General features: G+C 35.4%; 2 protein-coding genes across 3 annotated transcripts; one reads left to right on the top strand and one right to left on the bottom strand.

The window, feature by feature from the left end:
- Positions 1-12,851: 12,851 nt before the first annotated feature.
- Positions 12,852-69,809, bottom strand: LOC123561503 (uncharacterized). 2 transcript variants are annotated; one of them, XM_045353928.2, is made up of 4 exons: positions 69,666-69,809; positions 32,045-32,234; positions 14,762-14,947; positions 12,852-12,973 (listed from the first exon to the last, which is right to left on the bottom strand). In XM_045353928.2, exons 2-4 carry the CDS (start codon positions 32,229-32,231, stop codon positions 12,939-12,941), a joined length of 408 nt encoding a protein of 135 aa, XP_045209863.1. In that variant the 5' UTR covers positions 32,232-32,234; positions 69,666-69,809; the 3' UTR covers positions 12,852-12,938. The 2 variants fall into 2 exon arrangements, with proteins under 2 accessions (XP_045209863.1, XP_053409107.1); XM_053553132.1 differs by lacking the exon at positions 69,666-69,809 and adding an exon at positions 56,932-56,951.
- Positions 42,976-45,920, top strand: LOC123526117 (uncharacterized). Its single transcript, XM_045305132.2, has one exon. The coding sequence runs from the start codon at positions 43,419-43,421 to the stop codon at positions 45,918-45,920; it is 2,502 nt and encodes an 833-aa protein (XP_045161067.2). The 5' UTR covers positions 42,976-43,418.
- Positions 69,810-72,089: the final 2,280 nt, after the last annotated feature.

Below are 72,089 nucleotides of genomic sequence, written 5' to 3'. Positions count from 1 at the left end.
CAGCATAGGTTAGCACTTTACCTGTACTAATATTCTATGACAGTAACGATTAATTCAATTTTATTGCCTATACACTAAGAAAATTTGTACTTATTGTACTGGACGAACCTCTGAAGTAAACTAATCTACCAAATGGGTATCACGGACGAAATTCTGCCGCCAATTTCTTAGCTCAAGGGTATGTTATAAGCAGTATATGGCCAGCATTGGTAACCACTTTACTTGTACTAATATTCTATGACAGTAACGATTAATTCAATTTTATTGCCCATACACTAAGAAAATTTGTACTTATTGTACTGGACGCACCTCTGAAATAATCTAATCTACCAAATGGGTATCACGGACGAAATTCTGCCGCAAATTTCTGTTCATCTAATCTGGCCAATCCCATTAGTGTGTAAAGGGGTAATGTTGATTAACCAAAAATACAGGTTGAAAATAGTTTGAAAAAAGTAACCCGCCCGCTTAGCTCAATTAGAAGAGCGAACATATACGGATCGCAGGGTCATGGGTTCCATCTCCGGGACAGGCGTGACTTACCAAGTGGCTAACACAGATATCACGTACTGAAATCACTATCGTGATGCACAAAGGACATGTGGCTTATCAGCAAAAGGACTTGCAGTTGCAAATGTTGCAGATTTTACTATCAGTTACAAAGTCTCGCAATGTGGGAAAGTGTTTGCCTGACATGAAGTTTTCTTATCTACTAGATTAAGTGTTCATTACAAATTGATACTCAGTCCATAACATTGTCAGTATAGTATGTAAAATTACAATGTATATTAATACATTTACATGTGAATAACAATATTTCATGTTAAATGTCAGTCCTATATAACGTCTTATTAATTCTGACCTTCCCCTTTCATTTCAAGACTTTCTTTTCTTAAACTGCTTTATAGATAGATTCCTTTAGATGTCTAGAAAGGCATTGGTATTATCAGGATGAAATTCTGAAGGTGGGTGACAGGAGGGTTAAACTATAATAATTATTATAAATTGATATCTGATAAATAACATCAGAGAAGTACTTTATTTGACACATAGATTTTCAGTTTCACATTTTAACCAGTGCTTTAGCAACTGGATATAGCTCTAAATCAACTACCAAACCGCATCACATAAATATTCTTGACGTGTAAAATATAGCAATATTTATTTTATAATCTTGGTAATGTGTGAGTGTGTGGGCAACTAATGACTATTGTTTTAAACAACAAAAACGAGCAGCAACGGATTCTAGAATAATTATGAGCTGTATATTCTCATTCGAAATATTCGGAATCACTCCGCTCTAGGGTTAGGGTTAGGGTTGAAAATGGCACCACCCTGGGGTAAACTTAGTTTTACTAAGAGTTGTATAGGGAAAACCTTTACAGAAAACTTCTTGTCTTGAACTACAATGCACAGAGATTAGATATTTGGCATGTAACAATGTTTAGTGGACCTCTACCAACATTGTGCAAATCATGACTGGTCTATGCACAATGAAATGTTGATTCTTCGGGTGTATCGGTTGAAATATCATTCAAAAAGCACTGGCTGGCTTTTATCTATTGGAATGCATTGATTCTAAGAATATCCCTATTCTGTTTATAAAGGCGTGCACCTGTTTAAATTATTTTAAAACACTGTTTATAAATGTATATTTACTTGATTTCTCGGCTACCTTGATAATTTACAGGCAGCTTCAAAACAATTAACAAGATTTTGTCTGCACATTTGACGATAAAATACATGTAATGAGAACGTTCAAATTCTATTACGTAATTCCTATTAAATTGGCATAGCATTTATATACCTCTAGTTTTGCGGTTATTCAGTTTTGATAATTTAATCTATAGGGGCGTTTAAAAAGGAAACGCAGGTCACTGTACAGGAGTTGTTAATCTACCGTTCACACTGTATCAGGTAAACGGAACTTTGTTCACGTTTAAAAATATTGTGACAAAGTGTAAACAAACAATACTTTCTTTTTCATTAATTTCTGGCAACTATCTCAGATGACAGTGATTTTCCTAACTGAAGCGATCTATCAACGTCACGTGGATAAAATTTAATAGAAGAGTTGACCTTTAGTAATCCTACCTGTAATTAGGGGATGGTGTCAGCAATAACCACAAGTTTTACTGTTTGTGAAAAAGGACAATCAATGAGAAAAAGTATTGTTTTATCCCGAACGTTCACTTAATGATTAAAAAAGACAAATATGTTAAACTAATTTTCATCTTCGAGCGTGGTAGCTTGTATATTGTCTCAATTTGTAACTTGGTTCTTCTAACGATACCGAAATTACCTGTAGTTAATTAAATATATAATTTGATATTGTTCGATCGAAATTTGCTAAATGTATTTCATGTATAATAAAATGTCTACTGCAGAATTTAGTCTTGGATTATCTATATTGTACGGTTTACCTTGGATAGTTAACCTAACGATAAAAACTCGATTTCCAATTTTATTTCAAATCAGATATGTTGAGTAACAATAAGACATAAACAGTTTTACAATAACTGCACATGTATGTTATGTCCGGTTTATTTAAAGATATATAGCTAAGATTATCATTGTTTTTGAAATTTAATGATAGTCAAATTCACTGGTGATTTGATTACATACACTTTGCAAAATATTTATGCTAGTCGTATCTGGGTATCTTATTCATTTCAATCTAGTAATTTTGCCTAAAATCCTGAATTAATGGCACCGTTCCATTGATTATGAAAGAAGCCTAAACAGTTGTGCCATTTAGCTTAATGCTGCTTTCTGCACTCTTAGAGGTTTTAGATATAAACTGTAATCAGTTTCTTTTTCATATATATTATGGGTGTTTATGCCTTTTAATTTACTCTTGAGTTACGATATCTCCTGTTAAATTGTCAAAATTGGAATATTGCCTGACAGTTTCATGGATGTAGAAATGGGAATATATAATTCCGCTTCGTAATTGCTTGTGAGAATGAACCTGTATTTATATTCCCTTAATATCTCCTTTTCGAGAGATAGGTCAAGGTCGTCATTGGCATAACACTAACGTAATCTTGCTTGGATGAAAACTAGGTAACATATAATGTTTAAGATAATGCTCAATAGAAAAAAAGAGCAACATAGGAAACAGGCGTTGCCTCTAACGAAACACCGTACTCATATTATCCCATCAGTCACATGCCGTACAAGACGGATTCAGTCAAGCTGGGAGTTTCTCCCAGAATAAATAGTCCGTTGTTTCATTTCCAAATTCTGAGAGAGAGCGATGGACTTAATAACCGTAGGTGTTACTGCTGTTGATCGTTTCCGGATTTTTTCCTGAATTTAAGCAAATACTATTTTTATTACAATGTAACTTAATCTTAATATTTCGTATTGAGTATAAGGAAATTATATATGACTTTCTTCATATTCCTTTAAGAATGGTTAATGCTCAACTGCCAACGCACTTTGTCATCTATTTCGATTACAGTTTTGAACTTTTCGAAAAGAATTACATGCACTTAATATTGTGAAATTCTCGTGAAAAACTCACCTAGAGGTAGTATTTAATAAGTCTTTCCAAGCTCACAATGCCTTAGACTTCAAACTGTAAATGTCGAGAACTAATAACTTACGCAACATCAACCCAGTGTTGTTATATTTTTCTGGCCCTTTCGGATCACGACTTCCGCTTAAGCCGGTCCTAAAGGGCGTGGGAGGTGTTGCACATTTCATTACCTCTCATGAACAGACTCGATCAAACCGAGTTTGCTATTATTCTGCTTCGTTGCATTTTATGCTTCCAAAGGCTCTTTTTACAGATTTTATTTTATCATCAAAATGAATACATGATTCGTTCTATTAATCAGAATTTTTATTATGATGATGCGGCGTTAGAACTCTTCCTGATCAATTTCAAACAATTTGTACTGTACTGGTTAGTGCATGTTCTTTTCCTTTTATGTTGTGAACTTTTCATTACGTTTCATGAATAGACTCAATCAAACAGAGTCTGCTGTTATTCTGCTTGGTTGCATTCTACGAAGGATCTTCTTAGAGATTTTATTTTTTGTACATAAATGTCACCTAGAAAATAATCATTGACAAGTGCCTTACAGAGGTGTCTAGATAATGTGAATGATGTGTATAATAGTGTTATTGATCGCCGCGATCATTTTGAATAGGACAAGTATATGTGCGCTGAGGAAAATATTTCATGATGGACCTGTGAATTCTTTACTTGTGGGTGAAACAGGTCTCATAAGCGTAAATACGACTAGCTTCTACTGATTATAAAACATACATTACGATTTGTTGTGAATTAACTGTTGTTGTACTTTTAGTAGTTCAACCGCCACCCTTGTTTAAGAGCAACATTTAAAAAACACATTTTTTTCATCCTCAAGTAATAAGTAAGTAGACTCGCCCAGTTTAATCAATCCAGACGCATACATAGAGCGCTTACTTCACCCGATTTACATTCGGAACATTTTCACGCGTTTCGGGCTTTGTCGTAACAAGAAGGAAAGAAAATGTTTTTCGAAAAAGGCAACATTAGGACTGCATGTAAAGTATATGCAGTTGCTGCTACATACGACCCCGACATAATTCATATTATTTATCTAAAAGAAACTAAGAATCTTACCTTCAGGAAAGCTTGATTTTATCATTTTTCCCAAATTTAACAGGTTAGTCCATAAAACTGTCCCAGAATGCAAAAAATGAAGTGCTAAATTTCAAAATTTCCGGGGGGGCGGGTAGCAGGGGATCGGACCCCCTCTGAGAAAATTGGCTGTGTCCGTGCAGTCACTATACCTGTCCAGTACTGGACATTATGGTAAACGCTTCTTTCCTGCACAAATGACAATTTCCTAACTTCTGTCCGGTTTGTACAAATTTCTGGCCGCGATAAACCATTTGTCTTGTTTATAGTCTGTGAACGACTTATCCAGGCCGTGTAAAGGCGAAATTTATGCAGTTCCTACAAAGCAATTTTCTTCTATGAATCAAAAGAATATCAGGCATTTATTGCCTATGAAATGAACAGTATGTTCCTATTAAATGAAATGTTACACTATCAGTTACCCAAGTTGATTACCGATGGTTCATTTTTGTTCAATTATTTCTTCTAAAATGTGATAAAAAAACAAGCACTGATGCGAAATTTGTATGGTTGGACTGGACTATGTTCGGATGATTAATAATGAGTGCGTTCTCTCTCGTATATACACCTTTTGATATGCTCGTATGATACAGATTCCAATTCTTCGGTCCGTCAAAAGAGTCATAAGCAACGGCTATCAGACATCGGCGTGATCGAGGTACATTTGTACTTAGTCTCTTGAGATATGCTAGCACAATGGTGTTTTAACGGCTAAAACAAAAACATTTCTAATAGAACATTTGCTTTATTTGTAATTGGTTTTGTGTAATACATGATATGCCATGTCGTTAGCACTTTGCAGTACATTAGAAAAGTCACACGTTGACCTATATTTTCAATTTGTTTCTCGTCATTGGTGAAGTTTCAGCTTTATCATGTCACAATTTGCGCACTTCATTCAGCGTCGTGTACCGGTAGAGGGTAACAGTTGATTGGGAGAACAACATCTCAGACTAATTCTAAGTGTTTTAGCGCAAAATAATTTGTATTTTACAAGGATCATTTATCATTATCTGACAACATTTGAAAATAAAACATTTTGGGGAGAGATCTACAAATTTTTATTTTCATTTACCTGTTCTTTCATGAACAACCGGGTTAAACTTCGATGGACGAATACAACACGACTTTAAACTGCGCTAAATGCTGTATGTTCATGCATATAATATTAAATAGCTGTTTTTTTTCTACAGGTTTTAAAGCGGGTCTTTGTTCCAGAAATAAATATTATACCTACAGTTAATTAAAATATCTATTTTATTTTTATACTCTGAAGCTTAAAATTCATGTGCGAATGTAACTCACTAACGATTAGGCCTGTCTTTAGACGAGACTGAGTTAGACGTAATAACAGACTGAAATGAAATGAAATGAAAATTACAATAACGCCACGTGTCGGACTAGAAATGGATATACTGCAATCAGAAAGCATCAACACGTACACTGTACTAATATATTGTAGTCATGTGTTTCACCCTTTTCCATCATGCACGTGTAGATTCTATCATAATTATGTACTATTCAAGAAAATTCATCAACGATTCATTGTTCTTCAACTATACTTGAATATCAAAACTACTGAAGTTCACGGATAATTCAGACTTAAGTTTCAGACAAATATAGCAGCCGAATAATTCATTAATATTGTGGTAAACCTCAGTTTTGGCCGTGAAATATTCTGATTTTTGTAATTATCTAAATAAATAGTTTTAGTTACCTGTTCTTTACCTACATAAAGATACTTATAACGAGCTTGCTGAAAACTTGACTTAATGAGTAAATATGTTCGAGCTATTCCTAAAAATATACCTAAAAAACTCCCGACTTCGAGAAAGTTTATCAGCAGAAACCATTAAATGCTCTTAAAGTCATATTTTATATTTTCTGGTGCCATTTCTCATTATATATGTTGTAAATATATGCCTTTATGTCTATGCAAAAATTAGGGACATGACATTTTGTAGTTTTAGAACAATTTTGGAAAATGCCCTTTTGTCTGCAATTTCTCTAGTCACTTCCTTAGGTGGCTAGAATGGCCAATTAGAAATATTTATTTAAAATATTTAAAGATTTTTTTCATGAAGGAAATTTTACTGCCATGTCAAGAATGATGTTATTTAGTTGTAGTAGATTTTATAGATTTTTTATAAGCTTTATTCTCTGGTAATCCTTAAAAATGTCCCTTTGAAGTGAGTGTGGAATTTTGGCGGCCATATTGGATTTTGGGGACAAATTATGCAATTTCTTTGACACTTAATTTTATCATTTTAACAAAGTTATCTGTTATTTAAAACATATTGTTATGATGTATTTTTTTCTGTAGATTAGGTTAATGTTATTTGTTTTTGATGACACTTATTCTAATTCCTGTATTAGATGGGGAAAATATTGATATTCCTTTGAAATTTATTAGCCAATCAGAACGCAGCAGTCAGGCTCCCTGTCTGTATAAGGAAACATAATGTAGGCCAGATAACTTTACACTTTTGGATCTTAAAGCAGCAACATCTTTTTGGAAAACTTAAAAATTATTTCCGTGGATATAAATTAGAAATTTGGACTTATGAATCAGTTTGTGAATAGAAAAATGTGGCTGATAACTATTGCACTGATTCTTAACCTTTTCCTGAATTTGACAGTTTTAGGAGCCATTATTTTGGGTGCAATTCTGTATTTTGCTTTTTGTTATTACCAAGAACAGTGGGTGGCATTTTTTTTAGAACTGTAGAGTTTTTTGCAGACTTTAATTTTAAGTTTAACTGGAAAACTTGTGGAACTTCTATGACTCTAGTGCACTTGCATTCAAACTTCTGTTACCTTTTGTGATTTTGAACTTGTACAATATAAATATATCTGGAGAAAAAAATATAGAAAAGACAAAATAGATTTGTAAAACTAAAATTACTCTTGTGTTTTCATTTAATACTACATAGTGTGTTGACTTTTCCAATTTATGATCTAAGTTGTGTTATAATAACTGAACTTATTATTACAGCACTTGTCATTATATATATATAATAACTCTGAAATAGCCCAGAAAGTGGTCTCATAAGGAATCTGGCTTTTCCTGAAATTAATTAAGCCAGTGGTGTCGGTCATCCTGAAGAATTTACCAAACAACCCGAGCAATCAGAACATTGCCAACAATCACATTTTAGGTCCTCGTCGAACATGTTAACCCAAGACCGGGGTTTACGACAAAATTTTAACAAAAACAGAAAGCGTAATATTATACGTTTGCCCAGGTCATACTTCAGTGTCAATAATTCTTTGAATCTGTGAAAGGCACATATCTAGGCTTCAAATGGTATTATGGCTGATCTTGAACGTTGTATGTGTTTGTTAGTCCGTGGTTTGTTTACACACCAGCATCTGCCTTTTCGAAGAAATCTAATTCAATCTTTGAAATAATATATATGGCTACAATATCTTGTTCTTGTTGACAACATAACGCTACATGTTTCACGTCGAAGCAGCATTTGTGCAGTGTGTAGTGCAGTTGCAGCATAACTATTCATAATGCCTACTGAATATTGCAAAACTGCAGTATATAAGCAGTATGTCTGCAGCATGAATGCAGTATCGGCTGCTTCGCATTATATACTGCCATTCTGTAAGGAAAATTTGAGGGCGTGGACGGTAGCATGTATTTCCACTACCGACCATGAGCAGGCTCAGTCAAACTAAGCCTGCAACATTTTCATTTTTGTCGTGTTTTGAGAGCTGCGAAGTTTCTTTTATTATCACAACTGCGTTGTTTGTGCCGTGAGGCGACCGTAAATTGTATCCCTGTACATTCAATCACATCTGTTATATTTCGATCTTTGCAGCGCGACATTTATGTTGTGTTATTGGTACAGTTTAGTTTTTCAGCTTGAACATTTCGGCTTGGGTGGTTCCAGTACTCTCGCTTTCATAACTTTGGGTATTGTATAATCGCCAATGCTTTTTAATTTTGTCTTTTGGCAGTTTCTGTGATATGCAGGCTCCGGAACCTCAGATGCCCCTTGTAAAGTCATTTGTCCACGGAAGCTTATAGTTTGTAGTTGTGTACTATCTATGAATAGCAGGGAAACTTTAATGTTAAAGACCAAATATCTTAATTCTGACACAAAATGTAAACATAGAGACCGCATGAAAAATACAGTTCTGATAAAACCAAATCATTTGTTACTATGGATATTTGTTTAAACCTTTTAATATTTCAGTGAATAAGAGACAAAAGTTAGATGACACCACAACGACTGCCTTTTCAGAACATATAATGTAAATGTCAATCGCCTATATATTTGACATTGACAATATTCCTTGAGGGTCATGTGTCAACTTGATACGTGTCTTTATAAAAGTTGTAGAGGTATCATATTCTCTAGAAGAAATTGCTTTGTTATTTTTTCGGCGACGCCGTCTAAATTCGTTTTCGTTACCTTTGCCACGTGACTTCAGTTTGCAAATCAAACTACTTGATAACGCATTATAGATAATTTATCAAAATGGAAGATTTATGCAACACTCTGCCTGATTGGACGAGAGTGTCAATTTCTTTCAATCTGTTGATTGTGCTACGCTGAGTGAAATGTAGACAAAGCGTTTATCCTAAACGACGCAGTTCACAGTTTTAAAGCTAACTTTGGCTCAGTATATTTAGCAAGAATATTGATATATCTCAAAATGATAAGTAAGTTTAATAAATATGATAAAAACCTGTTCAATACCAACATATATCAAATTAAAGAAAGAGCTGAATACGGTCTGCGTATCACATGATTAAGGGTGTGAGAAGAGTCTTTTATGTAGAGAAGTGCTTTTTAAAAGATTTTCCTTGTTACAATTGTCGTCTGTATATGAAAATGTTTCTTGCTTTTGTGGCTTATTCAGGTTGCATATTAAAATGACTACTTGTTTGCTTTGAATATTTGTTATAAATTATTTAACTGATTTATTATATATGAATTTTTTCTTTAGTATGGTATGCAAATATTGAACTCAGTTGAAATCTGTTTTATTATATATATGCTATATAATGACTGAATCTCGTTACACTGAAATGAAGGTACGCTGCATACAGTTTATTGATGTGATATGACTATGGTCAAACTTTGCTTATGAAACAGAAATATTGAAATAATTACAAATGTATGTTTTGCTTGACCTTCACTTTTTTATAGGTGTGACGTCATTGTCCAAAGATTCATGAATAGCGAATATGCTGTTTGTTATAGCGGGATCAGTTGGCCTATTTTAGAAATAAATAAAAATAATAAATAAAAAAATCCTTTAATTGATTTTTTCTCATATATTCTAATCAAACTTGATTTGTAGTATCTTTATTAGGCCCGCAGCCAACTTTGTTCAGCTGGGACATTTGACCCCTATTAGGGGCTGCTAGAGCTAAAACTAGAATTGCCTTTATACAGCGTCTCATGAACAGCTTGGTGGATCTTTGTCATACTTGGTCTTGAGCATCATTATAAGGTCCTCTTCCAAATTTATTTATATAGGAACTTGGGCCCTATTAGGGACCACTATAGCTAAAAGTAGATATGCCTTTCTTTGCATTAACCACTAAAATGTAATGGATTTTTATCAAACTCGATGTGTAACCGTATCGTAAGGTCTCCTGCTATTTTGTTACAAATGGGGATAGGGACCAATTTAACTAAAAATATAAACACGTTTAATGACCTCTTCTCATGAACCGCTTCATGAATCTTCATCAAACTACTGCTGTAATTATTCGTCTAAGGATAAACGAAACAAAATTGCAACCCTACGAAACCTTTGCGAAAAATTAAAAGAGAACCATTTAAATTGTTAAAGTGCGGTGTTTAGTTTTGCAATTTGAAAAATGTTAGATGAAAGATGAATGTTAGATGAAAAATTCATCAACTTCTTTCCTTATTACAATTCGCCGACCATCATTTTTAAAGATATTTCTTGTTTTATTTTAGTAAATCACCATTACATGGTGTAATTTGATTCCCTTTATTAGTTCCTTCTAAATATGTACGATCATAGGAAAGGCCACATGTTGTCTTTTTCGTGTGATTTTTTTTTCAACTGAGAAAGTTCGTAAAGATTTGTGTAGTGTGTGGTCTGACTTGATTATCTAACATATTGTTCCATTCAAATTATTATCATTATTATTACATTATTACATCAGATTTATATAGCGCCCTTTTCATGATAAACACGTTCAAAGGCGCTTTACATATAGCAAACGCAGCACACAGAGCGCGAAATTCATCCTCTACTAGTACAGACACATAGCGATCTGCCCAAAGGGACAGAGTGAGATAAAGCCCACAGAACAGATAGAGAAAAATCTTTTTTTAAATAATATCTATTTAGAATAATACTTTTCTTCTTTCGTTCAGTTTCGTAAAATGAAACTTTTAATTCTTACATTTGCCTAACACTGTTTCTATCGCGGTTTTGAAAGAACCTCCTACATTAAAATAAAGTCTTCCTACGCATGTACCTCATAGATTTCCAGTAACTAACTGAAATGTTTCTACATATTTAAAATATATCATGCCACGAGTACAATGAGCAAATGAAAAATATTACACATAACCTATGTAAACATTAAATAAATATTTTTGTGTGTTAAAAAGTATTGTTTCTTTTGTTGAGGTTAGAGTTACTCCGATGCCATTTTCATATCAGATGACGATGTTTCCAAATTTATATGGTGAAGGAAAGCTCAAGCATCCCTTCCAGGAATATTTCACTTCAAGTTGTTTCAAACCCACATAGGTAAGGGACAAATGAAACCTAGTCAACAACTTTAACCATTCGGCTTCGCGGTAGCTTCAACATTGTTGTATAAGGTAGTAAACAGATGTATATAGATTTACATTTTTCTTGAATTGTTTAATATGAGATTATTTTATTTTGACATCAAGGAGACGAATTTAGATAGTGAACAAGAAAATTTTAAAATCAAATTGATATTTCTACTGTTAAACACTTTATATGTGCTTATCCTTCGTTGATGAGATGGAATGCTTGATAACATAATTTACACAATTATGTAAAACACGGCCAGGGACCAAATGTTATTTTAACAAACCATTCTGACATTTCCTGACCTTCCAACATTTGTTGTTATAATTTCGTTCATTGGTGTGAATTATATCGTTTTTCTTTGATGAAAAGACCTTTGTTTAGAAACTGACTTCGAATTTCAAAACCCTAGTTTACCGAGGTATGTTATTTGAAAGATTTATTTAATATTTTTGCAAATACTTTTTTTTTTTCGAAGTAAATGTTTAGCATGACATTGCAAAGAACAAAACTGCTTGCTTTTTGTATGTATTTATCAAGTACTTTAACAGAATATATGTATTTATTTTATAAATATCCCAACCCTTGATACAAAGTGACAAAGAATCTCAATTTTGTCGGAGAAAATCGCGAGAACTGTGTACCACTAAATAAATGCAAACACTTAACGCAGTTGATACCCTTAATACATGTTACAACATTTGAAACTGACTCAGTCTGTATGCTTATACAATGTGTTGCTGTGTGTGTCTGTTTTTTAACAATACCAAGGGTCTTTTGTATGGATGATCAATATTCATAAAAAATGTATCAGAACATTTCTGACAGACGGACTATACTTCAATGTAACTATTTGTTTTGATATACTGTTTTTATTTGCCTTCCTACTGAAATGGTATCAAGGTCATGACATGCGATTTAATCATCGCCCCGGCGTCATTATGTCCACAGGTGTACCCGGGGTTTTCGTACACAACTAACGCTAAAAATTTCCCACATGACCGAAGCCGTCGTTGTTCCTTGGCTTAATCAAAAGCTACTTTCGAGGCGATGCGTATATTCTCCTTGAGGATTGACCGAGTACAATTTATCTTGTGTCGTGCAGGCCTCTCTGATTCATGCGGGGAAGTTGAAAGTTACTTGCGAGAAGGTTAATACGTGCGAATAACCTAGGAACACTCGTTAATTTATGTCAGAGTCATATATTCCTAAACTTTTAATAAAAACGCCATAAATACCAGCGAGAGAAACAAACATTAAATTCCCACAATCTTAATATTCTGAATAACGTCTTTAATTAGATTCTGAAACAAAAATGGAAGAATGTTTTCTTTCAAAGTACATTTAGAAGTTGTTATATTTTGACATATGCTTTTTGCATAGGAATATTATATATAACAAAAAAACTGAAAACGATTAACAATTCAACGTGCATGTTTTATTAGGAAAATAATTTTCAGATTTTTTTTCTGATGATAACTAATGTCTGTATTTCACTGTTGAAATCCATTCATTGCCGAAATAGACATTGGTGTGGGGGGAAACCTGAAAAAGTAAAACACATAATTTTGGATATCTTGTCGACACATTTTTTTTTCAACACATAGTTTGTCTTATACTAGAACATAACGAAGCAAAAGCAAGTTTATAGTACTATCATAATCAAACAATAAGTATGCCAGAATATCTAATGCCTAATTAATTGATCCAAGGGAAATTTTCAGTGTAATTGTATTATTACGTATTTTCAAATTTCATTGATTGTCAAACACTGAAATAGAAACACCTAAATTTGCTTTAAGAATTACAGCTGAAGATGTCTAAATTAATTGTAGAAAATTAATTGTAATTAGATTACGTTTTCTTTTTTTCTTAGTAATTTTATACAAGAAACCAACACATTCACTTAATTATTTAAATTATCTAAATTAACGTTACATGTACTAATGTGGGCTACATGCAAAAAATGTAATTATAATGACATGACATTCTTGAAAAACCACGTGAACGCTAAAGACTTATTTGCACGGGGACCCATATATTTTATTGCGAATAAACTACCTCAGATCTTTGCCAAAAATTGTAGCTTAAGTAATTAAAAATAGAAAGTGTCCTAGTTTAGGAAGTGTGACAGTACATTAAAACGTGTACTTTTATGAAAACTATTTATAAGGGACATAATTCAATTCATATTCTGCAAATAAGAGTAACTGGAATAATAATTATATTATAATAATAATGACACTGATGACCTGGATAATGCCTACACCTTACGGCTAGTCATACACAAGAATAAACATTACACAAGACATCGAAGCATATTATTTTTAGGAAAGAACTAAGGCTTATACTTTTTTGTCCGTAATTAACACGCATTATTTATGATTATATAAAAGATATGATTTTGACCTCATTTTCGTTAAATAAGTGGGTACACTAATGCAGCTGCACATACCATATTAAGAAAACCGGAAGTAATATGTAATATTCTAAAACAATCTTTTTAACTTCTCTTTTGACCTTGTTATGACTTATAATTGTTGATTGCTCTTGATATTTTGTAAAGAAATTTTCATTTTACTTATCGCATCTAATTTTAATTTGTATCCAATGGAGCACAATATTTTGATTACTAGTAACTGTAAAATCATTTTCAGTCACCGGATTTAAGTTAAGATAATTATTCTATTATCAATAAACTCTGTCAGAAGATCCTTCGGAAGTATGTAACGCAACCAAGAAAGAGAAAGGCGGACTCAGTTTGAGTATGTGAGGAACTGAAAATGTGCAACACCCTTCCCGCGCCCATGATTTTTGCTAAACAGAATCTGTTACATTGCATGGACTGAATAATCCCAAAACGACCAGAAACTATAATAGTAAAGTATGTAAGAATCCGAGAGAAGAACTCATCCAAACAATATCTAATGGCAACACTAGTTGAACTAGTATAACAAAGTTGATTTTGTTTTCATCTGCTTCAGTTCTTCGATTAAATTTCTCTGTATATTCAAAAACATAAAGTCCTAAGAAATTCTTATTCTAAACATGAAGTAAAAATCAAAACAGAAAATATATTTTTATGACAAAAAGCGATTTCAGTTAGAAAGCTATTTTGATAGACTGAGTAATTATAGTTTACACTTAGTATGCTGGACACGATTGATTCTGCCTTTGCGATGATGATCTGCAACTGTTCTCTATTCAGTCAGAATCTGTTTTGGTAAGCACCCCTTTTAACTGTTAATGGTACTGTCCAAATTTAAAGATTGTTAAGTTCATTACAGAAAATCAGCAGGGTATGGTTTAATATGTTACATTAGTAATACTTACATAAGCTGTAGTAACGCCTGTATATATTTGTATGTCCACTACGTTTACTGTGCTGGTGTTCACAAGCTTTCATACAGTCTTTGTATTCCAAAACCATATTAATTAAATCTTTTTTCAGTGGGAAACGACTACCACGTCTTCCAGCGGCATAGATTAATGATCTGATAAAATGTGTAAACGATATGTCTGAAATATAAAAGAAGACAAAATATAATTGATAACTATTTGTTTAAGTAAAACACAGAAGAAATTAAAATTAAAAATGCACAAAATCATAATACCGTTGATTCATTGCGATAAAGGTGGCGACAATATGATCGGAAATTCTTGATTAGCATTTTATATCGCAATACTATTTTGATCTGGGTTCAGCCGGTTGCATTTGGTTTGAATGGACGTTACTTGCAACGATGTGTATTAGCGCAGGGTGTGAATCAAAGAAGATAAATCTGTTGTTGCAATGACTGTGTTTGTTATGATCAGCCTGTTTTTGCTTTCTTTTTTACCAAAATGAACATCAACTCCTCTGAAATAATTTTTAAAAAACGGGTTTTCCACTTAGCACTGCACGGATTTCGGTCATTCGTCATTCGTTGGTAATTTAGAAATTTTACCAACTATTTATTTTATACCATATTTAAAATAGATCGTAAAAATGTTAGAATCGCTAACCTTGTTTACACAAGGTATAGTTTATTTATAGTGATTAACCAATTAATAAGGATGGTACAGTTTTTGATATTGTTATATTTGTTTTAGGTTTGGCGTCGTTTTTCAACAGTATTTTAGTTATATAATGGTGGAAAGTTAGCCTGGATTATTAACCAGTACTAAGCTGATTCTGTTTAGTGTTATTTATTCTCCCAATACATTCACAAAGTGTAGAATAATTGTGTTGATACGTCTCACATTTTGCGATCATAAGCCCATGGCAAAGTGTGTATATTTAACCACTGTAACTTACTGAGAAAAGTAAAAAAACAGTGTGTATTGTGTAAAAGACAAATGAGGAATGTCTGGCTATAATTTAATACTATCTTATGTAAGAATTTTAATGGTACACAGTATGTCCTCACAGGCAAATGTTTTTTATTTATTTATGAATATACGCCACACCTACTTACATGGACAAGAAGTGATTTCACCAACAACTAATGAAAATATAGAACAAAATAATTGAAGTAGACGTGCATATTGAAATGTGTACATCTTTTGCCACACAGTTGTTATAATCACTATGACAAAAAGTACTGACTGTTCTGTCGTTATGTATTTGTTAGTATACTTGTATTAACAATATCTAGACATCGTTTAAATTGTTTAGATAAGCGACTTTCGATATTTTACAAACGGAGTCTTATCCCATGACATTAAGTATTATAGACTTAAGATGATACACATCGCTCTGTGATGTCAACGCAATTAATATGTACTCGTAAATGTAAAAATATCAGAAAAAAATGCAATTATCTGGTTTTCAAATAATCTTTCTACATTTACTGTGATCACATTAAAGTAACTGTAAGTATCTAATTATTGCTTTAAACATTCCTCACCCGGGTTACAAACTTTGTTCGGCAGATGTATTGAAATCTGAATAGGGTAAATCAAAAACAACAAAACCAACCTTAAAACGTTTCTGTTAGAAGTTTGACAATAGTCAACCTCATTCAATTTTTTTGCCAGAACTTCAGAGCTCTCTGTAATAGGATCTGTCATATAACCATGCATACGTCTGTTTTGTGTTAGCATATGTAACCTGTATTTCTAACAATCATCACGCCCGTTCATTTAGCACATATAAAGGTCAAGTTAAAATAATCAAGAAAATATGGCATATTAGCAAAGTATAAATATATTTCGTATTATCTCTGTTAGTGGCAAAAATCAATATTGCATTATCAAAGTTTTAATGAAGCTAAAAAAATTATTAATTAAACGCAATATGATATAATAAAGGCAATCTATTCCAATGTCATGCGCATGCGTGTTCGTTTAATGGTGTAGAACTATGTAGGGCGATGGATGAGCAAACCAATAAATCAATCTGTTCCTTATAGATGCGGAGTTAAGTGTAGTTCCGCAGATAACTCGGAGGAGTTACAGTATTAATGCATTATTATAATAAACAATTAGACTTACGCTGGGAGGTTCGCGTCATGTGTAATTCTATCTGTAATTATTAATTCTTATTAATTGATGTTTTCATGGCAGAGCTTTTATGTCTCAAACAATATGAGTATTTTAGCCTAATTTACGCTTATCCTACTGTTTAACGAGATTACAGGGTCTATAAAGTAATGTTCACAGTACTGTTCCAAGATAGGGGGTTTATAGAATTCCAAATATGTATTCTCGGCGAAATAACGAAAGGATACGAATTTCATTTAATGCAAAATAACACTTTTTTTGCTAAAATAATTTCACATCATACACTTTATACATGCATTATTAAGTCCAGTTACGGAATTACTGTGTTACATACACCATCTGAATGATAAAATATCACACAAGATAAAATAAAAAACTGTAAAAACACATTCCTGCTCAGTAAGATGTAAGTAAAGAGGTCATACTTAAGAGATTAACAAAAATGAATAATTGATTATGTTTATATTTTAGTATATATATATGACAGAAGAAGGTAAATCAAACAGGTAATCTTGTTGTAACGTCAATGTTTACATTTAATAAAATGTTTTTGGGTTATTCTTAAAATACACTGCCAAATTCTTAAAGCTACAACATCCATCACTCTCGAACTATAGTACTAAAACTTCTGCAATTAAAGTGCGTTCTTCCATAACGTAATGTTGTTTATACAGGATGTGTTGCTACACTCAAAACAGAATCATGAACATCATAAATGGCCTCCTACAAATCACGCACAAATCATTAGTCTTTGGTTACATGTCGATACGAAATACAATTACTGCTACTTCGATAAATGTTCTTACCAATATGACAGTTTTTTAGTGTTATGTTATCCTAGTTTCCGTGAAAGTACATTTCCTACAACACATTAACTGTCTCCCAACTCCCCCTGATGAAAACACTTAAATATACATTAGTGTAATGCCGATATATATTTTAATTTAGGAGATATCACAAATGCAACTTCATACGATTTATAAGATAATAAAATATAGAATTTCTCAGTAGGGAATATGAACACTAATTAATACGTTCACAGATTTTTTACGTTCACAGATTTTACGTAATAAAATCATAAGAACATACCCATTGAAGCTTAAAACGCAATCATGCAGACTTGGTTTGTTTGAGTCTGTTCATGAGAGGTAATAAAAGGTGCAACACCCCACACGCCAACTAGCATGGGCCTGACATGTGTTCTCTTATAATAATAAAAATGAATGGACTCTATGACACCAAATGTAACAAAAGTTAGTCCATTTGTAAATTATTGATCATCTAGAAATCGAAAAAAATAAACAGTTGTCGAACGTTTGGCTATTAGATTTCCTTTTAGTGACTGGCATTTCGTTCCTAAACATACTGATCGTGATATATTTTCTGAGCATTTAGTATGTGATGATACGAAAACTGCTTATTGTGAAGCACACGACCAGCTTGACATGTTTTAGTTTACCATCAATTTATTTAAAACCCACGCATACTTAAAACTGATATCTACGTGGTAGACAATTTTTTATCTGATCGTGAGGCTTTAAGTCTCTTGAGATAATCATTTCCAGTGAAAAAAATAGGTTGAATAAATCAAGCTTTTTCTGAGTTTTTATGCCAAAAGCAAAAAAATTTGTATTTATTCATTGTGGAAATCTGTCCAATGATTCACTGCTATATCATAAACAAGGATAAATATCCAACAGGGAATGCCACGTTCCAAAAAATGCAGCCTCCCGAAATCGGACGTGAACACGACCAACACGCATTCACATACATACACACGCTCGAGAGCACACGCTTATCACACACAAAGTAAACACGCGGACAAAAACGAACAAATAAAGGAACACAGTGATGCACCACCTATGAACGGTCAGTGGCAAAAGCACCACTGGGAAGCTTAAACCGGTTTATGGTGCGCAGCTTACCTCACTCTTACACCCACCATGTTCCAAAGTCACGGGATAGTGTAAATAAAAGTACTAAACGTCAGGTGAATCACTAACACACGCAATGGCAACAAAAAGCATGGCATGTGAAACACAAAAATGCTATATAAAAAGCAAATAATAAGAACAAAAAACGCATGTACTCAGTGCTTTTGCAGAAGACAGAGCATCAAGAGAAACACGCTTAAGGGCCCGACGAAACAAGTCACAAGACACATATCAAAACAGTTCAGTCACGATAGGATTTAAAATCTGCCTCTCAGAGTCCTCTTCTGTCAAAGAGGAAAGCGTAATGCCGAACTGTAAAAGGATGCGGTGTGTCTCAAAACAATTGGGTCATAACCTCTTTTTACAAAACGTTCATAATTTTACCAAATACAGTTGGAAAATTACCATGACCCAATATCTTACGAAGTTTGTAAACCACATCCCTATAAAACCGGGTTTTGAAATATATGCATAGCATACACGTGTACCTTTAACCCTTACCCTAATGAATTTCTGTAATTAACTTGACCATCTATCAATTAACATTTAAAAGGGGTGCTTATCAAAATGATACTGACTAAATGGCAAACAGTGAAGATGTTGATCAGACTGCAGGCCGATCATGATCCACACTGGTCGCAAAAGCAGAATCAATCGTGCCCAGCATGATAAGGGTTAAGTTGTCTTTCGAACTGTCAGTATAAATTGAGCAATGATCTTTGTAAATCGATTCGATTTCATTGTATTTAGATTTAAATGTTTAAAGATTCGTTTCAGGGTTTTCAAGGTTGGTTTCAATATCGGAAAGAACTGTAGAGGAGAACTGAATTTTCCTTTATACAATCAAACTCGAAGTATGTTTCATTAATTGAAACTTTAATGCGATACCTGTTGGATTAATTTGTTTCGGTTTGTCTCGGCAAAATTGAGATATCAAGTTATGAGCAGGTTATATGAAGTGTTTACAGCTACCCTCAAAGCATAATGCAATGAATGTTTCTCGACGGTTGTAATGAGAACCTTATGAAACTAATGAACATGAACCATGTGTTTTCCAGTAATAACCCTGTCTCTTTTATAAATTGGTTTTGATTTTGAACAATGACTACGAACGAAACACCATTATTTTAACGTATGTAGAGAGATATATAGCTTTTCATGTCACATTTGTTTCATTGTTTTGTATAAATATTATATGCAATCTTCAAACGACAGATTAGCAAATAAATGATACTTTCAAATCGCATGATATAAAACTCCTTTATATCGATTTGAACAAAAGGTGTGTCCTTCGTGAAGGCTCCTGTTCTGTATCAAATAAAGATTTTACATAGTACGCGCCTTCACATTTAATACAAGTTTTGTTAAAACAGCCTGGCAGTGTTTTCCTTGCGTGGAATATGAATTTATATAATTATTTAACGCCTGTTAAATCATCTCTATAAGCATACATTTGTTACAGTTTATATCTCTCAAAAATGCACGAGACATACCAAAACAACTACACAGTTTAGTCTGATTTTTTTTTTATCAGAAACCTTTTCTAAGAAACAAAGAGTGTATCAACAGTAAGGGGCAAAACATTTCTAGATGAGGCTCCAGCCATTTTTGTGACTTAATTGTTAATTTATAAGCCCTGATGATGAACTTTGCATTATTTAAAATGAAATTATGTGAAAAATAACTTGGCATAACGAAAGAAAAAAGTCAACACTGTAAATAAGTCTTAGGGCAATTTGAAATGTTGGACATTATACTGAGCATTAAATGGTCTGTTTCTATGACTCATGCTTGTTTAACAGACCGAATTATTTATTTACATCGTTTATTTAAAAAGTAGATGTCAAGATATTGTTTGTACATGTATGCCAACAAATAGATCACGGCAAAAGCAACATTATGATTATAACAATTACCTGTCTATATAAACTGCATAGTCTTTCACTTTTAACGTTTCATTCAATCATTTTTTCAAAACTTTTTTTTGTTCATTATTTAACAAAAAAGTATCTACTGTAAGCAGATGTAGCGTATTAAATAAAACGCATACCCCTGAGAGGCTGCAGTGTATATCTATATGGATGAACTCTTAAATACTACGCCTCTAATGCATTCACGGAAATGAGTTATGCCTGATTGATATGCAAAATTTATGTTCTTAAATCTTAATTTCACCGATTCTTTTTCTATGCAATCTCCCGTCATTAATGACAGAAGCACATGTTTTTACAGACGGATCTTTTTATACTGTCTTCGTTCAAAGTGGTTTCTACAGAAACAAAAACTTAAAAATATCATTAACGTTCACAACAATAGCTCAAAAATGTGTGTGGACAGAGCTACTTTATTTTTAGAAAAGTGTGCCTATGTACATATGCACTAAAAAGATCTCGAGATTTCAACATCTTTTCATGCTTAAATTACACCGACCTTTTTTTTCTGAAGTTATTTCTTGGTTACATTTGTTAAAACTGTGGTTTAACTTACGAGCCAATTTTCTCCAAAACATGGAATTAACGGTTACCATATATCGATCAAACTATGACTTACGCCTGCAATCATTTTGCTTGATTGCATTTTGTGCTTTCAACAGTTCATTTTATAGACTTTTATAGAATGCTCTCAGTAGTTGGACTTACTGTTGCGCTTTGGGATCATGCAATGTGTATGTATAATGCAGGTGCTAGTGGGCCTGGGAGGTGTGGTATGTTTCAATTCTGACAATGAAGAAACAAAGTGTAAAACTGTGCATACTGTTTCATTCATTCAATAAAATATTTAGACATTAAAACAGATTTTTTAGCCTAATATGTCACTATCAATTATTAACAAGGTACTTGTTTTTTTTTCATGCAAACCATGTATAATTACCATCATGGGATTACGAAGGAATAGTTATTGTGCGGTGCGTCTGTAAAGACGGTTAGCAGACGATAAATTGTATTCCATTAAATACTGCATTTTGCACAAGAGAGAAAAAGAGTAGACTAGAGATTGTTTTCGCTCTGCCTTATATCAAACCAAAAATCGATGAAACATACTGTGAATGTAAGTAATTGAAGACACAAAACGAAAACTATGTACATAGATGTTATTAAAATGAAAATGTTGATTGACAAACATTAACACGGTATTCGAACGATACGAAACCAGACGGCCGTACCTACTGTGCTGCTCAGTCATATTGCAAATGTTATAAAATGGTATTTTGTATACAGCTGTATGACATGATCAGTCTGAATATAACACTACCCTTTGAACATAAAATCGTCTCAACGTCTGGCTCGGAGATCAGATATTAACCTAAGGCGCAACTTAGATATGATAAGTAGGTCATATACTAATTTAATTTACTAATGCTGTATTAATGCTAAATTTAAATCAAACAACTTTGAACAATCTTTTCAGTTTGATGAAAAATATTGAGAAATTTGTAGGGACAATACTTACGATTGATAGGATCGGCAAAAATATTTTATAGTTGCCGTTAATGGTAACTACTTTTATTTTCCCAGAATCAAAACGCAAACAACTCGCAAGGGTTTTTTTAATATTTCTAATCTTGTTTTTTGTCAACAATAAGAATATTTGAAAATCTTTACAATTTGCGTGCATTTAAGCAGTTCGCACCAACATCTATTAAGAAAATTAATTTCAGTGTTACCATAATAGCTGTTGTTGAAATAACGAATGTTTTACTGTGGCTTCACAATCCTTTACACGGCCAACGTCCGGTTTATGTAAGTATCTGATATGGCAGCTAGGTGGGTCCACACGTGCATTTTTACATAGTAAATTGAAAACTGATCACTTTGTAATTACAGTTTGTAAATCCGATAAACTGAAATTTGATCACTTTGTATAGTTTCACTGATTTGTTAATAAGACACAGTAACCACTCTGAAATCTGATCATGTTATATAGTTTAATTGAAAGTAATGTGTTTGGTCTGTAAATACGATGTGAAAGTAACAAAATGTATGATTTAAAAAAAAAACACTTCTTTATTCAATTTAGAGACAACAGCGTATTTTTTCATAAACTCGATCACCCATTCTCTTCTTAAAATAATATTCCAATGTTTTAAATATTCCTTATATTACAATAAAATGACGTAAATTTTGAGGCGAGCTCTTACAATACATTCATATTCATTTCATTTATTAGAAAATAGTGTCCTTTGCATTTGTGCCTGCAATATCCGCTCCCCCACTTTGAAGTTTCAATTGGTCATTCAGTTGAAGTATTGCAGTAAACTTGACTGTATACCGCCATGTATTATACGTGTCTTGTTTTTATTCGTTTCACATATCCGATACACCTTCTTAAGTAGCTAAACTGCAAGTGTTTTGAGGTTAGCAAGTAAAATCACTTACAGGAATGTTATTAAATTCCTATCGCACTTTCATTTATCACAGTTTTATCAGTTGTTTATTCAAAAAGCTGAGAGACATATAATTTTTTGTATTAGGTTAACGTCTTTGTCGAGAATATCTCTTCAATTTGCCTCTAGATCATTCCTAGAATGGAACTAATAAAAACGTCTCATCTAAATTGCAGATAGATCTAATTTGCAGGTTGCGAAACAATGTTTTCTAGTATGATTATGCTACAGTGATATACTAGTCATATTTCAGAAATTGAAATAGCAGTTAAACTTCGTGGTATTTGTTGCATTTAAAGCTAGTGCATGCTTATTAAATTGTATGCACGTCCTGTTGGAAATAACAATTATAGTGTTCCATTTACGATACAATATTTCATTAGTTTGACAATAAAACATTACGATCTCATTAAATGATTTTATTTAGTAAACACATGTTTTGATCTGATTATTGTTACCTTTGAATATAAAACTATATATCTCTCTATATATCTACTGTCACGATATACTCGAGGAATTTAGTCTAACAATCTAATATGACGTCAATGAAATTGACCCGAGTCTCAAGGGACCAAAATGGACGAAAGCATTTATAAAGTTATTGCGTTGATTAAAATAATCAGTGAAGCGAGAAATTTCAAAAAGAAGAAAGAAGATCGCATGTCAAAATACCATAAACTTGACCCAGGGATGAGTGTAAATATGCAATAATGTCTACATGAACTTTGATTACAGGTTTGCACCGAAGTAGTTTCAAGGGAAATGTCTCTTAAGTTCACCACTTTATATGTTTAGTGTTATGACCGAACATTTTTAGATACTTTTAGAGAGAAAATATTCCGGTTAAAAGATATTAAGTTTGACAAAACTCGCAGTAAAATAAACATATCCAAAGCAAACATTAAAATTTTGTGTGTTTTCATTACATCTAAAACATTTTATTTTTTTTGAAAACGATCTCTCAGACGAAATATGGTACCAATAAATGTGTTTTTGTTAATTTTCAAAAATAATTTGTCATTTAACATGTTTTGTATATTGTCTAGAATAATACTTGGTCACGACAAGCTATTTCTGGAAACTGGTTAGATGATAATTACTCATAATTTGAAATTTATGTGTTTGTACAGTATCTTTTGCTTTCTATATATTTGACAACTAAAATTACTAATGCACTAAAATAGTCCCGGAAATGTAAATGCAGCTATTCAGAATGTTGGATAGATCGAAGTAAAGTGATTTAGACTAGACAATGTTATTGGCTTCCATACTGCTCCGTTAATAAAAAGCTGCCTAGTTTGGTAGGAAATTAATTTTACTTAAGTATATTTGTTATTCATAAAACAACTTAATTAGTAATTCTTGTCTTTTATTGTGGACGAAAACGTTTTAAAAAACAACATTTATTTCAGACAGATACAATATGCATCATAATGTTTAAAGAGCTCTTATCTGAAAAACAACACTTTAATCGTACTCACGAAGCCATTTTGTTTTCTGACTTAAGTCATTTCTTACGTATCTTAGGCTTAAGCTGTTTTATGAGTAGGACTTAAGTTTTTACTTAAGACTTAAGCTGAAATCACCACAAACTTAAGTAAGATCTTAAACTTAAGTCAAAACTTATACTTAAGATGCTTTATGAATACGGCTTCAGGTGTATTTTTTTTTCTTTTCTTTTTTTTAATTCGAGAATATGCCTTATCTACCCTTCCGTTATTTGAAATTAAATTAAACTGCGTCGTTATTCAGAAATACTGCTATCTAACAACTTGTTTTGCCTTGTATGTACAAATTAGAAAATATAGACCGATTAACAACTTGAACAAATGACAACATATATTAGTATTTTATCCTAAATTCATTCCTAGGTTAAACCTCTTTTTCAAATGAAACTAAACCTGAAAGGGTTAGAAAAATGTGCAATCTGTTTGTTATTCGAAGCGGGGCGCCCACTCTGCGTGTGTCGATTCACCGTAAAATCTAACTCACTGACTCGCTTATTGGACGTAGCTCTACCGACTGACGTACATAAATTACATTTTAAATGGACGAATTTCCAACAAAAATCTAGTTAATCGTAACGCGTCATTTAAAAGCACGAGGGTCATCTGGTAAAGGGGTGTATATTGGTAAAGGGAAGAATAATAATGCAAATGGTAAACAAAAACTAGTGGTGCATATGACGATTGTGTTTATTTTGTTGCTCATTTCACAGTGCTTGGTAAATTTTGTAATCTTATCTTTTGCAATCGACTAAACTCCATTTTAAAACAACATGTATGTAACGTCAAGCAAGTTATCAACCAGTGCTCCTGGATTCTGTTCCAGTACATACCTGGTCTCTGGACGTAATTGCCAACTTCTCTACATTGATCAGAAGCGGATAACGAATGATCTTAGATACAATGCCATTTCTCGAATCGTCAGGATATTTGCTTTGTCCGGGGCTTGAACTCACGACCCCGTGATCTGTAGATCTGCTCTATCTGTACTTAACAAAGCGAGCAGAATTCTCCTGTTAAAATTGCAAATAATGGGCGTACATTTTAAATAATAAAATTTGTAAGAAGATCATTTGAAAGAGCATATTTTAGTTCAAGTCAATCGATTCATAAATTCGGAGGGGAAATCAACAAATACAACAACGTCAATCAAAATTAATTTTCTTGTAATACTGTTGAATTTCAAGGTATTACAACAAACATTTTCTTTCCTTTCCTCTTTAAAAGGCTACTAATAATTACCAGAATAATCATGTTTTTATTATACGCTCTTTTTTCATTTGTATATTTTACTCAACATCTTCTATTATTGATATTCAACGTACGTGATATAATGATCTTGTGATCAAAGATTAAACTACATTATAAACAAGAGGGCCAAGATGGCCCTAGGTCGCTAACCTGTGTAACACACCATAACAGTATAAACATGTTTTACCTAGTGATTACAAGGACACAAATATTATGACCAATTTTCAGTAAGATTGGACAAAAAACATGACCTCTTGAGTGTAAATAAGCATTTTTTTATTTGACCTATTGACCTATTTTTTACCCCTCGTGACTTAGATTGTAACAAACCTGTCCAAGACTTCATGATAACAAACACTCTGACAAAAATTTATGAAATAGAATAAAAAAAATGTGCCCCTAGGGTGTAAACAAGCTTGTTCTTTGATTTGACCCGATGACCTAGTTTTTGACCCCACATGACCCAGATAAAAATTCATAAGATATTTCATAACAACAAAGGGAAGAAATTAAAAATAAATCTAAGTCCTTAAAATTTCTTACAAGGTACAGATATGTCAAAATACACCTAAAAACTGGAGGTACCATCCATGTTGTACCACAGAAAAGTGGTCTCGGTTTTTCCCTAAGGCCAATAATAAAAAAAAGTTACTAAATAAGCTATTTATAGTAATATAAAAGGGAAGTAATTAAAAAGAAAAATATTGTGAGTGAACAAAAGAAGGATCAGCCAAATAAAAACAAGAGCACTGCAATGCAACGCAGATGCAGAGCAATATACACACACAACAAAGTCATATGACCTTTGACCCCTAAGTATGACCTTGACCTTAAAGTGATCCATCCGAAACATGCACTCTGCACGTCGTTTCGATGAGGTGAACATTTGTGCCAGGTTTCTTTGAAATACTTCAAGGGGTTCAAGAGTTACAGAGCGGAAGGGAAATTGCTAACCAACAGACAGACGGACACCGAGGCGATAACATAATACGTCTCTTAGGGCGTATAAAAAGGAATCGAGATCTTATGGTGATACAAGTTGTGTGCAAGTTTGGTTAAAATAAAATCATAAATGAAACCACTATCATGCAGACAAGAAATTGTTGACGCACGCACGCACACAAATTCTGGTCCTTTAAGGGGCAATAACTCTAGAAACCATGAGGGGATCTGGCCAGTTTTACAAAGGAACCAAGATAGCATGCCAATACAAGTTTTGTACAAGTTTGATCAAAATTGCATGCAAAATGTGGTCTCTACCATGTTCACAAGAAATTGTGGACGGACGACGGACAACGCACGAAGGGCGATCACAAAAGCTCACCCTGTCACTATGTGACAGGTGAGCTAAAAATGTATGCCCTTCTTGGAGATACTTTGCGGTTTGTCATAATTTATGGATATTAATATTAGGACCATCTTGACTGTGACAGATCATTGTATATCATACACACGAGATAGCTTAAAGATATATAAATTGGTTCGTGATCAGTGCAGATTTGCTTTTGGCCCGTAAACTGATACATCTGGTACTGGTACGTAGTCATTCCTTTTCACTTGTTTATTCATCATATGTGGAGAATTTTTCAAAGTGCAACGAGTTGAATAAAATAAAATTCGATGCTTTGATGAGTATTTTATCAGTTTTAATCAACGAGTTTAATAACGTCAATTGTAATGTTCTATTTATCACATGTTAGCATTTCCTGCTGAAACGTTAAAATTTCTTCTTTCGTTACCAGTTATAGTACATGTTCATTCGTCGAACGTCTCCTGTTTTAAAACTACGTCAACGTCAAAGTTAAACCAAATTTATGTAATGACTTTATTTCACTACCACGATGTCAAACATGCTATAATATAAATATAGATTTCAAAAGCAACTTCATGAATCTGATTTATGTTCAGATGAAATTGTTGCGTAAAAAGCAGTCATTTGAACTTAGAAGGTAAAGGAAATTGAATTTAGCAAGTAATTATGAACAAAATATGATACATCTAGGTCTCATTTATGGTCTGGACAGTAAAATAGAAAAAGTGGAACCTCCACAGGTCGCTCAACACGACAAAAACGAAAATGTTGCAGGCTCGGTTTGATTGAGCCTCTTCATGGACGGTAGTGGAAATGCATGCTACCGTCCACGCCCTCTGAGCAGAATTCAACATCCACACATGCTACAAGTACAACAAACAATTTAGAGACATCCGCAGAAATTATCATACATCAATATTTGCCACATTTATGGAGATCAACGTACCTTTCTAGACAAAAACAGCATTAAAAAAGAGATGATATTGTTCTGTGATTTCCCAGAATATTTATAATAATGCCGAAGAAAAGATCCTAAATATCAGAACAAGGTTACCATGAGAAAAGACTATATTAGGATAATTTTGATACATCTTTTGCCTTCGCTTGACTTACATTGGTACTAGCGGCGTGAGAGGTATTGCACTTTTCATTACCTCAGTCAAACCGGGTCTACTATTATTTTGCTTGCTTGTATACTATGCTTCCAAAGGATCATCTTATAGATGTAGTAAGGATAATATTCACTGTGCTTCACACTGAAGTGGTAAATAAATGCATCAGAAATAATTTATACTTGTATTACTGTGACTTTAAGGATTCTTTACAATGACAAAAATATTCACTCTCTTCATATCCTTGTTTAAAGTAACCCAGAGGGCACAAACGTGTATATAATAGTTTCTGATAAAAAGTATTCTTTCCAGTAAAGTATCTAAATTACTTAAATGTCTTAAAGAAATATTTGAAAACCTTTATTACAGCTAGGGCTTTATGTCTATATGCAACTTCATTTTGAGTTTAGTATCAGTATTATTTAAATATGTCTTTATGACATGAAAGCGTCACATTTATTGCTTTCACACTATACCGGTTATTAATCTTGGTGTTGGCACATAGGTATGCACAAGATACACGCAATGATAAATATTTCATTTCTTAGTTTTAATTAAATCGGAATTATAGCGGCACAGTTTGTGGTCCGAGAAATATTCTAGCCATGGCAGAAAACGAACAAAGAGGTTAAGCAATGCAGGGAAACAACTTAGGAGTCTGATTTGTAACTTTGAAAGCATTATGTTCCTGAAACAGCGTTTACTTGTGAAATCGGAGATCAAATTTCTCGATTTATTTTCTGTAATTATAAATTATATCCTGGAAATGAGAGATAATCTTTGTGTAATTGTATCAATAGTACAGAAATTAAATTGCATTAGTTGTTTGCTCTTTAAAGATGATAATAAAATACGCTAAAAGAATGAACGCAATCACGCAAAATAATAACAGATTTAGTTTAATTAGGTGGTAAATCACATTTAACATAATTTACTAAAATGCTGACCTTTCAGGTAATCAGTTAGAGATCTAATTTAGCAACAAGAAAGGTTCATAAGAACCTGATCCAAATCAGAATTTATGTAATATTGTATTTTATTATCTGCTGTCATGTGAGCATCCTTAAAAGACATGTATGTTTTTTTTTCTATATAATGTCCAGTTACACATTTCCAGCATGCCACAACAATCTTGGCTGAGAGGCAAGTTCTAAGATTGATTTCCCATTTTGTAAAAGTGGTTGAAAATCAGATTTTGGTCGAGTAATGGATACCTTCCAAAATTTTGCAACTGATCGTTTTCATTGACTGCTTAATACGTGGTTGAAATTCACCGGTTTGATTTTCCTATCCTTGTTGCCCAAACAAGAGATAGTTTTAGCAAAAGCATCAATTTAATAAATAGACTTTGCCAAAGAAATTATGTGAATATAAGAATTGTTATATTTCACTTGTCAAAGTTTTCCATTGATAGTTATATCCCGGCACAACCAGTTTCCGACCGCTTAACAAGTTTTCTGTGCAGCTTTGTACAAATACAAGTCCAAATCTTTGGTTTATTGTCTAACACTTTCTATCAGCATAAGTGCTATAAAAGCATACCATTTAAGTTTCAAGTTTCTTACAGATCGAATCCCTGGCATGATGATTTTGGATTTAACAATTTATGTTAACTAGCGTAAATACTTACTTGAAATTTTTTGGCAGTATAAAACAGTCATTGCAACCAAAATTTTACAAGATGATCATTTTATATTTATATAGATATGCCCTAGAAGGAACTTTTGCTATGCTTTAACTTGTATGTCATATGCTGTTGAAATCAGCACATTTCATGTCAAGAAATTAATCGGTTATCGTTAAATATAGAGCGACCGGCAGAACAGTAGTTTATTAAAGTACACAACAACTTTCTAACATTTGTTGCGGTTATGGAACATGTCGTAAATAGTCTTCGTTACCATAATTTGGCTTATGATATTTCATTTTCCTATGCTCGCGTTGGTTTAGATGTCCGGAGCAAACTGTTGAATTTTGAAAGGCAACATCGAAGTTATCTATATTTATGAATTTAATATAGTAACTATAAATAACAGCATATCCAGTCAGATGTATTACACGTAATGCAAATATAAGTGCAAAAACGTAATGATTATATGCATCCAGCTGTACAGATGAAGTCTATTTCGATCACGTGTCAACTTTAATGGTTGGCAAAATATTGCAGACAGCGGTTGTAGTCTTTAAGTGCCATTTGGCGGCTATAAAAAGTTCTCACCGGCTAAGATTCAGTGTTCTTACACTTTTCTGGTCCTTCGGGACAATTCTACTCTTCTAATGGATCTCCTTACAGATTTTATTTGAAAGTTGCAAATAATTGAATTCTGTTGACGGATCGGGACTCAAGACTGATATGACATATTCTGACAAAATATATCAATGGACACGCGATATTAAGGAAGCGCTGTAAAAACGTGTTATTCCATTCCAACGCCCCAAAGGATTCTTTTTTCGTAATTTAACATGTAACAAGCTGTCAGAAAATGCTTGTCTAATATATAGTCAGTCCCTGAGCACAGGTTTCTTTATTATTTTCGTCTAGAAACGAGTATTTCCCGTGATGTCTAGGTCTACACTAATCAATAATTAACCATATAAATTGACGAAACGTGACCATGCACAAGGAAGACTTTGAACAACACAAATGATGACAAAAATGGCACTTAACCTGTTATACTTACCAGAATTATATTCTTTCTTGATTAATTTTGAATACTTTTTGTGTTTCATAAATATTTGATTTGATGTTTACTCGTTTCATACTAACATCATTCGCGAGCGATGAAAACATATTTACCATTGGATCAAAGTAACTTTATATCTGAATAACAAACTAGCAGTCGATGCTTTATTTTACTATGCACCATTTGGGTATATTGTACTCTTTCGATCTTTTCTTATTTAAACATAAATCATATTTTGCATTCGTTGTTTTTTCTAAAAAATAGTTAAAAGACAGAACACGAATTGTAACGGATGCCTGGAAAATGTTGTTTGAAAGATGCGATCCCTTGGTAACTAAGTTTTACTTACTATTATAAATAATACACAATACATTTATGAGGGATCGGTATAATGTTTTCTTATCATATGTGTATGCAAACTACATTGTCGTGAGCATCGTGTGAATGGAAGAATTCAATGTTTATTTTACATATATAATAGAACATGTAAGTAATGAATAGCCGTTGGATATCACATATGGTGTTCGTAGTATGCGATGTTTAGTGAAGGAATATACTTGATTATATGGGGCATCTTGCTTTAGATGTTGTGCGAATACATATGCATGACATCATATGTACAGTCATGCTATGCAAGGTTTTACGGACTTCCAACAAACATGAGATAAATATCACTTATTCTAGCTTTTAGATCTTCCAGAATACGCTAAAAGCAAACTGGCCTTGAATGGTTTCTCGAATCAAATTTAATGTCGGGCTTTTTCTTAAACGCTTCTTTTACTTTTTTCTAATAATATCTTTTGTACAGTAACAAAGATTGGAAGGCTCTAAATGCTGCAACAGTTGCTTAAACAAAGATTGCAGCAATTTTATCTCACACTTTCGGCTTTCATACAAAAGAAAATTAAACACAAGAAAGAATAGTGTTTATAATATTATAAAATATATACCGTCTGTTCCTTCTCGTTTTGATAACGTATGCCAAAGCTGTTTTAGGCGACGCAAGTTGGGCACGGCTTCTTCACATCTTGATTGACATAATGGTGGGGTAGTGGAAACTGTTGCAGGATTTAACACAATCATAACGAACATGCCGTATAAGAGAGAAAACGAAGATATTTTTCCTTTAGCATTCATAACCTGAAAGTAAAACATTTCACACACATTTATCTTTAAATATATGAAAGTAAACCATTTCACACACATGTACCTTTAAATATATGAAAGTAAACCATTTCACACACATTTATCTTTAAATATATGAAAGTAAACCATTTCACACACATGTATCTTTAAATATATGAAAGTAAACCATTTCACACACACGTATCTTTAAATATATGAAAGTAAACCATTTCACACACATTTATCTTTAATATATGAAAGTCAACCTGACATAATCGCAAAAGTGAGCTTTTTCTACACTACATTTGTATTTGTTCCCTGAAAATACACCGTTTTACATACATTTACCTAAAAATGTATGGAAGTTTAAAAGATAATAATGGCAAGTTAAGCACATAGGGTAAGCGTAATAAATAAAAGTTACAACAATTAGAGACCTAATGTAGCATATAAACTACTGCTTTTCGGAAATGTGAATATCTCATATGTTTTACTTGCTTTCAACATGTTCAAAGATGTTATAAAACACTCCAGTAACACTCGAATAATTATCTATTCTTCCTTAGGTCGTATTGATATATATATCGTTTATCATGCCTCAACATATCTTTAATATTTCTCTTTTCCCTGCTTCATTTCTAAGAAGGTTTTAAAGGTAAAATATAACAAATACATTTAATATATAAATCCGAAGTAAATCATTGATACATCAAATAGCTTTAACCCGTTTTCTGACTAGCGATAACGCAACAAATATTGCATAACAACCGGTAGTATTACCATTTTGATCGCAGAACAAATTATACTTTCTTTAGTACAATAAAACTATTACTACGCCATTGACCGCGTACTGATGTATACATTAGATATTACACCAATGAGAATTATAACACTTTTGTTCTGGGTCTACAATTATTTAGGGCATTAGGTTTAAGATATATTTAAAATATAGCATGTAAACAAACGCCAGTATTTTATCGCATGTAATAGAAATATGCACAGCGTTTTATAAAGGAGCAGTAACTCATACGATAGCAGAACGACCACCCATGTCACTAGACATTAGATACTAAAAGATATCATCTTACTAGTATCCTGAATTAAAAAAGCATCCGGCTACATATTTTCCAATGCAGTTTTAACAAGTTTGTTCAGCATATATAAGCTACCTTATCATATATGATATATATCTTGCAACTATCTCACTATTCATTCTCTATTAATTCTTATCAAACAAAACTTATGTACACTTTTTCTAAAAAAGTGTATATTAACAAGAAAACATTTACATTTATTTCTGATCACGATAATGCATGTATGATCCGTGGCTTTATTTTCCCCAGAGAATCAGTTTCCTTTAGGATAAATGATTACTTAACGTTTTGCACAAGACAGGACAATATTTACAAGTCTGGCTACATTCTTTTGCGAATAAGGTCGTAAACAAAATAAGATATTAAAATGCCAAGTGGTTAAGGCTGCCTCTGCCCAGATGTACAAATACATATCGTAAAGACGTTTTCCAGCTTGTTAGTGAACTGTGTGTGGTAATAGCTAATACCCCGGGCACAAGAAAGAACGCGTAGGTTTTCAGTCGAACTTTGGCAAACTCATACGGCGTCCGTACGGACATCGTTGACTCGATCGGGCGTCGTATGTTTTTTTTTAAACTCGTAGAGGACTCGGGAACTCGGTGAAAATGTTTCACCGAGCTTCCGAGTTCTCTATGAGCTCGTAGAATTTTTTTAAGTCGGGAGCCACGTACGTGAACCGCACGGGCCCCGGAAAAGCCGGTACGGGCATCGCACGATGTCCGTGCGGACTGGAAAACTGCGAGGCCTGCCAATGCTCGCAAGACTATCGAAGGGGACTCGCACGGTCAACGTACGATGTCCGTATGATAATAATTAAGGACACCGTGCGAAGAACGTGTGATGTCCGCACGGGGCTCTTAGGGCGTTACGATCGTCGTATGGGCTCCCGACGACTTCCTTCCTTGATTCAATGTCGAATAAAAACACATTACCTACGGACACCGTACGAGTGCCGTGCAAGCGCCGTACGAAGGAACGAGCACCGTAAGAGGTACGGCCGGGCCCCATGCGAGCTCCGCACTTGTCTGCGATGTCCGTACGGATATCCTACTATCGCATCCTCTATAGATCGTACGGGACCCGTAGGTACTGTGACTAGACGCTACGATTGTACCATAAGGAGACCGTAAGGATTCTAAAATTGGTGGACTCATACAATTTTTTAAAACCATACGGACATCGTGCGGTTTTGTAACCGAGGCATAAGCACACGTCCGTGCCTGAAATAATTCGTTGAGGGGTCAAAATGTGTAAATACTGTTATGCCCTGCCAAAAAAGGTTAAAAAGCCGCCAAAACTGTGTCGCTGGGAATTAAAATTAAACAAAGCATACCAAGCTGAAATTGTTTTGCTTACTTTCTTGTCATCTAAAATAATAAAAAAAAAAACAATTATGTCGGAGATGTCAGTAAAAAATTCAAATGGCTTTTATTTAAAAAAAATGATAATGCCGTTAAAGACAGAGCCGGTACATTTCAAACATTAATTTAAACTTGAAAGGCAGTGTATATCTATTGTTTGCAATTTTATTTGAATTAGTTTGTTAAATCAAGTGTAGCTTACCCAGTATTTATTAATGGCAATATATGCTAGTACTAGATGCAAAGCAACTATTCGGTAAGACAAATACGATTGCTTGATTAAACGTTCCTTTGTCACGCTACAAAAGTACTTTCTTCTCCCAAATTAATGTAGAATCCAGAGAATCCAAGTGGAATTTGCACACTTTAAAATACCAGAACTACAAAACGGACCAAGATCCAAAGTTCACTACGTTAAAAGAGAGAAGTCCAGACAGAAAATCTAATCACAAAACACATAAAGTAAAAATAATAAATAAACGAAAAAAAAGCATATAAAAACACAGTGGTACACGTCTTTTGAGAACATATCTGGGTATTTAATTCTAGGAAAGAAACTATCGGCTCAATAATGAGTTTTAAACTAGAACTGCATACTTGGAACTTCACAAGATGCATGCGCTTGGGAAATTGCATTTTTTTCTATTTTGCGCAGATTTTCAATCTGGTCAACTTGTAGTGTCAGAATTCTTTGTACTTTATATGTTTCAATATTTTCTGGCAGATAAAATTGATTGCATGATAAAACCTACAATGACGAAAACAGTTTGTTGAATTACTCAAGGCATTATGAAAATTACAATAAAACTGAAGCAGCACATGTACGCTAGAGATACAATAGCGTACAACTCCAACTAATGACACATGTATGTGCTGTAGTGGTCATTGACCTTTTAGGAGAATATACGGTACCGTACCGTGTAACGGGTTTTAGCGTCGTACATTGGGGATTCTGGGAGACCGCCATCTTGGAGAATTGTACATTTCATGCTTTGCAGCTGCGCAGCAGTATTTAAGGGTTTTTAGGGGATTATTAGGGTTATAGTCACGCGTGTGTGGTTAATAACAAACGGGGCGCTTTATTGGCGTTGTCGGCAGGATTGATTTCGGTGCTGGGTGTGGAATTCGTTTGGAAATAGCGGTTGGAAATCGTGGCGGTGCGGGTCAGGGAAAAGGGGACCCTCGATTGCGCGCGAAGTTGTATTTCCGAATTTTAGGCATCCGGAGTCAATTGAACGGGGAAAACATTTAAAGCGTCGTTTGTTTAAAGGGTCGGCTGACGATTCGTGACTTTGGCAGTTGTTTTTGATAGTTTTTTGATGATTTTTGGGGTCTGTGAGACTTCGTAAGTTTCCGGTCATTTCCGTAAAATTTCGCGGGATTATTTGCGCATGCGCTTGAGACTGCTGCTCAGCTGCTTCCTTCTTGAAAGTGAAAGTGTAAGATGTGTAATTTCTTGAGTGTTTATATAGCAATTTAGTGAACAAGTGAACTTTGTATCTAGCATTTGTGAATAAATCTGTGAAAAATTCCGTGATCATTTATCATAGCAGGTAGGTATTCCCTGGCCGTACAAGCTTGAAGATACTCCTTGTATCCTTGAGTGTATCCTTTGGTGGTAGAAATAATAAATTAATTTATTAATTTAAATGTTGTAACTGAATAGTGTGCTAGTTTTATTTAACCGGGTGCTCTTTTATTTTAACTAGAAATCAGCTTATTAGTTTTCTTCTGTTCTGTAATACTTTGCACTTTATCTGACCATCTGTGCTTTTATGTATAACTGCTGACTGGTGTTCTTTCCCGCACGCATTTATTTTTGGTATTTCTGGGTTTAATAAAAACTTCTATAATCTTACTAATTTCTGGGTGCTCTTAGGTGTGGTCACTGCTTGCTATGGTGTGAACTAGCTTGTCCTTATCTAGTGTGTGCTTGTAGATATTGTGAGAGCTATATATATTCAGTGTATTAATTTTTTTTTTTTTTTAATGTGAAAAATAAAATATTTGTATGTAACTTGTTTGTTGTAAATTGCTTTTGTGGAAAAATATTGTGACTTACAATAGGTAACCGATAGTTATTTGTAATAACTTGCAGCAACAGCATTTGTCGATTCGTGACGCATGGGGAAACTGTTCGTGTTACTTGGTTCGTAAAAGTAATCGGTTGTTTTGGAGTTTTCGCAAGAAGCGCTGTAAGTATTGTATATTTACGGTGTATCCTAAATCGTTTTAGGTGTAAATTTTGTAAATTTGCATCTTTGGATAGAGTGGTGTTATCTAAGTGTAAGTTTGGTAAATTTACACTTAGCCAGTCAAGTGTGTGTAGCTATTGTATATTTATACAACTGTGTCCCCTTTGTGAGTATCGTATACTTACATTAAAATAGTGATTGGTACGGTCAAGAAGAGTAATTGAGTCCTAGCTAAAATATAGACCGTAATTACTAGTATGAGTTCAGATGAGGACACGACTTTTGTAGAGTCGAGAAGTACAGCGCCTTCAAGTGCGATAAAGGTTAAGACCCCAAAGCTGTCACAAATCTTAACAGCAATGGCAGCATCTTCAGCTGAAAGGGATCCTAAAATCCAGACAAGAATAAATTTCGTAGATAAGGATGGTTTAATGGCGATACCCGGTATAGGTGTAAAGTTGGCGGGTAAGATAATGGCATTACGGGAGGATGGCAATATCTCTAAAAAGAAATTACAGGCGCACCTCGGGGGAAAGGCCACTCAGTCTATGTGGGAGGCCATAGACTTTGAGGAAAATGAGAAGTTGTGGTTCGTGCGAAGGACGTCTGCTCAGCGAGATTTAGACCCTGTAAAGCTGGCGGAAAAGTTTATGGAGGCACCAGTGGAGATGAAAGAGGAAATAATGGCCCCAGATATGACAGATGCAGATACATCTGTCCATAAAGGTAGATCAAGGGCAACCGGGCTGACCAGAAAGCTGCTGAAGCGTGTATCGTATACACCTCAGATTGATTTGGAAACGGATGAGGAGGGGGCATTAGAAGAGAAGTCAAAGGAGCTTAAGGAAAAATTGAAGAAGAAAAAGCAAGTGACAGTGACTTCATCAGATGAGAGTACGGATGATGAAATGCCGGTGCCCAAGAAAAACAAACGAAAGTACCCACGGGGCGTGCCAAAGAATCTGTTGTATGATGGCAAGGGCAATTGGACGGCATTTAAAAAGAAGTTTGAGAGGTATGCCGATGCCTACGACTGGAGTGAGGAGGAGTGCAGAAATTGCTTGTGTTGGTGTTTGTCAGGCAAGGCTGCGGAATTTTATGCCATTGTTACTGAAGGTAATGACGATCTGTCGTACAGACGTCTAATGAAGAAACTCGAGCAACGGTTTGGCGCAAAGGAGTTGGCAGAAACTGCAAATGTTCGATTTCAGCAAGCGTGCCAGGGGGTTGATGAAAGTTTAGAAGATTGGGCGGATAGGCTTTTGACTTTGTCAACCCGTGCCTTCAGGGAACTGCCTGAGAAGTATGCAAACCAGCAAGTGGTTACAAGGTTTTGTGCTGGATTACACGATAAAGCGGCAGCGCAGGATGCTTGTGTGAAGCGACATCGCACCATAGAGGATGCCATGGAACATGTTAAGTGGTATCAACATGTTCACCAGGCAGTGTATGGAAAGTCACGTGTGTCTCGTCGTACGAGAGACATGGAAGAGGAAGCTGCCCATGTATTTGAAACAAGCACAAGTGAGTCAAGCTTGACAAAAGAGGATGTGCAGAAGATGGTGGATGACCTGGGGAGCCAGATACTTAAAAAGTTAACGCTGGAGCGACCAGTGGACAAGGGTAGAGGTCGAGGTAGAGGGTCTTCTGGTCAAGCCAAATGTTATCAGTGTGGGCGGCCGGGGCACATAAAACCAAATTGCCCGGATTTCAAGTGTTTCAAGTGTGGCAAGAATGGGCATCGGATGAGGGACTGTAAAGAGAAGCAAGATAAACCGATCAGTAATCAGGATTTAAACGGGAAGGGGTCGGGTGGAACGGCCCCACCCAGACCCACAAAGTAAAGGGCCGTAAGAGAGGTAATGGGAGAGTGGAGGGCCGTCATACGTCCCCTCTTGGACATTGTCCATCTGAACCCACAAATTTAGAGTCAAGTACAGGTAATTCAAGTGAACTTGACACCCCTGTGAGCTTTCGTAAAGCTCAGTTAGAAGATAGTTGCTCGCACCAGGGTATACAGACTGATGATAGTCAATCAGATAGCTCTCCAGAGATGGGCGGAGATGGTGCTACTGCTTCTGCAACGGATAAGGAACCAGTCGAAGCATCGGTACAAGCAAGTGAAGGTAAAAGTGATGAATTTGTAACCGCAACTGTATGCCAGTTGTCGTCTGTATCTAAATATAAACTCAAGGTGAAAGTGGGTGAAACAGAGGTCGAAGCTATCGTCGACACAGCAGCAGAAGTTACCATTATCTCTGAAGAGGTGTATAAAAAATTGAAAGTGAAGCCAAAGACTGTGAAAAATGCAAAGCTGTTGACAGCTGGGAAGGAGTTATCCATGAATGGTTTGGTGGTCGGGCCAGTTAGACTACAAATTGGGTCTAAGGTATATCGTGAAACTATATATGTAGCACCAATTGCACAAGACATGCTACTAGGTTTTGATTTGTTGCATAGTAAAGCAGTTCTTGACATGAAAAGAGGCATAATTAACTTTGATGGAGAAGATTTGCACCTAAATGTTGACAAGGCTAGTGGCGAACCGCTTGTAGCGAGGGTCACTGTGTGTAAGAGGAGTGTTGTGCCGCCAAATTCTGTGATGCAAGTCAAGTGCAGGGTAAATCGTGCAATGCCAGAGTTCATGATAGAGCCAGATGAAGGTTTAAAAGTGCTTGTCCCAAAGACTGTGCATAGTCAAGGAGGTAATGCTACACTGTGTGTGGTAAATGCTTCTGATAAGTTCCGGTTGCTGAAGAAGGGGTTGGAAGTAGCAAGTGCCTATCCAGTTGAAGAGGTACTAGATCCAGAAGTGGAAGTTGAAGTGCATTCCATTGAGCAGGTGGAGGTTGATGAAAATGTTAAGGTACCGGGTCACCTGGAAGAAGTATATGCTAAGTCAACGACACACCTGGATGATGAACAGAAAAGCGAGCTTCGTAAGCTATTGGTTGATTATCAAGATGTTTTTGCAACAAGTGAATTCGACCTTGGGAACTTCACTGAGATACAGCACAGCATAGACACTGGAATGGCCAAACCGATAAAGCAGCGCATGCGTCGTACGCCGGCATGCTTTGTGGCGGAAGAAGAAGCACATCTGAAGAAGATGCTTGAGGCTGGGGTGATTCAGGAATCAACTTCTGAATGGGCTTCAGCACCAGTGTTAATAAGAAAAAGGGATGGAACTGTTCGCTGGTGTGTCGATTACAGGGCCTTAAACAGTGTCTGTGTGAAGGATGTGTTTCCCTTGCCCTTGGTCGATGATTGCCTGGACACGCTGGCCGGAAGTTGCTGGTTTTCAAAGCTGGATGCCAACTCTGCATATTGGCAGGTGAAGATAAAGGAAGAAGACCGGCACAAGACTGCGTTTGTTACCAAGTATGGTTTGTTTGAGCATGTGAAAATGGGCTTCGGGTTGTGCAATGCGCCAGCCACATTTTCAAGAGTCGTGAATCTCGTAGCCCGAGGTTTAAATTGGAAAACTGTTCTGGCTTTCCTAGATGATATTTTGGTTCTAGGAAAAACGTTTGATGACCACTTGAAAAACTTGGCGGAAGTGCTTGACCGATTTCGTAAATACGGTCTAAAGTTGAAACCGAAGAAGTGTGTGTTCTTCCAGCATGAAGTAGAGTTTTTGGGGCGTATCGTTAGTAACGATACATTGGCTATGGCGGAAAAGGACATTGAGGTAGTGATGCAATGGCCAACCCCCCAGAATGCCAAGGATGTTCAAAGGTTCATGGGTCTCGCCAATTACCATAGAGGGTTTGTCAAGGATTTTGCGACACTCAGTGAGCCATTATACAAGGTGGTTGGGAAGGATTTTGTGTGGGGAGAGGAGCAGCAGCAGGCATTTGATGCTTTAAAGCTTGCATTAACAGAGCCTCCAGTGTTGGCCCTTCCTAACCATAGAGATGCGTTCATTCTTGACACTGACGCTTCGAACATAGCGGTAGCTGGGGAATTAATACAGGTACAAGACAGTCAGGAGAAAGTTATAGCTTATGGTAGCTATTTGTTGACACCGGAGCAACGTAATTATTGTGTTACGAGAAAGGAGTTGTTGGCCGTCGTACGGTTCACAAGACAATATAGGTACTATCTCTTAGGTAGGCCTTTTGTACTGCGGACAGACCATTCCAGTCTCACATGGCTATTGAAATTTAAGGAGCCACAAGGTCAGCTAGCTAGATGGATGGAGGAGCTTTCGCAATATAACATGATATTGCAACACAGGGCCGGACGCAAGCACTGCAATGCTGATGCATTGTCACGTCCACCAGTACCAGATGATTTGTGTGGGTACTACAGAACTGAGGTGAAATTAAGCGAATTGCCGTGCGGGGGGTGCAAGTATTGCGAGAAGGCGCACGATAGCTGGGAAAAGTTCACTGAAGATGTTGATGAAGCTGTGCCTCTGGTGGGAGGGGGGCTAGGGATTAAGAGGGTCGCCGAGGTTAGCACCAAGAGTTTGGGTGGGGAGAAGTTGCCATTCCATGAGTCAGGGGGAAATAGCGTTACTTCTGTAGGGATACCCAATGGGGGCGGAGATCAAGAGTTGATCAAAAATACGCCGGTGCTCCGAGATGATGGTAGTAAATCCATAGGTGGGGGAATTCCTGAGAGTGCGGACGCGTACTCTTCAGAAGGGGATTCTGATAAATCCTGTGGTGGGGAGCCGTCATACGAGTTAGATGCCAGTAAATCCACAGGAAGGGGATCCTTGAGTGGGCAGTTATGTACCAACGAGTTGCGGATCAAGAGTAAATCCTGTGGTGGGGAACCTTTGAGCGATACGGTAGATCCCAGAAATGAAGGAGATCAGTGTTCTTTACAGTGTAGCGATGAGGATGATGTAGTACATCTGGAGATTTTGATGGTGGATGGAGTACACCAAGTAGTTGTTACAGAGGTAACGGTGAAGGATGAAGATGGCCCATGTAGCTGGGGATTAACGTTGAAGGAAGTCATAGCTGAGCAGGCCAAAGACCAGAAGTTGGCCGTGTTGTTGAGGTGGTTAGAGACTGGAGAGGAGCCAGGACAAGGGGCATTATTTTTAGAAGGCCCAGCAGCAAAATCGTACTGGCTTAATAAGGAGGCATTTGAGCTGATAGATGGTACGTTATATATGGATGATGACGGCGACAAGAAACTGGTCGTACCAGTTAGCTTGAGGGACCAGGCCATACGTCTGAATCACGACCTCCCTTCAGCAGCGCATCAGGGAGTGGCACGGACAAAGGCGAAGGTGAAAGAAAAGTTTTATTGGTATGGTTTATCAGGGGATGTTCGAGACTTTGTCAGTAGCTGTGATGCCTGCAACAGGAGCAAGAAAGCTGACCGATATGGGAGATGTCCTCTAACAGAGTTTCAGGCAGGAGCTGCAATGGAAAGGGTCCATATCGATTTTATGGGTCCACTGCCGAAGACACCAAGGGGGAATGAACACATTCTGATGATGGTTGATCAGTTTACAAAGTGGGTTGAATGTGTCCCCTTGCCGTCGCAAACAGCGGAAGTCACTGCTCGTGCAGCAGTGAACGAGTTCTTCTCGAGATTCGGGTATCCTTTTCAGATCCACTCTGATCAAGGTAGGAACTTCGAAGGGAAACTATTTACAGCGCTATGTAAAGCTTTAGAGATCCATAAGTCAAGAACAACGCCATACCGCCCCGCATCTAATGGCCAGGTTGAGCGTTTCAATCGGACTCTAATGGATGCTGTACGATGTTACATAGGCAAGTCACAGAACCAGTGGGACTTACACCTACAGCAGATTGCTGGAGCACTGAGAGCATCAGTGAACCGTAGTACGGGATTCACCGCAAACAGGTTGATGTTGGGACGAGAGACTAATACTCCAGCAGGCTTGATGTTTCCCCTTGTAGGGGATAAAGGGCAAGGTGTAAATCCAGACGATTATGTTACAGAGTTAACATCTGAGATTCAGAGAGCTCATGATGTAGCTAGGAGTAATTTGAAGACGTCCTTAAAGCGCATGAAGAGGAATTATGACCTTAGAATTCTCACAAGAGTATACGAAGAGGAGATGTAGTGTATGTATTAGACACTGCGACCATTAAGGGAAGTGCAGGAAGTTGTCATCGCCATGGAAGGGTCCGGGCGTCATAGAGAAGAAAATTTCGGCCTATGTGTATAGAGTTAAATTGAAGAACTCTGTGTTTGTGACCAATCATGATAGGCTGAAGCCTTGTAGAGATCGAAATTTACCAACATGGGTAAAGAAATGGAAGGCAGAGCCGGAAGGGGTAGCAGATGATGATGAAGATGACACAAAATTACATTGTAGCTGTAGAAAACCTTGGCAAGGGCGGTTCATGATAATGTGTGATGACTGTGAGGTGTGGTATCATGGGTCCTGTGTCAATATTACCCCAACAGAAGCATTAGAAATTGATAAGTATAAATGTAGGGCGTGCGGGAAGGGAGGCCAGTAAATTCTGTATAAGGGTCGCATTCGTAATGTGATTCATTTGATATGATATTTTTCAGTAATGGTCACATTCGTAATGTGACTGATAGGTTATGATATTTTTTGTTTCAGGAATGGAGGGAAGCGATTTTTACGATAGGTTAGTGGAGGAGACTAGGCAGGGTGGCTTGATGCCGTGCAGGGATCTTGTGAGGAGGCTGATGCTGTGCATCAGGAGGAGCTCTTTGGAGATGAGGACGGTGCTGGCTGGTCAGGTTGATATAGCCCGACGGAGGGGGAATAACCAGTGGCTGAGGACAGTGGCGAGGGACGCAGAGGACTACCAACTAGCCAGTCGGGCATGGATAGATCGAACAATCTGGGTCGTACGTAGGCGTGAGCCAGAGTCATCCGAGTCAAAGAACTGCACTAGTGATATAAGGTTGAAAACCGTGCCAAGCATAGAGAGGGTGATAGAAAATGCAGCGAGTGCACCTCCTCCACCAGAAAGGTCACCATCAGACGTCCTGATGAAGGACTTGCAAGAATTGATAGACTGGAACCCCACGCTCGATTACGAGGATGTCCAGCTAGAGGCGGATCCAATCCCTGTTGTACAGGCGGTTGGAGGTCCATCAGGGGAGACTCCTGCTCGTAGCAGGATGGATACCGAGAACGTGAGCCAGAGGCAGCCAGAGCACGAGGTGTGTAGGAAAAGGGTGACCTTCCAGCTTCCTGTGGCGGATGATGGAAGTAAGGGTGAGGTTGCTTGTAGCAATCTACCTACCAGTCATACCTCAGAGTCAAAACAGCAGGTAGAAGTAACCAGGAGTGGGCCAGTGATGGAGACCTCAAGGGGAGCGATTGCTAGTTCTGCTACGTCTGCAACCACTACTGCTTGTAGCAGTAAGTCACGGAAGTTATGCCCAATATCCTGGTGCTCCAAGGAGTATGTATACCCCAAGGCTCACGCTTTTAACTTTCACTACCCTACCAAGATAGACATTCAAGCAGGCGGGAGGAAGGCGACTAGGGACAGGACTGAAGCATTGGAGTATCTAGCCACCAGAATTGTTGGGCCAGGAGCATCTCCAGCTGACTTGATGGAGCGTTTGAACCAGCTAGAGGTCACCAGGCGACATGAGAAGAAGCAGATCGATGACTGGACGAGGAGGGTAGTGAGGGATGTATCGAGGGAACTGGGGCTTGTAGTCCCAGAAACCTTATCGCTGTTCCCATTGAACTCACCAGTTCTGGTGTTCCACTGGGTGGTGTTGATGGAGGTCCTCCAGCTCCTAGATCAGAGGGAGCATAATCTGTTCATGCGGTTATTTGCCTCTGCTAATAGGAGGACAGAGCTGAGGCAGCGGCTGCCACAAGAAGAGTCTTTGGCACCGGAGAGAGGGGAGGAGGCTATGAGGGAAGTAGAGCATGCGATGCCCGAAAGAGAAGAATCTGGCAGAATGGAGGGTGTTGTCGATCTGGAGGTCACGCGCGGAGCTCAGTCTGGCAATCGTATTGTGAGACTGTGTTCAGCCCAGAGGGTGGAGCCAGTGTGTCGTGAAGAAAGTCCCTGTCGTACAGAGGCAGACACAGGCGGAGAATCATCGCAGGGGATAGAAGTTGCCCTCGAGGGAACCATCTCCGAGTCAGAGGCCATGGATGTTGAGGTAGCAGGAGTGGCCGAATGTGTAGAGCAGGCAGGGAGTTCTGCGGAAGGGGGAGAAGAGGGTCTCAGTTGTACTGAGCCCATAGCTAGGGATAATACAGAGATGGCAGACGGAATGAAGGGTGCTTTTGATAGCCACTTTCACATTGATAGGCTGGGAAGGGAGCTAAGGCTAGCAACATACAACCTTAGGGAGTTGCAGGGGTCTGCTCAATCGATGGATCAGAGCAATTGCGTCCATCTCTGTGGTGCAGTGGCGAATTTTTGCGACCCAATCACCTACCCTTCGCTGGAAGATGTCAACTTCCTAAAAAGCCAGGGGATAGTGACCACTGTAGGTTTACATCCAAGGCACGCAGCGGGGGTGAGGCCAGCAACAGTCGATAAACTACAGGAGATGCTGCAGTGGCCAGAAGTTGTAGGTTTGGGAGAGATTGGACTGGATCACACGGCTCCTATGGAAGAGTGGGCAGTCCAAAGGGATGTTCTGGCAACAGCGTTGGGCCTGTTGGAGCCACGTCATGTGCTTGTGCTGCACTGCAGAGGACGGCATGAAGCAGAGTTTTCGGAGCTCCTCGCATCCCTCTTTTATCAGTGTGTGGGAGTTGTGCCAAGGGAGCAGAAGATCCATCTGCACTGTTTCCAAGGCTTAAAGGAGGATGTGAAGCGATGGACTGAACATTTCGTAAATGTTCACTTTGGGTTTACCAATCTCGTCGCAAGGAGGAGGTTTACCACGGGACATGTTGAAGCCTTGCGAAGTGTGGAGTCCTCCAGGTTACTGCTTGAAACCGATGCCCCATACTTTGCACCTCCAGGGTACAGTATCTCCGCACCCTGGTTCATTGGTATGACAGCGGCAGCAGTGGCGAGATTGTTGAACGAAGAGGTGGAGCGGGTCCTTGCTGTTACCACTAGGAATGGGGTGAACCTTTACAGTCAGTAGAGGTGGAAGAGGCGTTCATGTTGTACATGTTCGCAAAGGAGTTGAAGGTAGATGTTTTCTTGCTTCGTAAGCTGGAAACGACAGGAATTTGTGGTCTACCTTGTAGGTTGGCTAAGAATATGTTGCAGTCTGCCATGTCGGAGACTGAGATTGTGTAGCCTTGTAGGTCGAATCAGGAGGGAGTTGCCTTGTAGGCAACTTGCAAGCTGTCAGTTGCTTGCGGGTGTTTGCATTTTTAGTACTGGTTAAACTTCCAAATGGCTGGAACTGCCCAGGGACGGAGTGCGTTGAACTGACCGCCATTGATTCTGGATTTCTTTTGACATAATGGCATACAAATTTCCACATTTCTTAAATTCATGGGATGGGTATCTTGGAGTTTTTATTGACAATTGGGTTCAAAATTCTAATATTTGGATGGCATATTTAGCAACAGAGTAGGCTACACTCCTTTTGGGATAAAGTGGGGGGGAGTGTAGTGGTCATTGACCTTTTAGGAGAATATACGGTACCGTACCGTGTAACGGGTTTTAGCGTCGTACATTGGGGATTCTGGGAGACCGCCATCTTGGAGAATTGTACATTTCATGCTTTGCAGCTGCGCAGCAGTATTTAAGGGTTTTTAGGGGATTATTAGGGTTATAGTCACGCGTGTGTGGTTAATAACAAACGGGGCGCTTTAGTGCCTTGATTTAAGCGTGTGTCTGTCCTACTTATGAAATTGCAGAATAAAACTTTCCTTTGATCCGTTTTAGACAGCTTCAACATTTCGGTCTGAGCTTTGGTTATAATGCGTGACTACAAACTTCATACAAATCAATGGGCTTCCTGAAGGACAAGAATTCATCGATATCATTAAAGCGGCTATCAGTTGTCACGAGTGCTCAGTAATTGCTTCCTACACGGACAGAAACATATTTGGTATATTTGCACGCGATAGCGAAATGTGAAAACAGTATAGTTCAAAAGAAATGAGAATATCGTTGGGTTTAGAACCCCTCGTTCAAACGTGCTGATATGATTGTAAATTTACACGATTCATAACGTCACAAAGAGCAAGCAATATCTGACATGCAAGAGGGTACATGTTTACTTTAAAGATTTATTGTATGATTTGTTACAATTATGAACAACCTTATATTGCTGCAAATCTCAAACTTTTTCATTATGGAAATTATAGGCTAAAATAGTATCAATCGCAGAAATTGCTTTGTACATGTTGTATTCAATTGCAAAGTGTCAAATTTGCAATTTGATAATGGAAGTATACTAAATAGTGTTCAAAGAATACAAATTTTAAAACAGATTGAGTCATATTTGGAATTACTAATTTAGAAATAGCCATAACATCATAAATTATTTACAATTTTAAAATGTACAATGCATTCAAGACTAATATACATTTCCAAATCTGGAGGATTTTCATCAAGCATCACAAAAGAAATTTACAAAAAGAAACCCTTGTTGTATCTGTTTTTATTCAATTTTACATTTTGTAAAATGCCACGCCGGTGTTAAGTTTTAATGACGTTTTAAATTCACAACTTTGTCAATTGCATAGTTAAAACCTCTGGAGTATGATATACCCCAGTCACACATACGGCGCGGATAGCTACGTCTAACCACGGATAGAAACGTAGTAATCCGTATCGATCCGTACCTGAGACGTACCTCAAATTAGTAATCCGTATCAATCCGTACCAACACTTGGTCAAAACGTATTCAAGACTTATCCGAAACTTGCAAGTTTCTCCAACTATTGAACATGCACAAAAGTTTGAGCGATCCGTAGCCATTTGAGCGTGACTTTAGTCCAACTTGCTTGAAACTTGTTCCCCGGTTCTCATCATTTTTCCCGTACTAACACGTACTGCTCCGTGCTAATTCCCCCACAGACCAATCCCATCCGCACCGTACTTCAACGCATGGACATATCCGTATGTGTGACTGTAGCTATAGTAAAACGTCTATAGATGACTGGATTTCGATGTTTTATATAGCAAATAAGTGAACAGGGCAGATGTTTTTTTGTGAGAAAAGCAAAATCAATATTGATGATTGTTGTTCATCATTCTAAAGCTAAATTCAATACGGTCAATTTTATATAAAGAGTTTCCAAACCCGTCTATTTTGTAGTAAAACCTTCTGCATGAAAGAGTTAGTGCTAGGGAGTGAAAATCGCCCTATTGCCTAAAATTGACTAAACACACACCGTTATCTTTTTGATTTTGTTCCATGAAAGCTTAAAGCATAACAAGAATGGTTTCTTTAAAAGACTCATCACATTTTAACCCACAATATAAAATTAACGAACGAAAATATCACAACATCATTTGCATTTGTTCATCAATCGTCCACAATGTGCCTAGATACCTAGAGTGGATTGATAAAATTCGATACATCTGACAACTAGCATCTTCAAACAAAAATAATTAACAAAATCTGTAAGTAGGCCGACAGGCTCGCATGGAAGCAACCAAAGCAAAAACGCATTATATTACAATCGCTAAGCTTACAATCGTTTATATAGTGTATATGAATGACACCTGATGAAAAGGATTATTTTGAAGAGAGTAAATAGCTTGTAAAGCTATAAGACACCAAGATGCCAGGAATTATAACAAGTCGGGGCGAATTTTTAACACAATGTACGAAATATATTTGCTGTTAAGACCTTTTTTTCAAAAGTAATTAAATGTTATTATTATTTTATATGTTTGTTTGTTTTGGGTTTAACGCCGTTTTTCAACAGTATTTCAGTTATATAACTGCGGGCAGTTAACCTAACCAGTGTTCCTGGATTCTGTACCAGTACAAACCTGTTCTCCGCAAGTAACTGCCAACTTCCCCACATGAATTATCAGAGGTGGAGGACTAATGATTTCAGACACAATGTCGTTTATCACATAGTCACTGAGAACATACCCCCCGCCCGAGGATCGAACTCGCGACCCCGCGATCCGTAGACCAACGCTCTTACCTACTGAGCTAAGCGGGCGGGCTTATTGTTACGATATCAAGAACACTCCCGGACGAAATTAAGGTTAGTATGTGCGGTAGCAAATTACTGCATTGTTCTTTTTGTCAATTTGTAATACAAAAGTGTATTTTGCGACATGAAAAAAAAACTTCGTTTATCTTATGAATTGTTAAATACTGTCTTTAAACAAAAAATGATAATCAACTGATTTTTCAAACTATTATCTATGTTTTTTATTGTTATTTTTTATTTAAGATTGATGATATATTTAGCATGATATGGTAAATATATATTTCATATATTAATTTAAGCTGATTAACGTGTTGCAGTATACTATTTCGTATGTTCGGATAATCGGTATTTATTTACTGGCAGTAATTTATGTATTAAGAAGACAATTATTAGTTGATTTTTAATTACAGTTTAAATCTTGTATGACATATTTTGCCTATCTTTTTTATACCAATAGAAATAAACTAAAATGGAAAGGTTTCTGCTGCGTAACAACAATCACTTTGTCTTATTATGAAAAAATAAATGAAAGCTAATATTATCTTTAAACAATTGTTGGATTTTTTTTTAATATCATGAGGGACATGAGCATTTTAAGTACTTGATACGGCAATACGTCACATTGGTATATTATTTGCCGACAAAAAGTGATATAAGACGTTATATTTAATTCACACACTCTAAATCGATTATTAGGTGCGCAGAATAAATCACTAAACGTCATCGCACACAAATTATTCCACTTGCTGTAATACAATAAAAACATGGTCACAATGACGTCATGTAGACTTATTAATTGACATCATGTATGTGCCGAGAAATAGTTCTCCCTTTGTCCACTCTTGTAAATAAGAGACAAACTAGGAACAAAATGTAAAGTAAAAAGTTTTCAAACATTTTGACAATGCGAGTTGGTTACACGGCATGCAGAATAATTCGCCCCCACTACGTCCTCGTTACGTTGTTCTGCATGTGTATTGCCTTTTTCGCATCCAAATATTTATCTAAACATTATTTTCTTAAATATAGTACTATATGATATACTAGTAAATTCTTGACTGGAACCGTACTGCAATTCATTGGCACTTACAGACTAAAAACATTTGGAGTAGAATCTATAAGAATCATATCAAGCAGATGCATTGCCATGAATAAGGCAAAGGCTCCGTAAACTAGTGTTTGGGCGACGTTAAACAGAATGTTTTCTAATTGATTTTAGAACATTGTCCCTGTTATAATGGCTGCTACAGCAGCAATAGTATGAGAGGATGAAGACGTTTTAGGGCGCCTTACACGAGGTAGATTTCGGACTCTGGATTCTGCCTTATAAAGTTTTAAATATATTCAGAGAACACCGCGTCTTTATGTAGGACCTAATTTCCTTCCTACCCGGAGCTTCCATGCCTACGATGAAATAACACAAGTGTTCACGAGTATGGTGTATTAGGACGCTTGTAACCCTGCCATAACAAAACCACTTGTGAAATTTGCGATGTGCATAATGCATTGAAACCCTAGAAGAACATGAAACAAAGTGCTTGTACCTGTAATAGTTTCTACGGAAGCACGCTTGTCTCAAAATTTTCTGAATTCCCCTCGTATTTCAGACGTGGTCAGACATTTGGATAAAACTTCCGAACTTATTAACTAGATATATTGTTTCCTCTCAACATGTGCGCTACGAGAGAGGGGCAAGTCATGCTGGGAGCACCCACTCGGTTTTGAAGAACAAAATTATATATATGATCACATTCGTATAGAATTTAGATTGTCTCATTCTACGAAGCTTATGATTAATTGTATAAGCTTTCAAATAGCAATAATTACACAGTCGAACACTCCGAGCTTGAGATATTTTCCTTTGCGAATGTGGTGACATTTTTCAAAGTAGTCAAAAAATTCAAGTAATGAGCATTTGGTACATTCATAGATTACAAAGTTTGTAAAAATTAATTATTATGCTCATATTAAAGCAGCATGCAAGCATAACGTTAAACTTTCAATACGAAGATTCCTCTTCCTGGGCGCTTCTTTAAAGATGACATTTTTTTACTTTAAATATATTGTTTAATTTCTTTTGGTATGTTTTATTACATTTTTTATATTTTGAAGTTTCTCCCATTTGATATCAAAGTATCCAAAAAGCGGACGATTTCTTTTGATATTAATATCATTTCAAGTCTTACATTTGCATTTGATACATATTGGGATATTTCAACAATCTGAACTAAAAGACAAGTTTAAAAATAGCCTGTAGCTTCCTTATTAATTTATTTTCAATCTGTCCTTATTGCGCATGCAATGTAGTTAATGGGATGTTATACATATTTCATAAACTAGGCATAGGAAATAGAGATCAATATAATTGCACTTTTACTATTCATACTAGACCTGTTCTGTAGTACAAAAGTGCTTCCATTGTGACATTTTGTTACAAGCAAAACTGTATTATCTGCACTATAAAAATACTGGTATTTCATTTTATTATGGGTTTGTTAAAAGTTCATTTTTTACAATAAGTAAGTTGACAAAATCATATGAAGCAGGTTTGAAAGGGTAAATCAAACACATATGAATAAATCGTAAATGTTTTGATTGTGCAAAAAGGTATGATATTGTGTCTTAACCGTTTTCCACTCAATTGTGTGATTGCAAGGGAAGTAAATTAATAGATATATCTGCTTATAAGTACTGGCCTAAGGCAACCGTTGTCAATCTTTGAGGATCACAACTTTAAATTAAATATTAAAACTTCTGTTATCTGTATTAACAAAACTATCATAAATTTCACATTGTAGAAATCATTTTCTAGACTTTATTTAATGTATTTCTATCATTGAAAATTTAAGGGTATATCTCTATTTGAACTTGCATTTGTAATGAATTTCGTCTAAATACATATTTTTCCATGTAAATCGTTGACAAATATAATACAATAGTTCTTATATTCATATCCACAGGCAAAGTGTTAACTATAGTTATACATTATGCTTTAAACACTACCTTGATCGGCAATCAGAAAAGGAAAAATCAACTTTTAAAAATACCTTTAGTGAAACTTTAACATGTATTTACCACTCAATGAACGCAGGTAAGTGTAAATGGTCATTTGTTAAACTTTATTTGATCCAAATCTGATTAACCACCTTTAAGGTTAACTAGGTTTCTATTAATATTCAGCAAATGGCAACTGGAATATCAAATTTATGTCTTCGAGACAGAAATATGTCATCAGCAACATACAGACGAACTGTTGAATTACGGTCCATATAAAAGCCATCAATAAGTTTCACATTTCGTAAAAATGGAGCAGAATAGTTTTGAATTGCTAACACGGAACTCGTTGTCCACAACTGTGATAATTAATTAGGCTTCAAACTATTAGAAATTGAATCGTTAAAAAGGCATTTAAAACATGAAAACATCAACACGTTAACATTATATGGCCACTGCCAAATATAGACATTTTCCAAATGCACATGATAACACTCATTAGAGTTCTGTGGTGGACTTCATTTGATTTGTTTAATTTATATGTAATTATAGAGGGGAAACCATAGAATATAACAGCGGATTTTCTAGACACTACAGTATCTTGAATATATAGAGGATTTTTGTTTGTGTCAGTGTGTGATCGAAGTATTTTCATTAATTTTGTAATATTTTCTGAAGTGGCCTAAACTTACACGTAAAACAAAAAAATCGTCTCTTACTTCAACTTGAATAAAATTTTAACCTTATTAAAACACATTAACAGTATTAGATATGTTTATTAGTTTTTTCATATTTCGCTAAAATACTTATATTGTGCTTATATTACAGTATGTGAGAATAGATTAAATGTTCTAGTGTGTAAGACTAGTAAAGTGGTCATGATATGTACTTTTACTTCGAATTCGAAGTTATCATCAACAACAACAACAAAAAAAAACTAATACAAAAAAGTAATGGTTTGTTGAATATTGCTTGCAAACAGTTTGATAAAATATACGCGCATTTGTATTCACAGCTGTTTGTTTCAATACAAAAGTCTCTGTCCTATTGTATTCCTAGCAGCATTTACCAGAACAAGTATTTGATTCCAATATTATAGAAAGATAGCGACAAATGACAATGTGCCTTGATTATCTAAACAGCGAGTTGAATAAGAACTGTCACGATTTCAGATATCTGTGTGGTTACTGCTTCCTTTACCTTCCTTGAAACAGAAGGCTGACCAACGAAAACAATTAACTTACATATTCGGTTATAAGCTATACGCTCGAGCAGATAAAAATTTTGTAGGATCGGTGCGGTTCTAAATACACGTTTGGACAAAAGAAAGTCTACCTTTAGGTTCCTTTCACTCAATCTTAATCCAGTGCAAAAGCAGGGACGAGTGCCCACCCATTTCAGTATATGAGAACCATTAAAATTGACTTCATGATTAAAAATAATTAGAAAATAAATCAACACAGAGAAAACAGCCACTAGAAAGATTGAAATTCTTTCTTGCTATGTGGAAAATTTTCGAAACATGGCTATTCAGTCATTAGCTTCACTTGAAAAGCAAGTAAATGGAATGACACATCCAAAACACTCCTAGGTCATACTTGAAAATGCAAAATGATTTACGCTAATAATTTTGGGGGTATTATTATATTACCACGTTTCAATACGAACAATAGTAATTTACGAATACTTCCATCTTTGTTATGAAACATTTGTAATAACAGCAAAAAAACGCAGGAGGTCTGATCTCACTGATGTTACACCGCTCATTGTACACGAAAAAGCTTCTTGCTATAAGGCACAAACGGTAAGGTGAACCCTAATGGCACGGAAAGGGAAGTTCTACTTCGTCTTACGTTCTCGCTGCAAATGAGTCCGTTTGATTTCGATTTATTTACTTTACAAGAAATTTGAGGAACGTACGGAGGAGGCTGCATCCAACAGTGCTGTATGCATTACTGAAAGCTGACAAAGGGACAATTATGAGAATGCTGCAGTTAAGATGGCTTCGGCGTTTAATTACTTCGGGATAATGCATAAAGTTAGATGTGAAGTATGTGATACTATTTTCCAAGTTGATCCTCGCACAAGCTAACAGACGCAGAACATTTATTAAATGCAAATCATTACAATCCAATTTTCGAGGGAATAATTAAATCATTGCGCAATCAAGGAAATCTTTCTGGAAAAAGGACAAACGTTTCTCTTGGATTTATTCCCATAATTTCAATATGACTTGTTCTGTTTTATTGCATTGCAAATGTGTGCAATTGTTTTTTCTCAAATTTATTTTAGTTTTGACTAGACTCGTCTGACAGAAACTAACTTGTCGGTCAAACCCGAGACAGTTATATGATTATAAAAGTTAACCGTATCTGTACATCTTGAGCACTTACAGGCAAAGAAGACAATACAAGCTTCAAGATTTTTTATCTCCGTATTTCTGAATAAAAATCATGCTATGTTGCTGATAGCAACAGCAATGGCGGAAAGATTGAGCTGTAACCAGTACTATTTTTATTAAAATCCAAGTAACGCTTCTCTTGAAATAACACAATATGAAAAGAACAGTATCTCAAACGGGCGAACTGTTTGTAATGGTGTAAGAAAATTGCCATAGATTTTCCCTAAAGTTTCAGAAGATGGAGTTACATGTACCAAAAACAATTATTTCCATTTTATCCGTTACCTCTCCAGCTGAAATGTTGGAAAATGGTGATACAATTTTACAGACCATCGGCCAATTATATTTTATTCATATTGAATGAAATTAAATTACTCAACAACAACAACTCAAAGTTTAACACTTTTCTTCTAACGAAAGAAGGGAGATTTATTTAGTGAACGTTTCGCTGAGGACAGACATGTTGTAAGTTTTCTACCACCAAATAGAAAACTTCTTTCTAAAGACTCTTGTAAATTCGAGTTTATTCATTATTTAGGATAATGCATCCTGGCTATTTTCAGTAAATTATTGGTATATTTTTGCAAAATGTTATAGCTATATTGTATCATTTACCGTCTGTTCCTAAATTTTTGTAAACTAGTTTTATATTAAAAATTGTCTTTGTTTTTTACTCATATTTTGATATAAATTGTATATCTGTGATTGAAATAACACAAGGTGTGAACATAGTCAACTATCACTATTTATTTTAGAATTATCGTGAAAAAAACAGTGCTTTAAGACAAAGTGATGTTTCCAGCGCATCTTCCGAATAATCATGCGATGGGTAAGAAATGTGAAATGAGTTCAGTTCGCGAAATTGACTGGCTCAGAAATTGTGAAGATTTACAATTTTTTTATATCCAATCAAATATCAAGCGAACTTGTTATATCTTATAAAAACACTTTTTAGATTATACTGACTGTTTATATCAGTGAATATAAAAAATCATTTGATGCCTGTGTACAAATGAAATATTCTCCGGACACGATAATTTACACATAAGGTACAGAGTTTAGAAGGATTTTGTAAGTTGTCAGATTTGATTTTTAATTTACAGAAATTCGGGTAACAATCATCAGCATGCCAATATCCCTCTAGTTCGTCAATGTTTATTCTGAAGGAGTGTGCACAAGCTCCAACTAATCCTGTGATTCAGTCTAGAAAATTGTAGTATAAAGATACATACATAATTGCAGAGTAGTTTCCCAATTTGAAGAAATAATGCTTTATTTAGCTCAAATTACAAATGTAAGGGGGTCGTTGTTTACGCATTTCTAGCATGTGAAAGGGAAAACTATGAATATTATAATAATTAAAACAAACAAATTGTCTAAAACATTTTAGTTTAGATCTTCAAAGAATTCAGCCATTTCAGTGAATATCAAGACATAATCCGCCTAAAATTATCCACACAGGCATTTAATGATAAAAGAGGTGTAAATTCCTACGTTCTACACTCGTAAAAGAACATGAACATGAACTATTTAATGCCTTCCTCGTTTGTGAGAGATATTTATGGCTGATTTATACCCGTTAATTTACTCTTGAATTAAGACATTGCCTGTGATATTTCTGAATGAACACATAAAATCGAAATGTTTTTAGTAGTGGGAAGAAACGATTGGCCTTTTCTACTAAACAGAATGAGCTATTTCTGTATGAAATAGAGATAAACGGATTGCCACATATCGTAAAAGAGTACTAAGTATCTGTATTATCTGTATTTAGGAGGCATAGGTCTGTTATCATTTCGGTGTTTTCGCCTTTTTGATCGCGGCTGCCGCGATCATTTTGAATAGGACAAGTATATACGCACTGGGGAAAATATCTCATGATGGACCTGTGAATTCTTTACTTATGGGTGAAACAGGTCTCATAAGCGTAAATACGACTAGCTTCTACTGATTATAAAACATACCGTACGATTTGTTGTGAATTAACTGTTGTTGTACTTTTAGTAGTTCAACCGCCACCCTTGTTTAAGAGCAACATTTAAAAAACACGTTTTCTTTTTATCCTCAAGTAATAAGTAAGTAGACTCGCCCAGTTTAATCAATCTAGACGCACAATCTAATTTTAGACATAGAGCACGTACTTCACCCGATTTACATTCGGAACATTTTCACGCGTTTCGGGCTTTATCGTATGTTTAACATGGGATTTTTTGAACCGTCCAAAGATGTTGGAAATGTCTCATTGTTTATTTTTTTAATAATACTGTTACTGCTTTCATTGTCTACCACTTTTTTTCCACCCTTGCCTGAAAAAAACAGTAATGAGTTTGTACACTGTTCAGACAATTGTGCTCTTTTGAAATTTAACCAAACACAAGTTTACCTGCATAAACAGAAAGCATGATATGTCACCATCCGCGGATCCAGAAGGGAGGGGAGGGGGGAGGACCGGGGGTCCGGACCCCCTCTGGAAAATCTTTAAAAAAGGAAAGAAGACAAGAAGGAAAGAAAATGTTTTTCGAAAAAGGCAACATTAGGACTGCATGTAAAGTATATACGGCTGCTGCTACATACGACCCCGACATAATTCATATTATTTATCTAAAAGAAACTAAGAATCTTACCTTCAAGAAAGCTTGATTTTATCATTTTCCCAAATTTGACCATTTGACTTGTTCTAAAAACAGATTACGGTAAATAACCTGATCATGGTGTGCATGTGGGAAAAGGAAAATTCTTTTTTTCAGTAAAAGGGTGACAGATTTTTTCTGAAAAGGTCAGCAAGAATGTTTTTTATTCCATCGTATTATATCTATATATAAACACTTGGGTATCATTTATTTATGACAGAAGAGCGGCCACTAGCTCAAATTTCTAGCGTGTAACGCAATTCCCTTGTACATTTCACCTAATTTAATATTTGAACTACATAGTATCTGTGTAAAGCAAACAGTGCTGTGTGTAAGGCTAAAGTTCTTCATACTATTACATAAAATTATATACATATATGTAGTAAGAATATTTAATGCAAGTAACACAGCGATTTTTAAATTATGAAAGGGATTGACTTGATTCTTTACAAATTGATTGGTCAGTGAGCGAAAGTGCAGTGTCAAAGAACCATAACTCTAGCTGACCTCATTTTTGAATTATTTTCTCTTATGTGAAAAAAGAATTTTCAGAGCAGAATTTGAAAAACTGTAAGAAGGAATGATTTGATACTTCACGAAAATATTTTTATTTGTTATTGAGAGGAAGTGCAGTAACCAAGACCTATAACTCTAGCTGACCCCATTTTTGTATTAACTCCCTTTATGTAAAAAACCTTATCCGGAAACTATGAAAGGGATTGACTTGATACTTTACATGTAGACAGAAGTCAGTTAGAGGATATGCAATGTCAAAGAACCATAACTCAAGCTGACCCCATTTTTGAGTCATCTCTTACGTGAAAAAAAGGCTTGTCCAGAGCATAACTTTAAATCTATAAGAGGGATTAACTTAATATTTTAAATATTCATAGAAATCAGTAAGGAAGAGTGCAATGTCAATGAACCATAACTCTAACTTACCCTGTTTTTGAATTATATCCCTTTATGTATGAAACTTTTTAAGGTGTATTATTTGAATAGTATTAAAATGATTGATTTAGTACTTCATACATTTATAGAGGTCAGTGAGAGGAAGTGAAAAAACTAAGAACCATAACTCTAGCTGGCCTCGTTTTTAATTATCTCCCTTTGTGTTAAAAAGTTTGTCCAGAGCATCTTACCTTAACTTTAACAGATAATTTCTTCAAACTTTAAATTCTTATAGAACACATTGAAAGGGAGTGCAGTACATATAAACAATAACTCTAGATCACCCTATTTTTATTATCTCCCTTATGTATAAAAGATTGGCCGGAGAATAACTTGAAAACAATAACAAAAGGATCATGATGACCCTATATCGCTCACCTGTTAGACTTGGCATTGGAATCATCAAGATAAAATTTTCTGACCAAGTTTCATGAAGATAGGGTCATAAATATGCCCTATACAGTGTTAACAAGGTTTTCCTTTGATTTGAGTGATGATCTAATTTTTGTTTTGACCCCACATGACCCAGTTACAAACATAGCCTAGGAATCATCAAGTTTCTTGACGATAGGGTCATAATTATGGCCTCTAGATTGTTAACAAGCTTTTCCTTTGATTTGAGCGGATGACCTAGTTTTTGACCCCAGATGACCCAGTTTCGCATTTGGCCTAAGAATCATCAAGATAAACATTCTGACCAAGTTGCATGAAGATAGGTCATAAATTTGGCCTCAAGGGTGTTAACAAACTTTTCCTTTGATTTGAACGGGTGACCTAGTTTTTAATCCCATATGATCCAGTTTTGTACTTGGCATAGGAATTATCAAGATAAATATTCTGATCAAGTTTCATGAACACAGGGACATGAATGTGATTTTCCTTTGATTTGACCTGGTGACCTAGTTTTTGCCCCACATGACCCAGTTTTTTACTTGGCCTATAGATTATCAAGATAAACATTCTGTGCAAGTTTGTTTCAAATCAAAACATAACTGAAACTTCTATATGCCTGAAAGGCCAAAACAGAAAATTTCTAGGATCCATGATGAAATCTACCCGGTTTTCGCAAGGAACCGATCTTATTGTGACTTAAGTTGTATGTAAGTGTGGTTTAAATCGAATGTAAAATGTCACTCCTATCATGTTCACAAGGTAAAAAATAACAAATTTTGGCTCTTTCAGTGGTCAATCAGGGACCGTAACTCTGGAACCTATCACTGGATCTGACTTGGAATCCAAGATCTATTGTTGTTTAAGATAAGTTTGTATCAAATCGAACCTTAAATGAAGTCTCTATATGGCTGCAAAAGCCAAAATTGCAATTTTTGGCCCTTTAATGTACCATAACTCTGGAACTCATAACCGGATCTGGCCAGTTGTCGAAAGAACCGAGATATTATGTCATTACAAGTTGTGTGCAAGTTGATTAAAACTGAATGCAAAATGCGGTCTCTATTGTGTTCACAAGAAATTGTGGACAGACGACGACGGACGAAGGGCGATCACAAAAGCTCACCTTGTCACTACGTGACAGGTGAGCTAAAAAGATCGACTATTTACTTAACACATTTATTTAGGTCTTTGAGAGGAAATGCAGTGACTAAGAACCATAACTCTATATGACCTTGTTTTTGAACTGTCCCCTTTTTCTGATATTTGCTTCGGGAAGCATCCATCGGTGTTACCGATTGCCTTGTTTTTCCAGATATGTCATTTCAAATGTTATTAAAGCTCTATATAATATACATAATTTATATAATTAGTAAGGTAACCTATGTTTCAGGAATAGCTTCGACTTAAAGTCACTTTTAGCACCAAAAAAACAAGAGTCCATATGAAAAGCCACACACACAATACGAAAATTCAGCCGATGTACGCAAACACAAGTAAGCATTTGAAAAGTAAAAATGCACTGATCTATAAACAAGACAGAAGTTGAGATGAGCACAGTTCATGTATTAATAATTTTTTCAAGACAGTTTAACTGAATTGATCTAAATTATCAAGAAGCTGCCAAAAATCAAAATGTTCTTCATGCTCTTAAAAATCCATAGAATGATGTATAGTTTGTAATTATTGGTTACGTATAACCGTAAAGAAATTATAAACGCGGGTTCTTGATTTAAAAATCATAAAATAAGAGATATTTGCAATAATATTGTCAAATCCTATTTACCAAAACATTTATGTACTAATAGACATATCTTCATTAAGATTTAGTCTTAGTCTTTAATCATATGTGTTTTAGCAGTACTATACATCAGGTTTGCAATAGTATACACACTGTATACATGTTTGATAAACACATTATAAATGTGCACTGCCACTAATAAACTGGCTGTTTTTTAACAATCAACCGTTTTTACATGACATTTAATTAAGAATGTAGCTCTGTATATACAGTAAAGTTAAAAACATTTGATGAGGATTTTACACATTTGAAGAAATATCTAAAGATAATAATGTTTTAGTTGGCCATTGGATGTCTTTAACATTTAAATGATCATAAAAATCTTGTTAATCTGACACAGCTCTGTCTAAAACATATTTGCTATGTGTATATGCAATTGGTGACAGACCTATACAAAGATTTCAGTGTTGCATTGTACGATTTTCTTCAAAAATAAATGACAAAGGTTGTATCCGAGTGAACTTAGACGTGCTTTCTTTACTTAATCCTCACGCAGAACATTCGCCTTGTCCGGTATTCAAATTTTTGGAAAACCCAGCAATTATGTTACGATATGATACATGTATGTTGTTCGTATCACAACAAGCAAAACTGCTATTTCCCCCGTGAAATACTGTATAAAGCAATACGGTTACGATATGATACATGTATGTTGTTCGTATTAGAACAAGCAAAACTGCTATTTTCACCATGAAATACTTATCTATACCACTTAACATTTACTGATACTGCTAATGAAAGCTTTTAGCTGAATGAGTTACATTACACCCCATATATTTTTTAATTTGGTCAGTCGCGTAGCAGCAATAATTTACGGGACATTTTTCGTTTGTCATACATTCTGAAATGGTTAGTGGCATTGAGTCAGACTTGTGTCAGTATTAAATGTTTATTTACCATTAAATGGGCTTTGTTACTACTTTCAATGTGAAACCAATTTAAAATTTGTATGTAAACTTATGTTTTAATTTCTGAATCAGTAGGATTTTCTGTGACTCACTAGATCTTTTGATATTGCCATACTTCAACAATCTGAAGAAATATGCACGATTTGCCTAAAACTTCAACCTAAAATTAGTATCAATCCGAAAAAGAAAACAGTGGTAGAAATAGTTTTCTCTTTCATTTCTTCTGTACGTGTAATTACAATTTTCAATGCAAATATTTGTAAATGTAAAAACGTTAAATATGATATTTTTTACAATTATTATTTTGAACGTATCCACGTATCCGTGTTTAATTTTCGTGATGAAATAATGCACGGAGAGGCACCAGGGGTCTTCCTCCACCATTAAAGCTGGAATGTCGCCGTATGACCTATCATGTGTCGGTGCGACGTTAAATCCAACAAAAACATGTTTAATTTACCCTTAAAATAAAGAATATTTATCTCGGAGATGCACGCAAGTAAAAGCATTTTATTAATGCTTCACGTCTGTTTTAAAGCTAAAAACGTCTGTAAAAGACTATACCAGTGAAATACATTCACAAATGAAAACTGACCAGAAATACAGTTCAGTTGTACAGAGTAAAAAATACAGGTCTTAAAATACAGCTGATGATATTTTGTGAAACATTTGTATTGTCAAGTGTCATTCAAGCATTTGGCTTTGACGGGATATAAATAAATCTAGAGAGACATCTCGTCATAAATATTGGAATTTTGTAAAATCTATACTGTTGTAAAATTCGACATATTTATAGCTGTTACTTTTTATTCGTCTAAGGATAAACGAAACAAAATTGCAACCATGTGCGTGAAATTAGCCAGAGCAGCCAGAGTAGCCAGAGTTCAGCCAGAGTTTAGCCAGAGTAGCCAGAGTTCAGCCAGAGTTTAGCCAGAGTAGCCAGAAATCAGCCAGAGTAGCCAGAGAAGGCAGAACTCTGGTTACTCTGGCTAGCCAGAGTAGCCAGAGTTCAGCTAGAGAAGTCATAACTCTGGTTACTCTGGCTGGCCAGAGTAGCCCGAGTTCAGCCAGAGAAGACATAGCTCTCGTTACTCTGGCTGGCCAGAGTAGCCAGAGTTCAGCAAGAGTAGTCAGAACTCTGGTTAGTTGCTCTGGCTGGCCAGAGTATCTAGAGTTTAGCAAGAGTAGCCAGAGTTCATCCAGTATCTAGAACTCTGATTACTCTGGCTGGCCAGAGTAGCCAGAATTTAACCAGGGTAGGCAGAGTTCTAGAATTTTAACATGTTCTGGCTACTATGGTTAGTCAAAGTAGCCACAGTAGCCCGAGTCACCAGGATATCATTTGCTCTGGTTACTCTGCCTGTTTCTAACAGAATAGCCAGAGTTCAGCCAGAGAAGCTAGAGTTTATAGGATTTTAACATGTTCTGGCTACTCTGGTCAGCCAGAGAAACCAGGTACCACGTTCGCAAAATATTTTCAGTCTAAGCTAAGTTTAATAATGAAACTTAATATGTCATTTTTATCTTAATAGCATATTTATTTTCATGTACATGTGTTTTTTACTTTCAATTTGGTGCCATTTTTTAACAGAAGGAATATGAGACAATACACTGGGGATAAAATATGCCATGAATAAAATCCAGAATGGGTCAGTGCAAAACAAAAGACCATGACAGCCAAGTCGCACTGCACCAGATCATAGTCCAGTGTGGTATGGCATACAGCCGTATAAGTACTGAAGATCCAGGATGGATCGGTGTCGTATCTACCCTTCGTTGGAGGCAGGCTACTTTGTAAAATTACAACTTATATATACGATGTCCGACTTTCTACGGATTTACCCTATAAAAAGAAAACATACCTAAGCATTATTTACAATGTATATAAACAAACAGCCTTTGCACAGACCCGTTTATTTTATTTTATTTTATTTTATTTGAAAGTGTCATTTTCTGATTCGTGTTACTCTTAACTTTGTTCGGAAATCATGCCGTCTTACTGTTTCTTTGTTGTTGTTGTTGTTGTTGTTATTTTATTTGATACTTTTAGGCTTGTTATAAAGATTTTCAATCTACCAGAAATAAATAGACCTGTTCGCTTTAATCTTTGTGAATTTCAGCCTTCGTATACAACACACACAACACGCAACAGGTCTAACTTTTTATTTACATTATAATTATGTACAACAGTTAGTGTAACCTAATCTGTATAATATGATTTTCATGAAAAAAAGGTCATACATTTTAAAAATGACTCTAGTTCACATGTTTGTCTGTATTTTCTCTGGCTGTTCTGGCCAGCCAGAGTAACCAGAACCCGTGCGCATTTCCTGGTTACTAAGGCCAGTCAGAGTAGCCAGACTATGTAAAAATTATGAAACAGGCTGTCCTGGTCAGCCATAGTAACCACAGTTCTGATAAATCTGGTTAAACTCTGGCTACTCTGGCTGACCAGAGTAGCTAGAACATATTAAAATCCTAGAACGTCTGACTACTCTGGCTGCTGTCTGAAAAATAAGACAATTTTTTGAAGTCCGTTTTATGAATCACTTGATACATATAAAACAATAAAAAATCAAATCTGAGAGAATCAAAAGGGTCATTTCGCAATAGGTATTACCGTATTTATTTTCTATGGCTATTCGGGCTAGCCTGGGTAGCTAGAACCAATGAATATCTGGAAATTCTGGCTGTTCTGACTGGTCAGAGTAGCCAGAGCAACTGTTATCCTGGTTACTCGGCTACTCTGGCCAGCTAGAGTAACCAGATTTCTGGCTACTCTGGTTGAACTCTGGCTGAACTCTGGCCAGCCATAGTGACCAGAGTTCTGGCTACTTTGGGTACTATAAATAGCCACTTGAAAATAGTTATTAACTTGAAATTCAGTTTTAAACATGATATTTAGATAGAAATGACATATGAGTCACGCCATGAGAAAACCAATATAGTGGGTTTGAGACCAGATTGGATCCAGACCAGCCTGCGCGTCAGAATCCATGCTGTTCGCTAACAGATTCTCCAAGTCCAATACGCTTTAAAAGCGAACACCATGGATCCTGACCAGACTGCGCAGATGCGCAGCCTGTTCTGGATCCATGCTGGTCGCAAAGACACTATGTTTGTTTTCTTATGGCACGGCTCAATTATTAAATTTCATAATCAAATTCAACTAAGACTGGAAAACTTTTGTGAACATGGGACCTGGTTACTCTGGCTATTCTGGCTGACCAGAGTTGCAAAAACATGTTAAAATCCTACAAACTCAGGCTACTCTGGCCAACCAAAGTAACGAGCAAATGAAATCCTGGTGACTGGGGCTACTCCGGATGCTCTGGCTAACCAGAGTAGTCAGAACATGTTAAAATCCTAGAAACACTTGCTGCTCTGGTTGAACTTTGGCTACTCTGGCGTTCTGGCTACTCTAAATAGCCACTTGAAAATATTAATTAACTTGAAATTCAGTTTACGCATGCTATTAAGATAGAAATAACATATTAAGTTTCATAATCAAATTCAACTAAGACGGAAAATGTTTGTGAACTAGGTTACTCTGGCTACTCTTAAAATCCTAGAAACTCTGGCTACTCTGGCCAGCCAGACTAACCAAAGCAAATAAAATCCAGGCGACTCGGGCTATTCTGGATTCTATGGCTGACCAGAGTAGCCAGAACATTTTAACATCCTAGAAACTTTGGCTTTTCTTGCTGAACTCTGGCTACTCTGGCTGAACTCTGGCTACTCTAGCCAGCCAGAGTAACCAGAGTTATGACTTCTCTTGCTGAACTCTGGCTACTCTGGCCAGTCAGAGTAACCAGAGTTATGATTTATCTGGCTGAACTCTGGCTACTCTGGACAGCCAGAGTAACCAGAGTTATGACTTCTCTGGCTGAACTCTGGCTGCTCTGGCTAATTTCACGCACATATTGCAACCCTACGAACCTTTGCGAAAAATTAAAAGAGAACCATTTAAATTGTTAAAGTGCGGTGTTTAGTTTTGCAATTTGAAAAAATGTTAGATGAAAGATGAATGTTAGATAAAAAATTCATAAACTTCTTTCCTTATTACAATTCGCCGATCATCATTTTTAAAGATATTTCTTGTTATATTTACACTAGTTATATGTTTTACAGCAAATCTAATTGCATGATTTGAACTGTACCACAGTTATTCTGCAGCTGTTAAGTAAAATCTACATGTATAATCAACTTGCTGTTAGACATAATCTGCAGGTGTAAAATTGAAATGATCATACCTGTAATTTTGAACCTCAATTGATGCATTTTACAGTTGTACAAGCAATTCAGTATATAACATCGTTAAATACGTAAAATTCTACACTTTCATACACGTCACAAAAGATTCGTACAATTTCATTGCACGGAACCAAATTTTAATTGACCGCATTTCGAATATGAAATGACAAAAGAAAGGGGTTTAGAGGAAAAAAACTACCAAAGAAAATACAGCATGCTAGGTATGTTTTAAAACAAATGTATGCATCAAAAATGACTGTACTGTTTGAAACTTGCAATGTATAAAACGCATTTTATGGTAAAGAGGTGTCGTTAAAAACAGTTATACATTACGAAACATCAAAACCAAATTTTGATCTTCCATTTTCCATTATAGATTTGGCCTACCACTATCCTCATAAAAAGCAAAAAGTGAAATCCAAAAAGTGGATTAGCCGAGTTTTCTTCCGGAAGGTAACTGAATGATGCAATTTAGCTATGAAGCATTCCCAAACGACATACGAACTAGTGCCAAATAGATATATCAGGTTGATCTGTAATGTCGGTAAAATTTATAATAACTGTAATCAGTTTTATTGAACAAGTTAGTGAAACAACTGTTACCGAGATCAGTGAAATATGCAAATCCTAAAACATATCAGAAAACATTGTAAAAGATTTGATAGTTTATTAAATTATAAAATTAATATTTCTTCAAGATATCATATTTCTTAGTTCTTCTTGAAACGATGACTTTTATAATTCTACAGATGCTAATAAAAAGCTTCCAACAGAACAAGTACTACTATCGCGTAAGAAATTGCAATAGTAGCCTGGCGTCTTCACAGATATCCAAATGCGCATCTTTCATTAAGATTGATTATTTTAGATAGGGTAAAATGGGGTAACTGGGACAATGGGGAAACTGGGACACTTTACACTTTTCAGTAAATTGGGGTAAATATTGGTTACGTTCCCTAAATAAGATCATATGTTGAAAAAGAACATTCAGTGTTAAAGCCTATTATGACAAAACTTTTCTGCCGATGGATTGGAAAATATTTTAAGAATCGATTTTCTTAGACATATGTTGAGAGTATTACTAATTAAATAAAAATAAGAAAACATAAAATTACACGCTGTAAATAATTATGCCTATTTTTTTCAGATGGTGCATTAAAATATTCTCGTTATGTTCCTGTCTAGTGAAACGCACAGTTGAAATAGTCGTCCGACTTTCTAGATATGTTTGCTTATATGTGGTCGGTATATCAATAAGATCTTAAAGATATTTAATGTCGGTACCGTAACGGCTTGATCTTAAATGTGACGTCAATTTTGACGCAAGAAGCTGGTTCTTGTATACATGTAATATCGCATTTAACTTGTTTGAAATATTGAAGCGTATTATGTATCATTGCAAATCAAGGACATGGCATTAGCTTAACTCTGGTGCAACTACTGAATTTTCTACCCGATACCAAGTTTACATGATCTAACTCACTGTTTAGTCACATAAGTTTATTTAAAGGGAGATCGTTCCGTGAACCCCTCCCACTCATTCCGCGTAAAATATGGTGAGTTTAGAATTTTTGATAGTCTAATACGCTAGTACTGATATTTCTTTCATGTTTAAAGAAACTGCCGGCAAATCTTATATTAATAAGTAGTATTTATACTAGGTGAAGCGCAGGAACCAACTGACAGTCAAGCCAACATGGTAGTTCTTTCAGTTAATTACTCCTTTAAAAGATGACATTGTGTCAAATATTCAGGCTAAAGCAAACACCAAATATTGGCCAAACAACACATTTTAGGTACAGTTGCCAATAGTTTCCGAGAGCGTATGCCCATGTGTCCCTCTAGATCTCCTTAACTCTACCTTCATTCCCCTCATATTTCATCCCCTCCTCCCCGAGTCTTCTTGTATGCAAAAAGCTAGTTAATGTCCTTAAAGACACACATTTTAATTGTCCCGTTAATATTTGATAAAATCTATGTTTTAAGACTGTTTAAAATTTTGATCAGTTTCAAGTGTAAAAATCACATATATAAGTACATAATGGATTATGTCAAGTTTATGTTTAATTCATACATAGTTATTTACACTTATAACATTTTTTATTTTAAACGATTTATATAATAAGCATATATTGAAACAAATAATGACATTATTTAGGCAAAAAATGGACAAATTGATTTCTTTATGCATCCTTGTTTTACAAAACAGTCATAAATTGTAATTAATACTGAGCTATATTTTCAGTTTAGAATTCTTTTTTGGTCTGTGGACATGAATGGTTTCATTTGTCATAAATTCGACTGTAATATACATAAATTCTAATAAAACTAAAATGTCCCAAGTTACCCCAACTGGGTGGGGTAACTTGGGACACTTGACCAATGTTTAATTAATTTATAGTTAATCACATGTTATCAGGTATTTGTAAAAGTTTATATTCGTTCATATTATATAGTTTGCGCATACTGAAATATCAATAAATCAAGTTTATATTTTGTCTTTCTAAAATATTACTCAACAGTGTTTCTTTAAGTGTCCCAGTTACCCCATTTTACCCTACTAATTTTAAATGTAGAATATCTTCATCAAATAAATTTTAATTTTCCAAGCACACAAATCAACTGTGGTCATAGACACAGTGTTTAGTGGTCATACCCATTTTTACTGTGATGAGCTATTTAGTATTTTAAACGTAACCAATAGCAGTTTGTTCACAAAGGCATGCAACATAGATACGAAGATGTAATTGTTCGTATTTTCAGATCAAGTTTGCTGCCTCTTGCCACGTTTCTCAAACTGTATCAAAATGTTTTATGTCAATACGTTTTCTATGGCAGCGGCAAGACAGTTTTAACAAAAATAACAAGAGAGGAGAGTTAAATGCCTACTGAGAATATTTTGATGTATTTAACATGGCCAGAAAAAGACATGTTTTAGTCATACAGTCATTATACATTTTGAATGATAACCTCCTAATATGATAATCTGTAAACAAACCTTTTACCATTTGTTTGTTTTCCTTTAACGTTTTTAAACTTTTAATATTGAATGAAACGTGGTTGGTACGAAATGAAAGAATAAACCATTCATTTTCAACATTCAAATGACGAATCAAATACCAATTAACTGTAACCGCATATAGTTACCTAAGGGATATATCAAGGAGTGTCATGCCTATTGCTAAACATTTCTCTCGGCTTGAAATGATCTCATAAGCATGCAGGTTTTTTTCTAAAAGGAAATGTTTAGCTGTGTATTACTTTTCAACATAATGTTACGATTGTCTAAACATCAGTAAATAAATATCTGTACTTAAAATAGTATATCTACTTTATGCTGAACTGGAAGACTAAATTATAGCACCACATTTTGTTTTTTCATTCTGTTTTTCTTGTTAAATTCAAACGCACATTAAGGATAAGATTGAAACATAATTGTTAATTAGCCTTTTCAGTCATCGTGTATGCTGAATGAAACATTTTGTTTTAATATTTTTTGAAGCAATTCATAACACTAAATAACTATTGATACTCATTTGTACAATGTGTCGCACAGAGGTAAAGTACGAGAATAGTAACATTTTTGCTACCAGAATGAAGATCACGTGACTGAAGCAGAAAACGTCAGACTGATATTAGTATAATTCCTAGTATTCAGAATGGTGCAAACTCGTCTTTTATTAGTTTTAATAAATAAAACAAAAAATAGGTACTTCTATACAGGACGACGAAAATAAAATCTGGAAAGTAGATCCCTCGGAAGCACCGAGAACAAGGCAAACAGTGAAAATTGCAGACTCGGTTTGATTGGGTCTATTCATGAGCAGTAATGGAAAATTCAACACTGCCTACGCTCACTAGCACCGGCTTAAGCAGTATTCAATCTTCGAATCTAAATGAGTTGAAATCAATGATCCCGAAGGACCAGAACATATAACAGCACTGAGAGGAAGTCGGGGCGACATTTTACGGCCGCCGCGGGTGTTGTGAAGTAAATAAAATCTGGAAAGTAGAATCTCGAAAAGTTGCACCCGTCTGAAAACGTGTTGCATAAAACATTAAACTGCGCTTTTTCAAAGAGTGTGGATGCATATGTCACAAAACACTTGCAATATTTAAACTAAATTGAACAACACAGCATTTATATCTGTAAAATCTGTAAAAAAAGGATCCTGCAAACATTTCTGAGTATCAGTCAATACGTTGCATATTGTCGTAATACTACTTACTGTTTTAGTCCAAAGTACAACTTTTTGAAAAGGAATGTGTCTTACTTACACTTTCAGAAAACCACAATTACACGTTTTACAAATCTTCAACCTTGGTATCTTATGTTCATTATGAAAATTGTTTACAGCCTTAATAATGAAAAAAATGAACTCTTTCGCCTCACAATGCAAAGTAATTTCTATTAACGTACTTACATTTTTAAGACAGTGTTAATAATTGTAATCCCAAATTTTCTTACATCACAAACAATTTAAAAATTTCTAAATCTATACTAATACATCAAATTAAGAACATTTAATCGAAAGAAAACATGAATACTGTATGCTTACTTATTTTAGCGGTGTACTAATAACAGCGCTTTTAGCGCTATCGCACGTGCGCTAATTCATGTCCGCGCATTAATTTGTCCAAGCATTTTCATTCGATGATGTTTTCTTCGAACTTTTGCAAATAAATTCTCTTGAGAGTTTGCACTAGTTAATATTTTAAGGTTCGTATGATATTCCTGTTTATTGTTCATATTATTATTTTAAATATATGATCATGCAAAATAAAATATTTAAGCTTGTAGTTTGTGTTTTTTCTCATTTGATCAAGCTGTTATCACCTTCGGGCATGTCCGTTGTTGCAGTCGCTCGTTTACGGAAAGGTGTAAACGTTTGCATTAAGACACAATGCATGTAGGACAAAGGGGATTCAATGATTAAAATGTGTGACAATCTCGTTTTATTTCAGCAATTATAACTAGTATACAGAATATAAAACACACAGATTATTATAATTAAATACAAGAAGACAATACAGTTACGTAGGCAATATTATACTAGGAGCGCGACAAAACATCGACAGACAAAACATCGACACGACAAAACGCCGACGCGACAAAAGCTCGACAAAATACATCGACACAAACATCGACAAAACAGCGACACATAATTTATTTACACTTTTTCTTCATTTTCAGGGGTTAAATTACCTTGAAATTTTTACACATATCTGAAAGGTTCGGTCTAAATCTTCAGACAGTCAAGATTAAGACTCGAACATTTACGGTTAATGTTCAGTTAATGGGTGGTGGTATTAAAATGTGCAGTTGTGAAAATTGTTGTCAGGTACTGACCAAACTTACACAGATGACACAAAATTTAATACCAGTTCGATTAAGTGCAACACTGATATCTTTTATGTGACAACAACTCAATTTTGATGACAAAGAGCTTAGTTTGGACATACTAGGACATACTAGACAAGTTTCGTTTCAAATAATATCATTCTATGTCACAGATAACTGCTCATTTTGTTCATATTCGTAAGATATCTGTAATTTAGTCAATAATGAAAAGAAGTTAGCAATATGGCTTAAATTCATTCAAATTAATTGAAGTATGACAAAAAATGATATACGTTCCCTTACCCTGCAAAATTAAAGACATTATTTAGGTAAGGTTTAAGATATTGGCAAAACAATAAAACGTCTGTTTAGTGGATTATATATGTCAGTATCGACTAAGTTATGCGATTTCCTTTGATCATAGAAAACTTTATATAAATAGATTGGTTTTCATTGTACCGTTAAAACCGATGTATTTGTCATTCATAAGTTGTTGAACTGTATACATTTAGTAATTATGAACAAAAGCATAAAACAATAAAACAGAGATAATTTGATAACCCTGTATACAAATATAAAAATAACCACCGAATACTTACTGTAGTTAAACTATAGAATTTCACTAACGCCGCGCCACATTGTCTCAAACGTCGTTAATTTTGGTCATCATATCATGACGGATAGATAACCTTCAAGTAACTTATAAGACATTTGGACCTTGTCATGGCGTAATAACACCTGTTTTGATCTCCTAGGAAGGTATTCATTTCATAAAAATCGACGTAGTCTTTTTTCAAGTGCAGTTATATATATATATATATATATATATATATATATATATATATATATATATATATATATATATATTGTTCTTTGATAGCTTGTTTAGCGCAAAGTTTGCAATATTTTTATGTCAGTCCACGAACACGCATCTCACAGGTAAAAACTTTCAGCAGATGTAATTCAGTTAGTATACTTATCAAAATATTATGTATTCAGAAAAGATCGTCCATGTATTTTGATGTTTATGATCAATTTAATCCAAAAATATATAATACACATTTAAAAAACTCGCTCATGTTCGGTTATTTATGGTGGTACAGGCCTGAAACAGATCACGTGTAAAAAATACAATAATAACGTGCTTATTGCCACTATGATTTACTTCCAGAGTAAGTTCTTGCTTTCTTTTTCAGTTTGTTTATTAAATATTGGTAATTCTAAGGGCTTCTGTGATGGTGTAGCGTTTTTTTCCTCGGGCATTTTCGGTATTCGGTGGTTCCCCGATGGTTACAGCTCGACCTGAACATTCTTGTATGACACATCGCCAATACGTTTTAACTACTTTATCCTTACGACTTCTGTCCTTATTAAAAATAAATCCATCAAACACAAGTTGTAACTTTCCTTTTAGCGAAGAAACGAACTCCATCACTACGGACTAAGATGAAAGTGTTTTCACTCTTTTTGTACATGTATTCAATTATATTCATTCTATTGTGACGAT

Source organism: Mercenaria mercenaria, chromosome 10 (genome assembly GCF_021730395.1).
Source record: "Mercenaria mercenaria strain notata chromosome 10, MADL_Memer_1, whole genome shotgun sequence".
Classification (NCBI taxonomy): domain Eukaryota; kingdom Metazoa; phylum Mollusca; class Bivalvia; order Venerida; family Veneridae; genus Mercenaria; species Mercenaria mercenaria.
Note: the sequence above shows the minus strand (reverse complement) of the source record. Positions and strands in the feature narration are given on the sequence as shown.

What these genes read in the sequence shown, in the direction of transcription:
- LOC123526117 (XM_045305132.2), top strand. Translation starts at nt 43,419, where the DNA reads ATGATATTTTTTGTTTCAGGAATGGAGGGAAGCGATTTTTACGATAGG.
- LOC123561503 (XM_045353928.2), bottom strand. Translation starts at nt 32,231, where the DNA reads ATGAATGCTAAAGGAAAAATATCTTCGTTTTCTCTCTTATACGGCATG. An exon ending in AAAACGAGAAGGAACAGACG is followed by an intron (nt 14,948 to 32,044) that starts GTATATATTTTA and finishes TTTATATTTCAG; the next exon opens with ACATATCGTTTACACATTTT. An exon ending in CAGGCGTTACTACAGCTTAT is followed by an intron (nt 12,974 to 14,761) that starts GTAAGTATTACT and finishes TTACTTTTTCAG; the next exon opens with GTTTCCCCCCACACCAATGT.